This window comes from Manacus vitellinus, unplaced genomic scaffold (assembly GCF_001715985.3).
Source record: "Manacus vitellinus isolate BGI_N305 unplaced genomic scaffold, ASM171598v3 scaffold_23_pilon, whole genome shotgun sequence".
Taxonomy (NCBI): Eukaryota; Metazoa; Chordata; class Aves; order Passeriformes; family Pipridae; genus Manacus; species Manacus vitellinus.
The window spans coordinates 7,761,780-7,833,868 of record NW_021939718.1 but is presented as its reverse complement, the minus strand read 5'-3'; the positions used below and the strand labels follow the sequence as shown (position 1 = coordinate 7,833,868).

General features: G+C 39.8%; 1 protein-coding gene across 1 annotated transcript; it reads left to right on the top strand.

The window, feature by feature from the left end:
* Positions 1–16,985: 16,985 nt before the first annotated feature.
* LOC103757558 (coiled-coil domain-containing protein 171-like) lies at positions 16,986–59,743 on the top strand. Its single transcript, XM_029959969.1, has 21 exons — positions 16,986–17,113; positions 18,632–18,806; positions 21,524–21,705; positions 23,990–24,136; positions 25,991–26,083; positions 34,981–35,111; positions 38,004–38,139; positions 40,675–40,842; positions 42,722–42,910; positions 44,136–44,628; positions 45,390–45,503; positions 46,185–46,411; positions 47,050–47,229; positions 48,948–49,124; positions 51,415–51,560; positions 52,248–52,302; positions 53,604–53,735; positions 55,065–55,200; positions 56,570–56,701; positions 57,401–57,569; positions 59,520–59,743. Exons 1-21 carry the CDS (start codon positions 17,030–17,032, stop codon positions 59,623–59,625), a joined length of 3,372 nt encoding a protein of 1,123 aa, XP_029815829.1. The 5' UTR covers positions 16,986–17,029; the 3' UTR covers positions 59,626–59,743.
* Positions 59,744–72,089: the final 12,346 nt, after the last annotated feature.

Below are 72,089 nucleotides of genomic sequence, written 5' to 3'. Positions count from 1 at the left end.
GCTAAGCAGAAAGCAAAATCAATAGAGAAGGCAAGATGTACTAGCTCATCTTTGAATTGCTGTAGACATTTCACTTCCTTGCAACTGTTTCTCTATTAATGGTTTTCTCCCGTAAAAATCTGACTTGACTTTGTGACTAGTATTTTATACCGCATTCTACAGTATATCATGTAAGACGTTATGCTAGTTGGGTGAAAGGTATCATTTGGATAAAAAATTTAAGACAGCCTTCACTGTTAAGTGACCGTCTCTAAAGAATGAATGAAATGGCATAAATTTTAAGGCACCTGTCCCGGTCCCATCCAGCCCAGCATTCCCCCTGCATGTGCACTCACTGGTTGCCAGAATCTGACTGGCCTGGGGCTGGGACTGCCTCGGGATGTGACCCATTCTCTCTGATGTCACAACCCCCAGAGCCACATCCCCCAGCTGCCAAGCCCCAGACTTTCCTTAGTACTCAGTAGAAAGTGTCTCCAGTGTAGTATATAAACTTGTGTAAACTTGTGGCCATTTCCTCTTTAGTGGCAAAGTTGTGTTTCTTACAAGTGATTCCACTGCTAGAATTGGTGGTTTAACAGAGGTATAGTGACACCAGGCATTGCTGGCTGCAGCTCTCAGGCCAGCAGAAAGTATTTGGTGAACAACCACTCATGGTTAATTCTGTTTGCTCTCAGGTTGAGAATAATTCAAGCAAAAGCCTGGAAAATGGAGAGGTGGGAATGTAGGAGAGGTGGAAAAAAAACAGAAAAAAAGGCAATAATATCACTATTTGGAAAAGACAAATTGTACCTGAAGAGTTTTACTGATGGCAATAGAAAGAGGCACAATTGCAGTTCATAGCCTGCTTTTTCATAACCCTGAGAGCAGAGGTGATCAAGAAATAGGAATATTTTATCACCTTTATCTGCACAGATATAAAACCTGACATTTTAAAATTCTGCATATTTGGGTTTCACCTCTATTACTATTTTACTTTCAGTGAGGACTTTATTGTCCTCACTAACAAGATTTTCAATAAATCCCTACAGGACAACCAATAAATTCATAAACTCATGACTTATTTTAAGAACAGCTTGTCAGAGACTGAAACAGTTAATGATTTATGCATTCTAGGATTGCCAAGGGACTTTTGCAGGCTTCTGCAGGACTTTTGCATTATACCTCTGATTGCCCATCAAAGCCCATCCCCCTGCTCTGCCAATCTTGAAAGGCGGGAAAAATCATTGGCCAGACGCCTCACGGGAACTCAGCACAGACCCAGGAGATGTTGGAGGCTCGAGGCACAGCCCGTGACACTATCCATGGATATAATAACTCATAGCTTCTTTGAGTGTGGGGGCTGCCCTCCTTCACCCCCAACGGATCGAGGCCACCACTTCAACTGACAGACGTGGAAGCTGCAACTACCAAGTTTCATCATTGGACCCGTGGGTGGTGACTATATACATCTTTCCACTCTCAGCTTTTCTTTCCCTTACTCTCCCTTACCCTTATCCTGTCTTTCCTTTCTCTCCCTTATCCATTTTCCCCCCAGGGATTATCCCTATGATAGATAATATAGATGACAACACCCAAAATGCTAACATACCTGTTAAAACAAAATTGTTAAAATAAACCCTACCTATGTATGTTTTCAGATACTGATTATTCAAGGGAATTATTGATAAGAACCTGGGTTACCCCCCTCCCCTTTTTCTGGGGCAGGTCATAACACAGTTGTACTGGGTTGATGAAAACATTTCTGAGAATTCAAAATTACCATTTTGGTTACACATTTATTTTAAAGGCAGTGTTTTTGTAGAAGTCTTTTTAGAAGACTAAATACATGGATTAATTATTTTAAATGGCTCTTGTACAGTGTTCTTCCTCTTCATCTTTCATTTCAAGTAGGATGAAACAGAGGAGAGACTGGAATGAACTAAGAGCATGAATACATGAGAGGAGAGGAGAAATACATGGGAAAACAGATTAAAGCCCTCTCAGATCTACATAAAAACCTATATTTAAAAAATGTCTAGGTGTTATATCTTATTTTTTTGAACCTATGGATGAGTACCAAGACATTACAATAAATGATGAATTTAGGTTAAAATTCCAGAAAAGTTTTCTTGTGTGAGGAAAGGGTGGTCTTGCTGGAGAAAACTCAGAGCTACGTTACCAATGCTTCCTACCAAAGCCACTGTTGGGCCCATAATGTGCACACACGAGGGAAAATAATCCTAGAACAGAATAGGATCATAGGACAATTGAGGTTGGAAAGGACCCTTAAGATCATTAAGCCCCACCCAGCCACTACCAAGCCCACCACGAAACCATATCCCTAAACACCCTGTCAAAACGTCTACTGCACCATTTAAATCCTTCCAGGGGTGGTGACTCCAACACCACCCAGGATAACCTGTTCCAGTGCTTGTCAAACCTTTCTAGGCAAGTAGTGGTGGCCATTAGATGCCCAGAGAGGGAAGTGTAGAGAGGGAGGTGATGTCTGTCCCCTGTCTGGTTCCTTCAAGTCATTACTGCAAGAACCACGGGGTGTGTGGAAGCCTGTGGCTTTCACCGCCACCTTCCAAGGGCAATTCTTTGCGTTCCACCTGCCTGTGTGGGATGGTGCACTTCTGAGGCTTTGTCTGTAAGTGTAGAAGACCCTTCGGGAAGATTTTACTATGAGGAAATGAGGGGTTTGTGCCTAAGAAAGCTTTCCTGCCTCAAAAGAGGCATCTTTGTCAGACACAGTCTTAGAGGTTCTCTCCTCCTGCATTCCAGAAAAACTGTCCCTGGAATGAGAAAAGAGAAGTTCCTGCAGACATCTTTCAAGGCCCAGGGGCTGGGGCGATAAAAACCCTGAGAAGAACAGGGTGTATATCTTTTCCTTGGCCTGTTGCAGATTTGCACCAAGATATGAAGTATTCTTGGCTTTGGAAATAAATTCTCCTAAATCCTTCCACTGCCAGGTATTTTGGGGGTACTTACGTGCATTGGACCTTTACATTTTGGTGTAGTTGCATCCCCCTATCCCAGAACAACCCAGAACAACGGTGGTGATGGAGAAGGTCGGGGAGTGGGGTGGTCAGGATGGTGTCTCCCCATGTCATCAGATGCCCTGACAGTGAATGCTGATCTCCTGTAGTTGCTTTCCTGGCTACAGTGACCCCACTGGAAGCCTGCCTTGAAATACGGTCTGTGACAGAGACTGTCCTGCAGACCATCAAAGCAGTTCTGTGCACCGTGCCCTGGGTATTGGTGTGTAAGTCTTGAGACACACTCTTGGCCAGGAGGCTGTGGCTTTGCAGGACCCGGTGGCAGCCCTGGAAGGGCTGAAACACATAGAGCTTGGAGCAGGCAGTGTTGGCTGCTCAAGAAGAGCACTGCCAGGAGCTGCAATGGTTTGTGGAATGCTCAGTGTCCCATATGGCTCATGCACAGCAGCTGGCACAGGGTACAGGTATGGTCTCGCCTTCCCGGGTTCCTGCCCTTGTCAAGGGTTCCTCCGAGGTTCCAGAAGCTGGGAGGAGAGTCCATGCGATGTGGACCATGGACTCTTCGCTGCATTTGGGCCTGGCCCAGGAGCTGCTGGGTGGGTGGCAGCCCAGCCCCAACTGTATGTGGGGGATCAGCAGAATCTGCTGCAGAGGGGGGTGCAGGTCACACAGACTTACATCCTGGAGGAGTTCCAACAGTTCTTAGACACTTCTTAACAGAAGCCTGGGGAGTGCTTGGCAGCACAGCTTCTATGAGCCTGGGACACTGGGGCTCTGTTTCCTTAGCAGTGGCTGACAAGGATTTATTGACTCCTGTGACTCCTGACAGAGTTCAGAGGAAGTATCTCCAGCTCCAAAATATGGAGGGCCTTGATGGCCAGGAGGTCTCAGCCCCCGCCCTGTGTCACTGACTGTGAGGTCTTGACAGTGCGTGCAGACCCTGCAGAGCTGATGCTGTCTCTCGGGCCCGGGTACACAAGTGACAAGGGTGCTGGTTTGCCAGGGCAGACAGGCGGAGTTCATGCCCTGACTGCGGGGTATAACCCTGGTGCCAGGTCGCTGACGAGAGCTATCCAAGAGCAGTTCATGAATGGAGTGCCGGGGGATTTGAGGTCCCTGCTCCTGTCGCCGGCCGGAACTGCTGGAGGTGCAGGGGGTAGTTCTGCACACCCCCCGAGGGCAACAGAGGTTGTGGCTCCTGGACCGGCCGTGCGGGCAGCGGGAGGCGCTGAGCCGGCAGGGCCGAGGAGACCGAGGAGATCGCTCTGTCTGAACTGTCCTGCCGCTGACAGGGGCTCGGGCTGCGAGCAGACGTGTGCCCCTCTGCCGCTTCCTCCGATGCTTCCCGGAGCTGCGATTCCCGGCGCTGCAATTGCCGGCGCAAGCCGAGGCGGGGGGCGGGGGGTCAGCAGTTCCTGGCTTTGGGCATAAATACTGAGCAAGGTTTTGTCAGCTCCTGGGAGAGTATTTGGTTATTGATTTTAGTTAACCTGTGTTTTGTGAGGACGATTCGTGCTTTGTCCTGGGAACTTCCCAGGGCCAAGTCCCAGAGTTTCTGACCAGGATCCATCTAGACCTGGTGCTCCCAGCAGCAGAACTTAAGGCTAAATGCTCTCCCACATTTTCTGCTTAATGTAACAACCCCAAGATGTCTGACCTCTCTGTCTAAATTCTCCTCTTGACTCTAATTTTGTGCTGTGGTTTTTGCCTCAGGAGCTGACGGATGGAGAGTAAACTGCTGAATGCTTCAACATGCAAATTCCTGGGACCAGCCTTAATTTGTCCAATTTATAACTGCCTTGGTTTTGTGGGGATTCCTCTTCCCACAAGCCAACTGACTCAGAAGAAAACAAATCATTGTTCTTCCTGCAGAATTCAGAGTGGCCTCTGGAAATAGGTTTTTTTCTGGTGTGTTTTCTTTTTGAAGGATGTACTCAGTGTGATAGTCAGAGCATGTGATTGCTGAGCTGCAGAGTAAAGCTGAGCTGCCACAAACAGAACTCCTGACTCAAATTCTCAATAACTGGGTCTCGCTATGGAAGCAAAATCTCACATATTTTGTTACCCAAGAGTGGCTGTTCATTTGCTCTTTGCTTTGTTCCTCCTTGTTTGTATTTGTGATTAATAGCAGCATTTTTGATATAAGAAGATGAAGTTCTGAGTAGATAATCTAATAACAGCTGAAGATATAACCTGCAGAGGGAGAACAGGTTACAGGGTAGAGATAAAAAGTCATTAGTACTGTCCTCACACCTGCCATGTTAGTCAGAAAAACAGAAGTTTTAGTCCAAAGACGTACATTATCACAAGTAGGGATGCAATTTTTTGTACTTGGAAAACCCTGTTCAGAGAATGAGGACACTTCACGTGTAAAAGGTACGTGTGGCTCATGATGAGGTGGCAGGCATCCTCATTGCAAGGCCATGCTTTAGTTAGAAACGAAACATCGTCTCGATGAGCTGAAGGAAAAGGTACAGTGCTAGAGAGAAAATCTTTTCAAAGGTTCCAAGGCAACACGAAAATTAAAAACCAGCTTTTCTATGTTCCACAGTAATACTATTTTCCCCTCCATTTAACTGATGGCAATATTGAGACTACTCTTGAACTTGTATGCTGTAATTGTTACACCAGCAGATGAGGTGATTTGGTAAATGGAAAGAACAAGAGATTTTCATACTAGTGGTACTTTATCATTGATTATTTGAAGCTTTTATCAATAGTGATAATCAACCTTTATTTGCTTGATAAATTCTTAGACTGAAGTGTTGATTTTATCAAAATTACTTTCTCAGTAAAAGGTGTAAAATGAAGGATGGTCTCAATACTGGTAATTGTCAATTGTCAAATTATTTGGTGGCAGGACTTGTTGTATTTAACCTCCTCATTAATGATCCAGAAGAAGAAACAAGCAGCATGTAATGAGGTTTGATTCTTGGGAGGATTAATTAGCACTGGTGAGAGCTGCAATTTAATGTAAAACAACAGACACCAGGATCAAGGGTAGAGAACAACAAAAGGCACAAAGCACATGGGTGGAAAACAAAAGAGAAAAAAAAGAGAAACCTGAAGAACTTGCAGCCAGAGGAAATATTTCTTCAGTAAGAGGAAATCTCAGTAACATGGGAAAAACTTTCAGCAGGTGAGCAGCCAAGTGGAATCTCTTGAGCTGGTGTCAGTTAGCTGCGCTGGCTTGCCAGAGGAAAAAATACAGCAGAGAGATGCTAAATACCAGCCTGAGGATTTACATCAGCCAGAATCAAGGATTAAAGAGTTCCCGTGAGGCATTCAGCCTGCTCACCTGCCTGTGGCACCTGCAGCATCGGTGTGGTGATGGAGGTGAACTCCCCCAGAAATGGCCGTGGATTACCAGCACCCACTGAAGTCACAATGTTCGCTCAAATGGGCCTGAACAAATTCCCTCCTGTTCACCAGCCAGTGTAATGCACATCTTTCTCGTTTTTCTGCCTATACTTGACAGTAGCATCTTGCATGCTCTGTCAGTCAGCAGCAGGAAGTCAGGGTGAGGCGAGGCAGCACCCCTGTCCCCAGGCAAAAAAAGATCAGTCTCAGGATTTAAGAGTTAACATTTTATTGAACTTCAGCTGATGGTGAACAGAGGGGCAACAATGGGTTCAATCACAAAATGGGGGTGTGTCACATACAGGGGCTTAACAGATTTTGCATGGAGACAATTGAGAAAGTTATGAAATACTCACCAAGTAAGAAAGAGGGATTCACGGCCCTGTTTTATTGTTCCCAAGTGTCCTCCCTTGGTCAATTTCATATCCTTACCCAAAAGAAGCTAGTCATACCTCTCGCCCATCAGGTAAAGAAATAAATGGTAGTAAACTCAGGGAAAGAACTAGACTTCAACTTACCAGAAGTCTACGCAGGAATCAACATTTGTGTCTCTAGAAAGACTGGTTATGACATTATTATTTTAAAACAAACTAACAAAGGGGGAAAGTTTCCATTGCGACACTTTAACCCAATTTCTGTTTAAAACCTATTGAAACACCATGCCTCAACACTTGTCTATGTGTTTTACACTGTGCCTCCAACACCTGTCTATGTGTTTTACAAAACATTTTCCAGAGTTCTGAGTACTACTTGGGCCACTGACAATGTGAACCTAAGACTTTAAAGCAGTCCAGTGAGCTACTTCAACTGACAGCTTAGAGCATACCTATGAATAAAAAAAAGCAAATATTTGGACACAGCTTTTCTCTGTCAAACCCCAGAAAGACTGGAAACCTGTCCTCCTAACCTATGTTTTCTTTCAGACAACTGGAAAGGGCTATTGTCTCCCTTTCATCCATGTTTGTTTGTTTGAGCTTTTTTGTATAGCTTGTAGTGAGATTCATGGTTTCATTTGCATTCAGGACCCAGGTCAGGCTGACACAGGGGGATACAAAAGGCTTCTCTTCCTTTTACTGTTGACAATTGAAATTGAAAACCACTGCACTAACGGGGACCCAAAGGGCAACCTGGTTTCAAGGAGGTAACACCAATGTCCCTGTCATGCAACAAGAAGGCATGCACCTTGCCTGCCCTTCCATCTTCAGGAATGCAATGCCTTTGAGCCCACAAATTTAAGGCAAAACTCCCATTGATCCCCATTACCTGAATGCATATTTTCTTGCAAGTAAACATTTTTCTGGTTTACACAACAGGTTGTTTTGATGCCGGAAAGTACTAATAATATCACCAAAATTTTGGAAAAAACCTCCAAAATCAGATTTGTAGACATAATGCTTCCCTTTTCAATTGGCAGCACTTTGAAAAGCCAGACATGATGAGACATGCAGAGGTGGCTCAGTCTTGACCAAATAACGTGTGTTTTCACAGAATAAAGTAAACAATGCTTTACATTAAAATAAACCAAAAAACTGCATGAAATGAAAATTTATGCTATTTAATAATCACAGTAGTTTATAGTTAAATAGATCTGTTCTTTGTTATATTTCTGGCACCCAGGAAAAAAAATCTTTCATGTAGGCAATGGCTTTTTTGCAATCCCTTCAAAAAATATTTGTTAGCATTGTAAAAATAGGTACCTACATGTTTAATTTATGATCTTGTCCCAAGACTAGATATATTTCATTTCTACAAAGTATTGATTTCCCTAATATTATTAAAGCTGAAAACTCATGCAATGAAAATGCTCTAATCTTTCTCAATTGAAGTAACAATTTTATAGGAAAAACTGACAGCAAAACTCATCAGTGGTTTTACCCTGAATGTTTGACTTACTGAGAGTAGCAGCTTTGTTTTGTTCCCCATCACTCCTGCTCACACCCACACATCCTCTCACATCCACAGACCAGCACACACTTCCACCCACTGTGAGGCCACGCAGCATTTCTCCAGGTCTTCAGCTAGGTGGGAAGCAGTGTTGTGAATAATTTAATGGCAGTAAATGGACACAGGCAAATACCTTAAGACAACATGTGCAGTAGAGGCTGAAGTTGCACAGGTGAGTTTCTGCCTCTTTAATCCTCCAAATCCTGTTTGGTTTTGTGCAAATTCCTACAGCTTCTGCCACTTAAGGCAAAGAGTTTTCATTAATGAGAAAGGTCAGAAAACAGCCTTACGTTTATCCTGAAGTATTTCAATTTGCTACAGTATTTTTTTAAAATGTAAACAACTTCAAAGTAGAGGTACTGGCTTTCCAACATCTACTGAAAAAATTATTTCAGTAGACAAACCTAAGTCTTGAAGAAAGAAAAGGACCAGAAAAAAGCAGCTCCAGTTATGATATAAGCACCACCAACAGAAGAAGTTAGCATTACTGAAGCTTCTTTAATGCAAAAGTGTAATACTAACATAAATAATCTCAGAGGAACTAATGTTCAGTTTTTAATAAACAAGCCACAGTTCACAGATGTGTCCTGACCGAAGCAGACAGCTGGTGCCAGGATACTGCCTGCTGTTTATCAAATTCCTGTATTAATCTCCTAATGTGAGACAGCTTGTTGTGGAGCTACTGACATCTGTTCTTCACTTCAGAGCAGCTGGGGATACACTATAAGAAAAGATAAAAAGAAAATTAGGGCATGCAATCATTTTTTCAGAGTTTAGGATTTGGAACCGTAGAATCATTAAGGTTGAAAAAGACCTCCAGGATCACTGAGTCCAGCCTTTGACTGATTACCACCTTGTCAACCAGACTAGAGCACAGAGTGCCATGTCCAGTTGTTTCTTGAAAATCTCCAGGGATGGTGTCTCCACCACCTCCCTGAGCAAACTGTTCCAATGCTGAACCACCCTTTCAGGGAAAGAATTTTTCTGATATCCAAGGCGAACATCCCCCAGTGCAGCTTGAGGCCATTTCCTCTTGTCCTCTAACTAGTGGCCAGGAGAAGGGGACAACCCCCACATGTCTACAACCTCCTATTGGGGAGTTATAGAGAGCAAGAAGGTCACCCTCAAGCCTCCTCTTCTCCAGATTGAGTCTAGAGGGAAGTCCTGTTAGGAGAGGCTGAAGGAGCTGGGGTTGTTTAGCCTTGAGACACCTTAAAGTAGGGACAAGCGCAAAGCACATAATATATAGCAGAATCTTCATTCTAATTTCTGATTTCACTGGTCCTTTTTCACCAGGGGTACCCACAAAGGAGTTAGGAAAAGCAGCGCATAAATACATCACCAAAATCCAAATGAGGGGTAAGATGCTCCCTTCAGCAGCTCTGTCAAAGGCTTCCTCAAAATGAGATGGTCAAGTCAGTTTTATTTATGTCCCAATTTCCAATTTTCTCTGTGGAATGTCTTCCCAAAGAGACCTTCTTGAGATTCAGATCAGCATTTACAAATTAATGAACCAGAAGATTAGGACTACAGTTCATACTCTCCCTGCCTATGAGGCAAACAGTCAAGATGTTTGTCAATCAACTGAGGCAAAGAAAAGTCAAAGCCCTGATTTATGTATTCCAAATAGCTGTGATTGCTGTTGTTGCAGCTAAGAGACTTAAAGCTTTAACCCAGTCTTCTAGTTCCCTCTACTCAAAGACAAATGGCTTAAAAGAAAGCATTGAAATTAGTTTGTGCAGTTTGTGTAGGAGAATCCAAACACACGTGTAATCTTTCAGGTTCTGAAGAAGAAGAAATTGACTGCTTTTAAGCACTCAGCTGGTTTCCTAGTTCATGCTGCAATAATCAGTTCTATCACTGAACTGTAGGATGTTAACAAGCCAGATACAAAGTCCTGGCTTTCTGGACACTTACTTGTAGGTGCAGCCAGGAACTCCTTTTCAAAACTTATAGACAAGCTGAATGTAATAATGGAGACAGTTCAGCTAGACCACAGCAACTGCATCACTTATTTGCAGAAAGACTCCTTGGTAGAGAGCCTGGCTTGTAGACTTCGTAAATTAAGTGTCCGAGCCCTGGAAGCTGGGTTTTGTGACAGACTATCCAATACAAAACCCATAACATCCTTGCAGAAGCCAATATTAAATTTAATATTGAGTTTACACGAAGACTTCATACAGCAGGGGTGAAGTGCCACTCACTGCACCTACAACTTGCAGAATTCAAATGAAATTTCAGTGAGAGGAAAAAATAGCTAACAAAGCCCAGAACCTGCAGGAGCAAATAAATATGATTCATCAAAAATTAATCACCTGTGAGATGTTTGAAAGTGTACCTGAAGTATTAAATAATGCATTACATTGGGAGCATCAGATGCAATTGCTTTTGAATGAACAGGAGCAAGTACTAAATAAGTTAAATAGTAAAAGGCAACAGTTAAATAACAAAATAGAATTGCAGTCCAGTGAAGAAGCAGATAAAAGCCAAGCCTTAAGTGAATATGTAAAGGAAGACACATAAAGAACATCTGGTTGTGGATTGGACGTGAGAGCTTCTCTTCACAAAATGAAAGAGAAAACAACTGTGATAAAGCCTGCATTCTATTACTCCATCTGTATTTCAGATATCCAAACTTAAACTTCACCTTAAATTTCACTCTTCTATGATATGTCCATGGACTTATTTTGTTTTATTGTCTTACTGTCTACTTTTTATCTTATTTGATTTAAAATCACAAACTTGTGCATTAAAATCTTCTCCTGGAAACAATTACAAAAAAAAACCCAAAAAAAACCCAAAAAAAACCCAAACACAAACCAAACAACACAAAAATCACACACACAAAAACCCCAAACCCAAAACCCTGTTTCATTTGGTACGTTTAAAATACCTGCATGATGCAGAAGTAGAAAAATCATAGTTAAAAGGCAGATTTAACAGATAAGATCACAAACGAGAAGTGAAGTTTTGAGATTTGTCTCAGAGGGTATGGACCTTTTTGTCTCTTGCAACAAAAACTTTCACCAGTACTTAGAAAGATGTATCCCTGACAACCTGATGGATGTGTGGTGTAAGACAAGACCTTGAGAGGCTCAGAATATTGTGGCTGATGCCAACAAAGACTGAAATCATCTGCATGTTAAGTGTGCCGACAGAGAGACTTTAAAAGAGCCTTTAAAAATCAACCGTAGAATGTGCAGATGTGCTGGGAGAAGGAGAAAGTGCTTTTCTAGGATTCTGCAGGATGGATTTTATTCAGTCTGTTGTGCTGTTGTTGTTTGACATCATATATGCTCACACATGGGTTTGAATCTCTCGGTTTGAGATGTTTCACAAGGACCTCTCCCTTTGTGCAGCGAAGTAAAAAGAAGGAGAGTTGTAACTTTGCTACCTGTCTCCTTCATCGAGGGAGAGGAGCTCCTGAAGACAATCCTGTACTCCAGAGAACACCTCGCTGTGAATTTTGTCTCGCAGTCGTCCCAAATCTTTCAGCGGTGTCTCTCCATAACTCGGGTGAAGAGTGAGCTGCCCTTAGGTCATCCATAGCTCCGTATGGCTTTCCTGTCAACCGGTCATTTTAATCTTCTGCGCGTTGGCAACTCGGCATCCCTCAAACGAGGCTGGGATGGCGCAGGGAGCGCTGGAAGGGCGGCGGTCCCCGGTGGCAGCCGCTGCGTGCTGCGGAAATTCCGCCCGGGAGCGTCCCCGGCAACCGCGGAATTTCAGTGTGTTGAGCTCGTGTCCGTCCCGTCCCGTGCTCGGCGTTCGGTCCCGCGAGCGGCAGAATTCCAGAGGTCCGGGTAGCGGCGGCTTTCCGGGAGTTCCGGCTCGTAATGCGAGCGGAGGGGCATCGACCAGATCGCGCCCCGCCGCCGCAGCGGAGCATCTGGTGAGTTTCACTGCAGGTGTGTTAGTTACGCCACGCTTTGCATGTTGTAAGTCAGTGCGTCCTAAGATCGCTGTTAGGTTTATCTTTAAGCGGCTTCTATCATAGAACGGTTTGGGTGAGACCTTCAACGATCACCTCTTTCCAACCGCCCTGCCACGGACAGGGACAACTTCCACTATCCCAGGTTGCTCTAAGCCCCGTCCAAACCGGCCTTGGACAGTGATGGGGCAGCCAATGTTCTGGATAGCCTGTTCCAGTGCTTCACCACCTTCACAAGGAAGAATTTCTTCCTCCTATCCAGTCTAAATTCAATGGCCTTGCTAGTTAGTTAAATGTAATCAGAAGTTTGGCAGGAGAATATGACACAACTTTTTTGGGTAACACACACCAAACATCTTGGATCCTCAACCAAACATCTTAAATCCTCAACCAAACATTTATTCTACTGTTTTCTTTAATTACGGGACTCCTACAAACCACTCTTATGGCACTAGGATATTTTTTCCTAAGTGAAAAAGCATGCTTTTGGAAAGTATCTGTTTGCGTGCTAATAAACTATTGATACATATTTTAACAGATGAATATTGCATGTTCAAAATCATTAGCATTCACAGGTAGCACTCTTCTGATTTAGGTGTATGCTTTCTTTGTTTTTGTGTGGTTTTGGTTTTTTCTTTTGTCTGTTTGTTTTTTTTTATTTTGTTTTCCCTCTGTGTGACTTCAGAGTAATTTAAAGAAGTTTTGAAACTTCAGAATGATGTGGATGTGACAGAGAATATTTTGATTATGTTAGGAGACTAATTTTTTTTTTTTTTCACTACAGCTGTTACTTGCTGGGTAGAGTAAGTGAATTGTATTCTGGAGATGAAAAAGCATATTTTGATGAAGTCTTTCACTTATACCTTTTTTTTTCCCTGCTATTCATTATTATTATTTTAGTAGCTGCCAAATAAACTGAAGTATGTCTCTGCTACAGATTTTAGTATTTTTATGATATAGAAAGGGGTAATCTTTGATTCTTCTCAAGTAAAAATATATATGGCTAATGATGATCTTCATTTTTCCTCAGTTTATAGACTTCAAAAACTGCTTATTAGACATCACGAGTTCATCCAGCTTACTTTCCACAGATGCTAACTGGTGAGCTCTACTTCCATATTTTTAAGTCTAGCTATAGGGTTCCTCTTTTTATGTTTTATTTATTTTCCAAATCCCTGAAATTATATAGTTCAGATCAAAGAAGAACCAAGTATGGTGTGATACATACAATACAGTCACTAGATAAAAAGAGTTACTTGCAGGTGTGCAGACTAGCCCTCTGGTTTCTGTTCTTATAACCTGATAAGAGCTTGATCTTTGGTACAATAAAAGTAAGCTTTAATTCATTCTGTTTATCTTAGCTGTGAGAGCTATTGTCTCCATTTAGTCTGACTATACAAAACTGTCAGTTATATAAGAACAGTGAAATTCCACGAATAAGAACATTGCTTAGGAAATCAGACCTGACTGCTCTTTCAGCAAACTTACAATAAAGAAAATATTTATAATAAAGAAAATTTCTCTCTGTTACAAAATTCCTCTACAATTTTTTTCAGTTCTGAAAGAAAAGCAAGTGGAAGCTCTTTTTCTGCAATGGCCTATGTTGACTGTAACTCGCTAACCTGTGAAGTTGAATCTAGTTTTTGAGATACAAATAGTCTTTTTGAGGTGTAGAACTCAAAAGCTATTTCACTCGCTCATATGCTTTCCTGAATAACCTTAAAGTCTACTAAAATTGGTGACTTAGGTAAAGGTTGTAGTTGGTAAAATACATCTTTGGGTTCAAAACAAATGATTGATGATCTAGGAATATGTAAAAATGGAAGGAGAAAGCCTTCCCTGAATTTCTGTTAGACTGCAAATCATGCTTTGAAACTTCCCAAGGTGTTCTGCAGTTTTGTCTCTGATTTAAGCTTCTGAGAGCTTTGTGCTTGTAGCATTTCCGCTTGCAATATGAATAAGGAAAGAAGAATCTCCTACAATAGGTAGTATGAAGCTTTCATTTACGTTCTGGCAATGCTGTGATGATTAAAGGAAATATCACAGAAATAAGAATTCTTGAGCCTATTTTCTGTTTTATTTGAAAATGTTTAAAAAGACAAACAAAACAATGAAGTGAATAACATAGTAATATTACACCATCTTTCCTGTGTTTTTTGTTTTGTTTTATTTGGGTTTTTGTTGTTGTCTGTTTGTTTTGTTTTTCTTTGTTTATTTTGTTTTGTTTTTGGTTTTTGATTTGGTTTTGGTTTTGTTTGTTTTGTTGTTGTTGTTTTTTTTAAGTAGCTGTTTTGCTTCTGTACTAAGAACAAAAGAAGAGTTTTTTGCTCTATATTTTTAAGTTTCCACTAATGGCATTGTGAGTTAAGAAGCTGTGCATGAAATGTTATTTCAAAAAGGTGTTTAATGACTTTTTTTCCTGGTACTTACTCTGTTATGCTGTTCACTGTAATGCTCTAATACATATTTTACATTTCTGTAGCTTCTTTAATTTGCTATTATTTGTGATGTCATGTAACTTCTGTGTGGTTTTTTGTTTGTGTTTTTTTGTTTGGTTGGTTGGTTGGTTGCTTTTTTTTTTTTTCCTAATTTAATGCTTTATTTTGGCTTCCCCCCCTCCCTGCTGGTCCAGTTAAATTTGCCACTGAGTAAGTTTTAGTATGTAGGTATTTTGATTGTGCTTTTTTTTTTTTTTCCAAATAGGTAATCAGAGAGTGTAAAGGAACAGCTTTCTTTAAAGCTGATTGTCATACAAACTAATGTAGCTTATTTAAAGATTTAAAGGTGTTTTTTTATTTACTTTACAAAATAGTTTTTTCCTTGCTTTCATTCCATGTGCTCTCCATGCAAGAAATATTAAATATCATCAGGTTTAAAGAAGTCAAATAACCTCCCTGCTGCCCACAAACGAATTAAATAGTTACCCTTTCCCAGATCTTACCCAGTTTTCATTTTGGGTTCTGTTTTTCCTCCCTAACCAGTGTTTTGCTAAGCTTTTGCTGCCTAGCTTTTAGCTGCCTTGACCTGATTCTGACACTTCTTGCGTCATCTCTGAATAAGATGACTTGCCTTTCTTTCATCACTCTTTTCCACAGCCAGGGAAAAACAAAAGTCTTTCAAACCTATAACATAATGTCCACAAACAAGCTTTTATTCAGTTTACAGATGCTCTGGCTCTTCAGGTTCTTCTTATTTCCATATCTTCTTATTGCAGTAGCTAAGAGTAACATTAAATATTTTGATTTTATGTGCCTTGTTGCTGATCTTTTACCCTTTCAATCATGTCAGTTGTTCTGGGTATGGCTGTTGCAGTAAATAATGAAAGCTAATAATGTGCTTATGTTTCTCATGCAGTACATGCAGTTTTTAACACTCCTTATCTCCTACATTTATTAAATATATAAAATACTTTAAGTACATGGCACGCTGTGGGATAATTACTGATGACATACAGTTATTCTAGTCTCATAGATGAAGTCACTCCTCTTTTTAAATTTCTTATTTATTCAATTATAAACTATTTATAGTCTGCAGCTAAAAAAATGAAATTTCATCCTTTATCAGTAGCAATGTCTTTAAAAGCAAGATTTAATCTAAATTACTCTTCCCCTCATTGGCAGCATTTGTGTCCTTTTGGCTACTCAATCTATGTGAGAAAATATATATCATCAGAAAAAGTTCTCAGTCATGAAAAATGTTAATGCTACCTGTATGAAAATCTGGGGGCAAAGTGATATTTTTTTATTTAGAAAGAATTAATTCACTACCAGCATACTGTCATTTTTTTAATTAATATTTAAGACTTCATGTAGACAAAGATATTTTAGTATTTACAGTTCTGTATTTTTAATTAAATTTAAACATGTTTCTTTTTTTATATTTCACATTTACTGCCCTTGAACTCTTGCACTTTTGTGTGGAGCAACTAATTATTACAGTCTTATATAGCTAAAATAATGTGAAAACTGGCATATATCAGACAATGTGAACACTGATTTTTGATTCCTGAAATAACTTTAAGTTGTCCAGTTTGAAGTTATAATTAAACTAGTTATATAAATATGTATTTTTATAATACATAATAATTTTTCACTTTAGATATAGAAGCTTGTTTTGATTCTTTTGTTATTGCTTTTAGTGATCAAGGGCTGATTCTCCTAGCTGCAGAGTAGATTTTCTTTTAACTGAAATAGTAGCGGAAATCAGGATACTAGGTAGTTTATAGGACTAGACCTCTAATTTTTATTGTATTTGTGATCAGTTGCTTGTCTGTAGTTGAAATGTATATATTTGTATCTTCTAAGACAAAGTGTGTAAAAGTGAGATTTGTTCCACATTTGTGCATTTATTTCATGGCAGATACAGTTTTGAGATGACAATCCACATTAAAAAATGTGCCTTATTGCAGGGACAAACAAAAACTTGCTAGTCATTTTAATTTACATGGAATGATGTTTTTCAAGCGTCCTGGAAGTTCATCAAATCAATAATAAAAATAGTGAAAAGTAATAAAGAACATGTTATGCTTAAACCAACTTTGTTTATCCAAAGTGCATATCTGTTTCAAGTTCCTCCTGCTACATCTCTCATATCTTGCATGATATGCAATTCTGTGTGACCCTTTTTTTCAAAGAGCAATAGTATGATGACAACTGCATGGCATAATTTTACTTAAGTGAATGTTTAGAACTTTGGGCCCACAACTGAATAACTGAAGTAAAGGAGCATTAAAACTTCAAGGGACTACTCACTTTTTTTTTCAAAAGCATTAATATTTTTCAGCTTACATGACGCATAGAATAGAAATCCATCAGACATGGACACTGTGGATGATTTGAAAAGGAAACTCCACCAGGCTGAAAAAGAAAATGTTGAATTACTTACTCAACGCAAGCAAGAGGTAAGGACTTTCTTTATTTGCTTTATTTTATCCTTGGAATAAATGTAATTGATTTCATTAAAATAATACTCTCAAGGGTTGAATCAAAAGCACAGCCACTGATTGGAAAATAGCTAGGAAATACCACTGTACAGACTTCTCGTACCTGTTCACAGGAATTGTTAGCACCTGTGCTGTCACTATTAATAGTTAAAGTTAATAGTTAAAGGTGTGTGTAAGTAACTGGAGCACTTCTCAACAGCAAAATGATGCAGAAGAATCTTGTGCAACCTCAGCTTTTGAATTCTCGATGTAGATAAGAGGTGTTTGGGTTGTTTGTTGGAGTGTTTTAATCCAGATAATTCCAGGGACACAATTTACAGAATCACCCCACAGTTCACGGGACAACGGAAACAGTAAAGAGCAAGTCATTGTAGGAGAAGCAGGAATTTCTTAATTTGGATACACACCCCAATAATAAATGGATATGGAACATTAAACTGGGTTTATTGGCTGGATTTAACAAAAAATGGATGAATGAGCACCCACATTATCTGCCCCCTAACAAACTGCTGAGAACAGAATGGCTACCTATAGTAGTAACATTACTTCAGCAGCACAGTTTAAAACAGGATATCAGCTGCCAGTTTGACATTAGCAGGTGTGCAAAGCGTGCCAAGTAGCAACAAACCTGAAGCTGATTGCAACTAGTACTCTACTCAGTGCTCACCTTTTCTTCTATTTGCTAGTGTGAAAGCTGATATTCAAACAAAAAAAAATATTAGTGAAGCATTTTCTTACTGCTACTTCATTTCAATACTAGTTTGCTCTGACAGCAGCAGGGAAAACCTTTGTAACAGGAGTAAATTATTTCCCATGAATGAAGTTCCTGTTAACAAGTATGTTGCTCCTTTGTAGATGTTCTGAAGAAATGTGTTTCACTTTCCACGTTCTTGTGTTGAAATAGTTTGAATTTCACTTTTCTGGATCCAGTTTTTGGTGACAGTGACTAGACTATCTTTCTTAGTCCTTTTTTGAAGCATTTTCCATCCTTCCTTTGTTTAATATCATCCTGTTTGACAACAGAACATTATTGGACTGCAGTTTATGTTCGTACATAGTGAGTTACCAGGTGTCTGATACCCCAGTATCCCAACATGACTATTTTTTAAGTGTTAAATAAAGTTACCAGAAAACTGCCTGTGGAATATAATGTTTCTGTTGCTGCATTTTCCTCTCCAAAATCCCAGCAGATGACAGTATTATAACTGTTATTTTCTTAAGATCATGTATTTTTGGAAAAACAGAGGGGTGTGTTAAAGGTAAATGAAATTAATCTAAGAATTTGATTAGTTTGCATAACCCCCTCTGAAAATATTTAAAATGTACATAAATGTGCAGTTGCAAGACTGTATTTCAAATTCAAATGTAATAAGATGGCAGCTGTGAATACAATCCAAAATATCTTTAAAAAGTACTCTGTAGGTGTATTTCTGTAACACTTCGTTGCCAGTTTTCTGGAACAAATTTATTTTCTAGAAGTCCCAGTATGAAAAAGAGATAATTAAATTACGTTTGGAACTTGAGAGAGGGGAGGCTATTCGTCGAGGTCTGGAGTATGAATTGTCAGTGGCCAGAAAAGAGGCTCAGATGCAAATGTATGCCGCAGAAGAGGAGCTGTGTGTTGCAAAAAGTGAACTTGTGGAACTGCAAGGTAAGTTCCAAAAAAGCAAAGATGAACCAGAGGCTGTCAGCCTCAAGCTGGTAAAACAAATTTTCTAGTTCCTGCTGTTTTTCTTGGATCTCCTATGTCTTTTCTATCTGCATTTGTAAACTCACAAGAGTTTACAAAACTCTTGCTATCTCGTGTGACAGCAACATGATCTGCTAAATCCGTCAGCTCTTTTTCTCTCTTGTCCCTTACCTTCTCTTATTTCTTCCTTCAGTGCTGTCTGTTTACAAACTTATAATCACAGTGTCCATCTCCACATCCTATGTCCAGCAATTTTTCCTTTTTCATTTCAGGGGGAAAAGTACTACTACTACTACTACTACTACTACTACTACTACTACTACTACTACTACTACTAATCCAGTAGTCCTGTTCTTTTTTTTTCAAACTATTTCCAATAACTTTTTTTTTCCAGGAGTTCCCATCATGATGCTTTTTTCTTTCATCTTTTCCAATGCTTCTAGCTTTTTGTTCTCATGTCTGGTTTCCACTCATCATCTTTGTTATTTACTGTTGTGACAGTAGTATATGGAAAGGAAGGTTTTTACGTAAACATTTTTTCCCTACTAGTTTTGCATTCAGAAACTGAGATTTTCTTAATCTTTCTTAAACAGAGAGATTTCTCATTCTTTCAAGGCAGTGAGGTGTATTTTTAGTTACCTAAGTAAATATAATGTCTGAAGAGTTTGAAGAACTCCTCTTTGAGATTTTAACCTTCCAAGGATGGAAAGAGTCTCTGAAACTTGCAAGTACTTATAGTGCCAGATATTGAGACAGTTGGAAAGCTGAACTTTTGCTCTTTTGGACAACACAAAAAAAAAAAATCTAAAAAATCTTATGGATTACAAACTGGAAGAAACCATTTTTCTGTCCATTTGGAAATTTCCCTGTGGTTGCAAGCTGAAGATGTGAACAACAATTTTCTCATACTTGGGAAAGTCAAGTTTGCTTCTATGCATGCTCACTAGCTTGTTTGCCAATTTAGAAGGCAGTAGTAAGTGTGTATTTTAAAATACTTTAAATCTGATTTTGTGATTCACTTTGTGATTTGGAAAACTAATTTGCTGCTGCATCAGGCAAAGATGGCGAGTGTCTGTGGTGGGAGTGGTTCTGCAGGGCAACCTGTGCAGAAGGATGAAGGTCTGGGTCTGCGTGGGACTGGTCCTGGTCAACTCCACAATATCAAAACTCACTCACCGCTGTGCGCCAAACTGCCCACCAGAGCGTGCACAGAGCCTGTACAAAGGGTGGCAAATGCCAGCGGGAAGACAAAAAAAGAAACAACAGGAGAGACAGGCAGAGCAGATGCCTGAGAAATGACTACCCATACAGGCACCAAGAGGCAGGACTCAAAAGGGTCTGATGCTGATGGAGGAACTACAGCACAGTGATCCCAGTGTGCTGGGTTGCTATAAGGTGTGGTGAAGGGACTGGAGAACAAAAAGGGGGTAGGAGAGGTTTTGCAGAGGCAAGGCAGTGTTTCTTGAATGCATGTGTTTCTCTCAATACTGGAGTCAGTAATTAGAAGTCTGCTAAGTGATAGTAAAGATTACAGGGGTTAAAATTTCTCAAACTTTTTTTTATTATGACAAGTGCCAAGGAAGCCAAGTTATCATTTGTTGATTCTCGGTTCTTTTTTGGTTTATAACTTATTGCTTCTTTTCCCCTGATCTCTTGGAGCCTTCCTCACCTTGTGTGATACTGTGATGTGATCCCAGCTTAGCTCCTTGGACAGAGCACTCATCTGGGCCTTGTCCTCTTTAGGATTTCCTCTGAATTGTTTTTCTGTCAATCTCACTGAGGCTTGACTTTCTGACATCTGACAGTTCTTTCCCATCTCTGTATCCACTAATTCTCTGTGTTATCCTAATATGTCACTTCTGTTTATTTTATCCTTCTCCAGCTAGAAAGAAATTTCAGAAAAATGGGATGAATTTGAAATAAAAATCTGTTAGAAAGTGGTGATCATCTAAGTGTTAATGTAGCTAGTTTTACCCAGAAAAATGAAAAGATAATGCAAAATATTTTCATCCAAAAGCCAGTTTGTGAAATTTAGGAAAGTTCCAGGTAAAACTGCTTATAGGTAAGGAAGTTTTCCGTGGCATTTAAGTTTTCACAGAGGGGTATATTCAATATTTCCCTATCTTGGGGCATTTGCTGGGCTGAAGATTTACATTTCCTGAACAGCAGTAAGTTTCCTTGAAAAACCTAAGCCTTTACTCACTAGCCCAACCTGCCCTAGGTTTTCCTACATCTTTTTCATGAGGCAGGTGTCTGTCTTTACTGTCACTTAAAAGGAGCTTAAAATTAATTGATGCAGACTAATATCTATATCAAATAGACATTTGGAAATAAGCTGGCGAAATGTTGCAGAAGTCTGAAATTAAGTTCTCCAAGGTATAGAGGCCTCACCTGGAAGAGTTAACTCAAGTTTTTACACTTTTCCAGGAGGAGAAGGATTTCAATTTGTAAAAATCACCAAAACAGCCCTATGTCCTTGTGTGAAAGATGCTATTAGAAACACAAAATTTGATTGTTTCTTTATAGTGAAGGTCATGCTCTCCAGTGCTGGAAGTGTTTATGTTCCAGTATTCCACAGGATATCAAAATACACAAAAGAACTGATGATCATTATCCATTTTTTTCTGAACATGCTTTGCAATGCTACTTGTCTTTTATTCTTTTTCTGTAAACAATAGTACTCAGTGGCAAAAATCAGCAGAAAGTGGCAGAGGCTGAGAAATCATTTTATAAGGCTCAGCAGAAATGGGAAGAAGAACACCAAAAATGTGCAAAGGAGAAGGACGATATTCGTAGAGTTTACCACCATGAAATTCTATTCCTTGTCAAAGAAAAAAGTGAAGCAGAAAGGACTGCTCAGGTATGATGTGTTCATAGTTGGAAAGCTGCATGAGATAGTGGCTGGAACCTTTTTGGTGCAAAGCATGGGGTCGTTCTGGTTTAACAAAAAAGAAATAAATCCCCCAAATAGCTGAATACTGCAGAATAGTTCTCAAGAACACTAAGGTTACACTTAGTGTGCTATAGTATTTCATGCTTTGCTGAAATGTGTTGTGGCTCTTTGTCATGGTAAACACCTAAACAAAGTTATTAGTGCACAGTGGTAGTGTTAGTGAAAAACACAGGGTGCACTCCAAAGGAAAATATGATTCACTAAGTGTCAACCCCTAACCTGCTTTCCATAGTAAAACCATCCAATTTTCCACTTTGCTTTTACTCCCTTGCCCATCACTTTACTCACAGTTATCTACAGTTCCAAAATTCCAGGAAATGAAAAATACATACAGAAATGTTAAACTGGACTTGACTGCATTAGTTGTTGTTTAAAAGCTTAATTCATTTAAACTTGGCAGATAAATATCAGAAATATCTGGGTTTATAAATTACTACTTTGAATGTATTCCAGTCATTTGTGTTGTGTATTTAAGGCTTGATTTAAATTTCCTTAAAAGCTGGAGAAAGTAGATTTAATTGTGGTCTTGATATGTACAGAAAAACAGGATTCTAAGCATGTATGCAAATCCTGGTTGGAAAAGCTGCACTTCATAAGCTGTAATTAAAGTTACCCTATTGAAATGTGTCCCTAAAACACATTTATCATACTAGGAAATATTCAATATTTCACATACTCAGAAAAGTAATACCCTCTGCTTTCAGACAGGTTCATAGTGGGCTCTATCGGGTGTGCTTAGCACATCATCAGGTATGGGATAAAAGGTGTTGGGAGTTCGATAGTAAGGGCAATAGCATCACCTTGTGGTTAGGCAGAATATAATATTCCTTCACAAAAGCACTCAGTTTTTCCTTAAAATGCATGTGAAATTGTGTCCTTTACACACAGGGGTTTTTTTGTTTGTGTTTTTTTTTGTTTGTTTCTTTGGTTTTTTTTGGTTTTGTTTCTTTTTTTTGTTTTGTTTTGTTCATTTTGGGGTTTTTTTGTGGGTTTTTTTTTGTTTGGTTTGGTTTGGTTTGGGTTTTTTCTTCCCCCTCCCCCCCCACAAAGAGTCGTGTTTTTCATGAGCAGATGTGTGCAGGTGACTACTGAGAGAGCCTTACACAGTCATACCACATCTGAAAAGTCCAGGCTTCAAGATTCTGAAATCCTACAACTCATGCTGACTTGTTTAACAAGCTTGATGTATTCATGACAATTTTAGTCTGCTAATGTTAATTACATTTCCAGCTGAAAATGTTTCTCAGCCTTGAGTATTTTAATTACTTTACAGCAAACTATGTATTATTTATTTCATTTTTTCCAGCTCACTCTTGTTAATTTCTAGAAGATAAACCTGAAGCAATAAATATTTCTTTATCTTTCCAGTATGGATAGAGTGGAAGTAGTTGTATATTTCTGTAAAAATGATCAAGTATTTTTTGCATGGTGGGAAGAAACTTGTTCACTGGCTTGCCAGTGGTTTGCCTCACAGGCAAAGCCAGAGGATTATCTTAAACTTAGTCTGTACAGTTATGGACTATGGGCATTTTGTCACAGTGACTCCACAGAGCTTCTGAGTTCAATAATGTTAGTAGTTATCCCATACTCTAACTTGATTCAACTTCTGAGTGCAGAAATTGAAGTGAGGACAGCTTAGTTTTATTATTCTCCTGTGAATTTCATGGTTCATGTAGATAATTTTTTAAAGTAATTCCATTTCTAAACAGAAGAAAATTCTTTTCAGAATAGCAGAAATTAAAATTATTTAGTCTGTGGGAGTAACTGTTTCTGAAAAAATATCTGATTTTATTTGAGGTTCTAGCAATTAAAATCAGAACAAAATAGAATTTCTGTCCCTACACATCACTTCATCAAATGCACTTAACCGTTTACATCATTGCCATCAATCTGGGAAAGAGAAGAGATTGGAGGAGCTGCCTTGTAATTTTTTAGAGAAACATTTCTTGTGGGAAATGTTTCTCTAATTTTAATATTATCACAGAAGGTCATATTTACCATCATTATCTGATGGTGAAAAAAGAGCATGTCTGATGTTGGGTAGACAGTTCTAATGACATGTGCTAATGTATTAGATTTTAACAAGCTGTTCTGATGCAGTCTCTACTCCTCTTTTGAACTCTCTACTACACTATCTTTTTTAGAAAAACTCTCTCAATGCCTTATTATTAGCATTATCTTTTTTTTTTAGGACCTGAATGATGCACTGCAAAATATGCACAGGAAATTGAGGGATATAGAGGCAGAACACAATGGCTGCAGTGACATGCTGAGGCGCCAGGCCTTCGAGCTGGAATTCAGAGCTGACCGACACCAACGACTCATGAAAGAGCTTGAAGTAAGGCTTTGTCACTACTGCTATTAGTCTCAGTAAGCATTAGCACCTTGAACAACTTCATTTCTTGAGGGGTGGAACCTTCTAGTGAGGCTGTGAATGCCGTGTGCCTGATTAACAAAAAGTCAAACATTCGTTTCACATAAAAGGGATTTCACAGGTGGATGCTATTTACACTATGAATTTGGCTTGAGACTGGTGTTTGAACAGAAGGTGTGGAAAGTATTTTCACATATAAAGTGAAAATACTCTCAGCAATGCGGGAGTAGTGTTATTGCAAGATTTGTGAATTTTCACTACTGAGAATATTAAGCAAATAAAACTTGTGGGATGAGGCAAAGTTTAAGCCTTCTGACAGACCTTGCTGTGGAGTAGGTTTGGTAATCTCTGTACTGTTTTTGATTTTCTCTTAAGTGGTATGTCTGTTTTCAAAGTCTTTTCTTTTGTGTGTATGTCTGAGATTACACAAAATTTAAATGTATTGCCAAGAGTTTTTATTTTAATGTCTGTTAATGTTTCTCTCACTTAAGTGCTTCTAATCAATGCTGTCTCACACCCTTGCTAGTTTGTTTTACTTTTCCAAAATCAATGTCTTCACTTGTATTTATGTAACACTAAATGTGCTCTTGTTAAACAACTTTTAATATTAACTTTTTTTCTTGATCTCTCTGGTGTCACTTGAAACCAAGAGTCATTTTGGGGTGAATTTTTCTTTTCAGTTCAGTCATCAGTCAAAGTGAAAAGACTTTTTTGGGTAGAAAATAGTACAGTTAAAATTACATGTGAATTTCCATTATAGCAGTTCTGTAGTTACTGCTTTTGTTAAAAATATTTTTCCAAATGAAATTCTGTGTCCGGGCCTTTATCTGGATATATATATATGTGGTGATTGCTTTTGTGTTCATTGTAACTTGAAAGAAATTTTTCCAGTTTGGAGAACCTTTTTTTAAAAACAGTTTATTAATAATACAGACAAATTCTTGAACTGTTTGTAGGCAATCCAAATTTCCAAATACATTCTTAGCATAGTCATTTGCAATTTTGTACTTTTCTAAATGTTGTAAGAATGGATAAGAAAGATGTAACAGTTTAATTCAGAGAATCTCATTTTGCTTAAACTATGTACGCATGTACAGGTTTATGTACATTTGTACAATGAGATGTAGTGAATAACTAAAGTATTCAGAATATTTGTTAAAAAAGAACTTCCTGATAATTGCTAGTCAAAACCATAATTGAACAGTTATAGGTGAAGGAACTGAGCAGTAAAAAAAAAACCAAACTTGATTATTGCTTTAAAATATTACAGAATTTACAGATGTTCGTGGTAGGAAAACTGTAGCTAGGTTAGATCTGCAAAGAAATCTGTTCTGGGCACCTAAGCTGGATATTAGGTGCCAAAGCCGATGTATTTTTGAGATATTCTATATTTTCTTGTCACCATATTGTAGTTGCTCTATTGATACCCATTGTATTTTGGCACTCAGAGGGTGTAGATATGTTGCCTCAGTTGACAATCTTAGCAAAAAGCAAACGGTAGGGGAGTAGATATATTCTTGATCTGGCATGTCTGCTTTCTGACTCATGCTGCAGTTTTGATTATAAAAAATGCATCAAGAACATAATGCTACATCAATTTCTTTGAATAACAAGAAAACATTATTTTAATATTCTGGATATGTAGAAATTATTTTTATATGTATTTCTTGGTATGAACTTTCACAGTTCCAAAGTGCAATTAGTTCAACAGTAATACAACAGGTTGCTGTATGGAGTCGCAATACACTGAATGAACAGAGTCATCTTTGTCACTTTACCATCTCTCTGGGTTGAAATACTTTCCAAATGTACTTTTAGGCAGCTACAGAAAGAACTAGAAAACTGGAAGGAGATACTGAAGCAGCGAGAGCAGCACATTTGGAATGCAAGTACACTACACGGATAATGCAGGTAAACTTTTTATTAAATATTTTGTAGAAGTTTACAGGAAAACTGTTGTTGAAGTTGTAAAGGTACGATCTTCCTAACATATTAAGACCACTTACTTACTTCAGTGAAAACACTGAGTAGATTTTTTGCAACAAGTGTCAAAATTGTAGTAATTAGCATGTGAAAGTAGAGAATAGAAAAACGTCTTATTTTCAGGGAACTTTAAAATTAGTAAAATAGGTAAAAAAAAAAAGTCACATTAATTAGTCTGAGAATTCTCAGCAACATATATTTCAGTGAGGGGAAAGGAAATGTTTCCCAATAGTTAACATTTTATTACTGTTTAAATATCCTGCCCTGTGTCTTTTAAATGGGCACTTAGAGCAATTTGGAGATACAACCAACTTCTCTAGGAGTGAGAGCTTAATACCTACTGAAACTGCAGTTCCAAATATAACTTTTCCAAGTACATTTCAGAATCAAAGCAGTTACCAGTAAAGTTTGATTATATCAAAAAATTTAGTATATATACCTGAATTTAAATTTTTGTACTATTAAACTGTATCCCTCAGGGTTTGACCTGCCGAGTTATTAATATAATAAATAAGAACAGTCCAACTCCTAGCTGGGTTGCAGCCAAAGGGGCTTTATTTCAAATGGTAGTGCCTTTTTATCCCTTTGGGAACACGTGACCAAGTAACCAATGGGAATACAGGCTCCCGTGCATGTCCTGGACTTCTTCTCCCGGGATGCCTCGCTCACATCCCCTGGACATGCCTTCTACATCTCCCCCTACAATTATTTAAGAGGGTCATGAAAACAGTGGAAAAACAACAGTGCAAATAACAGAACTATAAACTGTTATAGTTCTATAAACTATAACTACCATAACATTGCAGGTAAGAACTTTCCTATCAAATTGGGGAATTTCTCTAAATTATAAACTACCATAACATTGCAGCGACCCAGCACACCGCTTGCTTTGGCTTCTTAACAACTTATATCTCTATTGAAAACATTTCTTTAACCTTTTTAAACTTTCTTATATTACCTTAAACCTTTATTCTCCTAAGGAATATAATGCAACCTGGAAAAACAGCTTTACTAACTTAAGGGCCTTAGCTCAACTGTGTCATACCTATAACTTATAACCTTTATTAGTCTCAGGGTTTATATAAACTTGGGAAATTCAACTCTTATTTCAAAAACAAGGTAAACATAGCAAACTAAATTCTCTTAATGTGACCATGTGGCTAAGGTAGTGTTATTCTTGTAAAGCATTTGATGTCTAAGGCGTTTGGTGATTAAGGTGCTTTACACAGTCATACAGCTCTTTTATCCATTCAATCACACTTTCACTGATGGCCGTCATTCCACTCATCACACACACACTCATGGGTTTTGTATAGACTCTGCATTTTGCCACACTGGTCATCTTCAAATATAAACCTGAAATTTAAACATTATTACCAAATGGTAAACATAACTGTGTTTATAAACTCTGCATTACTCTGATTCTTGCTGCTGTGATTGTGTGCCTAGGTAGGGTCTGACACATCTGGAAGGAATCCATTTTAGTTCTTTTCCTGTAGATACATGCATAACCCCTCCCCCATGGCACAAGGTCCACCAGTCCTGCCTACTACCCTGAAATTAGATCCTTTATCGCGACTGGTGGTCTAGGAGAGGAGAAAACCTGAAGTCTGTGTTGTTTTTCGTGCCTACTTTTTTCAGCACTATCACAATTTAAAAAATTTATAACATATGTGGCTTTCCACAAACACTCTTGTGAACTACAGACGGATTCCCCCTTTTTCTGTTTTGGTAACATGTCTTTTAGGGTCAATGTGCCCTTTCTACAATGGCTTGTCCAGCGGGGGAGTGTGAAATGCCTGTAGTGTGAGAAATTCCCCAATTTGATAGGAAAGTTCTTTACCTTTTCTGATATGAAGGCAGGTCCATTGTTGGTCTTGATTTGTTTTGGGGTTCCCAGGCTTGCAAAACAACTAAGCCAGTGTCTCATTACATCCTTGGCTTTTTCCCAGTGTGTGCTGTGACAGTTATGTATTGTGAGTGGGTGTCAACTGTGACATGTACATAATTCAATGAACCAAATTCGGTGATGTGTGTGATATCTGTTTGCCATATTTCATTTGCCGTTAACCCTCTGGGGTTAACGCCTTCCTGAGATGGCATGGAGGTTATCTGTTGGCAGTCTGGACATGACATGATTATGTCTCGAGCTTGATTGAGTGTTATTTGAAATTGTCTCTTCAGTGAATGTGTATTCTGGTGGAAAAATGAGTGAGACAATTTTCCTTGCTCTAAGACTCTGGGCATGGTGTTAAACATAGCTGCTGCATCAGCCTCCCAGTTCCCTTCTGCTATGGACCATGCCATTTCTGTGTGTGATCTTGTGTGCATAATGCACAAATCAAACCTCCTGTGATTAACAAGAAACCATACTGAACGCATTTCAAACAACAGGTGAGGGTTTGCAACATCTTGAAGGAATGAACTTTCAAGATGGGACACTAACCCTGCTGCATAACAGGAATCTGTAACAATATTAACTGGTTGTTCTGAAAACTTTCCCAAGGCAATACGTATGACAGCCAGTTCCAGAACCTGTACAGAGCCTCGGTTCATGGTGTGTACCTCTCGTTCCCATTGTCCTGCATCAGGGTTTACCCATGCCACTGAAACTTTTCAGGTCCGCCCAGATGCATCTGTAAAGACCATGAGGCCTTTTACGGGTTCATGTTTGTATCTGGTTGTGGCTTTTAAGGGTAAATTATTGATTTCTGTCCACAGTCTGTGTTTAGGGAAATGAATGGAAATGTCACCATCATAGCCTGCCAAGGCAACCTGGAATCCTGCATCTTCGACTAGCATCCAGTCGAGGTTGTCCTTTGTAGCTGGGATGTAGATGGTTGCAGGATCCTATCCGTCCAGCTCCTGTAGTCGTTCTCTGCCTTTAATGACAAACTTGGCAAACATTTCATTAGTAGTCCACACAGTTTTAGGTGGTGTATGGGGAAGAAACAGCCATTCTAGGACCCTCAGTGGGTCTTTTTCAGTCTGATCCCACTGAAACAAAGCTGCAAATGGCTGGTACCTGCTGGGTAGGAGAGCAAGGCAGATTTGCTGTTCAGGATTTCTCCTTCTGCCTTGTCTGGCTTCGACTGCCTTGGCACATGTTTCTAACACCTGCTTTGCCTGCAGTCAGAGACCTGCTAGACGTTAAGTATGAGTCCCCCTTAAGCAGCTCAAACAGAGGGTGTAGCTCCTCTGTGGTTAGGCCCAAAATAGGCCTTAGCCAATTGATGGCTCCCTGAAGTTTTTGCAGTTCGTGTAAGGTTAAATGTTTTTTACCTCAAGCTGCACTGACTGTGGAAAAATTTCCTGCTGCGTGATTTTCCATCATAACTGCTCTACTCTGGCCTCCAATTGGGAGGCCTGGAGACACACCATCTGTGACACAGCTGTCGCCTTTGAGAACGCCCGCAGGATCACTCTTGAGGAGAAAAGGCAACACAGAAAGAACCGTGTATTGCAGAATATACCACCTAAGGAGTCTTTCTGCTGTGCCTTTTGCAATCAGTTATGTCTATCTCGTATTGGCCTCATTAGCCACCAGCATACTTGTAACAAATGTGGATAGAGCCTCCCTAAATCTTCGTTTGCGAAGCCTAGCCATGACTGACTGACTGATTTTCCATCCAAGGTAGGTCCAGGGCTGTGATCACTGGATTTTCTCTGTAGTGATCTGCAAACCTGCATCTTGGACAGCATTGGTTAGAGCAGTAACAACAGATTGTAACTCAGTTTCTGTGGCCGTGGTTATCAATGTGTTATCCATGAAATGCTATATGATGGCTGAGGGAAAACGCCTCCTGACAGGGTGAATAGCGTTTGCCACTACTGTCTGACATATCCTTGGGCTATTTCACATCTCCTGAGGAAGGACAACCTAGTGATACCTCTGTATGGATTGTGCATTGTTCAGGGCAGGGATAGAAAAAGCAAACCTTGGTGCATCCTCAGGGTCTAGAAAGATGGTAAAAAAGCAGTCTTTTAAGTCAATTACCATCAACAGCCATTCTGCTGGAAGCGTAGCAGGTGAGGGGAGTCCAGGCTGCAATGCTCCCATGGGCTCTATGACTGTGTTTAACTGCTTGTAAGTCCTGCAACATTCTCCCCCTCCCACTTTTCTTGGGAATACAGAATACAGGTGTATTCCAGGGACTGGTTGTTGGCACAATATGACCTGCTTCAAGTTACTCCTTTGAAAGCTCTCTTAGATGTACAAGCCATTCCTGTTTCATGGGCCATTGATCCACCCAAACTGACTGCTCGCTTTTCCAGAACAGTTTAATTGGTCATTGGGATGGCTGCTCAATGGCCCCTATTGAAAAACCTGGTTGCTTGCAGGAGCAATTCGCATGACTGTGCCAAACTGTCCGAGAACATCCCGTCCCCACAATGTACATGGAATGGGAGCAATAAAAGGAGCGATTTTTGCTACTTGTCCATCAGGGCCCATCACTGTGTGTATTTGAGCACTCTGTCTTGGTCTTTGTGTGCCTCCCACCCCCTGAATGGCTGCTGCTGGGCAAACAGTAGGCCAGTCAAGGGGCCATTCAGAGTCCTTTATTACGGTGACATCAGCTCCTGTGTTCACTAAGCCTGTAAATCGGTGCCCATCAATCTGGCACGTCATGCAAGGCTGTGTGTCTGTGATGGCCATTGCCCAGAAGATTTGTGGCTGGCCTGTGCTTCCGAAAGCCCCTGAACCCTGCTCCCCCTCCCCTGCAGGAGACGTACTGTAGAAAGGGATTAGTTGGGCAATTTTTTGACCCTTAGGGATGAAACAAGAGGGTGCAGGAGTCCAGGCCATAATTTGAATTTCACTATGGGAATTAGAGTCTATTACTCCAGGTAGCATGAATAAACTCATTCCGGTGGTAGAAGATCTCCCAATTAGTAGTGCATGCACCCCTGGATTAAAGGGACCCCAACACCTCGTAGGGATTAGTATTATGTCAGTGGAAGTTATGATGACTGGTTCTCGGTTGGATAAATCCAACCCAGCGCTGGCTGAGGTGGTGGGGCACAGATGGCGAGCCTGTTCCTGTGATTCGTATTTATTTGTTGTGCTGGGGCATGCGATAACCCCCCCACCTCCAGTTTCCCCATTGTGAGGAGTTTCTTGGCCCTCTTCTCCTGTTTGGGTACCTGTGGGATGCTGCTGCAGAGGGTCTCCTTGGGCAATCCCTTTGAAAGTGATCTCAGGGGTCCCACATCTAAAGCAACCATTTCTGGGTCTGGTTCCTTCCTGTGCTCTTAGCTGGGCGCTTAAGGTTGTGGCTAAAGGGACAGTATGGTGTTCCACGAAGCCAACACCCTGGCAGGCTCGAACTAGCTCCGCAATGCTACAGCCCTCCCTTTTCAGAAGGGCCTGCAAAGCTCTTTTACAGTCTGGGTTTGCATTTTTGTATGCCAGTTGCCTAAAAACCATTTCTCTGGCCTCACTGTGCTCAATCTGCCTGTTCAAAGCAGCTTGCAGCCAATCTAGGAAGTGAGAAAATGGTTCAGTAGAACCTTGTAATGACAGATTGCTGTCCTGGTCTGTAGTGGGTAATTTCCTCATGGCTTTCAGGGCTAGTTTCGCAATTAACTTGTACACCTTCCGGGGGTAGCCTGACTGGGCATCTAATGTGAAAATCCCCTCCTCGATTAAGTGGTTAGTGGTTATGCCTGCTTGTGGGTCGTTAGCATACACAGCACAATTGTCCCGATAGTTAACCAGACACTATACTGAGTGTTAATTAACACCAATTTCAGTAGCGTCTTCCAGTCACGTGGGGTGAAGACATACGTTGAACTCAGCGTCTCCAGATATGCAAACGTATTGGTTGAGGACACACCAGTCTCTCTTACCAATTGCCTCAGTTCCTTTGTCACCTCATATGGCAGAGGCTGGAACTGGGGGCCTGACGTGGGCGAAAAATGGCTGGGCACGCATGGATAACCTGCAAATCTCCCACTCTGATTGCCTCCTCCCGACACTGTTCCCACCAGTCAACTGACTTTCCCCTGCTTTCCCCCTTGCTCCCTCCCAGTGTAACCATCCCTGGTCCCTCCTCCTCATCCTCCAGTGCCTCCCCCCCCGTGGCCCCAGTAAACCCAGTTCCCCAAGGCAGGGTGGTGGTGGATGATGGATGGGGCGGCAGGGAGGGGCTGGAAGAGACAGGTCAGTTTCCGGTCCGTTTAGCACGCAAGATGACTGCACCCGTGCTGGTGCACGTGGTTGCCAGTCATCCGCAGCATGGGGTGGCAAATAGGCTGGGTTCCCCCCCTCATCGCTGCAACGGGGCCCCATACGCCAATCCCACGGGCTGGATTCCCGCGTTAAAGGCTCTGTTCCCTCCCTGCGACTCGCGCTCCCATGGCTACCAGTGCCTGACCCATGGCCTGATTTCCTCCCTTCCTCAGCGAATCCCTTGGATCTATATATATTCGGGTTATCTCTGGTGAGTTCCCCCCAGTTTGTGTATGGGATTTGGGCAGCGGCTAGCAGCCTGGTTGGGGGTCTGTGTGTTAGAGTGGGGTCAATGTCCCATTCGCTTATGGGCTCTGTGTAAGGTAGACATTATTATTGTCCAGGCTGGAATGGCATTATTAGCTTGGTGGTCTCCTGCCTGGGCTTTTAGTCTCATGCGGTTTCCGATTTTGTCCCAGATCTCTATGTGTAAGGCTTCTACAAGCGGCAGCTCTGGCGCCACAGATCTAATCCATTGCACCAGGTCTGTTAATTCAGCCCTTGTTGTCTGTATGTGATAAGGTCTCAGTAGGAGAGCTAATGCTTCTGTATCCTGAGATATTTCCATAGAAACTATGTTTCCCATGAGAGATATTATCTCACTCTGGCCACTTTTCGCTCCACGTGTGTGTGGTCCTGTTTGACTGCGGTTTTGGTTCCAGCTTGGCTGATCTTTCGTGGTTCCTTTTCCACTCCGGTGCTCCCTGCGGCAGCTGCTGCTCTCTGGGTCTCTGCTGCTGCTTCTCCAGCTGCTGCAGGCGACTGGGTCGCTCCTGGTGTGGCACTGAGGTCCGACGGCAGCTCCGTCGGTGGTGAAGTCTCGGCGGCATGGCGGCGTGCGGCAATTCCCAGTGGCAGTGTTCATGCGATGCGGGGCTGCATTCGGAGGCGGCAGCAGTGGCGGTCTGTGCGGCTTCTCCGCTTGGTGGATTAGCATGGTGGTCCGGGTGGTGGTGGGATCCTGTGGCAACTGCTATGTGTCTGGCAGTGGCGTGGGCGAGGGGGCTCATGTGGTGCGCGGGAAGTGGTCACTGCAGCGGTCCACGGCAGTGGCGGTCCGCATGGTCGCGGTGCTTGGTGCTTGGCGCTTTGGCGACAGCAGCGGTGCGGGGCTCGTGGGGTCCCGCAGCGCGTGGGGCGGGCGGCAACGACGGCTGCAGTGGTGGCGTCTGCAGCGGCAGCAGCAGCAGCGACAGGGTCCCAGCTGAGTGGTATGGCTCCCCTGCTTGGCTTTTTGAGTGGTGGTCCCTGCAGTCGCTGCTCGGGAGTGGCCCCTGCCATGGGGGGGCCAGGTGCTGGCTGCTTATGCTGCCGCTCCCGGTTCCCGCTGCTCCGACCCCCACTCATGTGGTTGTTGGCTCCTCTCCACTTTTCGCCGCAGCTGCTGTCCTGATCTCTCGGCTTCTATTCTTCTTTTTCTTCTTCTCTGTTTCCATGCACTTTTCCCTATTATTCTTCTGAGCTCATTGCTAATCTGCATCTCTCAGTACCAGCTGAGAACTGACACTTCTAAGACATCTAAATTTGTTTTGGTAAAAGATTCCCATGTTCTGCAACGAACACGTTCCGAAATCTACTGATTCTCTTGCTACAAGGGTTTTTTAATTTGGGTCCTAATATAGGTTCTAGCCCCTGAGTCGGAAGCCATGTGTAGGGTTATTAATACAATAAATAAAAGCAGTCCGACTCCTAGCTGGGTTGCAGCCAAAAGGGCTTTATTTCAAATGGTAGTGCCTTTTTATCCCCTTGGGAACACGTGACCAAGTAACCAATGGGAATACAGACTCCTGTGCATGTCCTGGACTACTTCTTCTGGGATGCCTCGCTCGCATCTTCTGGACTTGCCTCCTATATTGACCCAGTAAAGCAATTAGGGTTTATTTTAAAAAAATTGTGAAAAAGCTTAATGTTGATTGCTTGACTATTTCATACTAACTAACAAGCACTTCACACTGGATTTTTAAAAAACTAAGCAAGAAAAAAAGGTAATTTCAGTGTTTTTTTTTTTCCTTATTTTCTGAGGAGCAAAAATAAGTATTGCCATTCTTCTGTCAGTTATTTTCTTATTCTTATGGCCTTCTCTATGTACAGGCACTTAAATTTTTGAAATCACGAATAAACAACTAGAAATAATTTCCTTTTCTTAATTTTCTCTCTACTTTTGCAACCTACAAAGGAACTGGGATGGTAACATTCTTTGTAGTTAGAGACTTATATTTTATGGGTAAATAATTGGTAAGATTTCTTCCTTGTTTGTATACATTAACAAGCTCCATGTGTGCTTTGTTCTGAGTGGAAGTTTAGTCTTTATTGTTAATCCCACACTTTCGTGTATCTATTTTAAAAATAGAATTCCCCCAGAAAATTCAGTAATATTAATAACTGAAAACAGGAAAATCCAGACAGGATTTTTGAACTATGTGCATTAACACATCCATATTAATACATGCGTTTAATGCTTTCTGTGTATATACTTCCGTATAGAATTTATAGAATATAGTTGCCTGTAAAGCAGAACAGAACAGAAAACAGTATTGAAGACCTTTTTAGTTTTTCCTGACTTGCTTTAAAATGCTTTCTTATCACTTGATAGTTAAGAATTCAAGAACTCGAAGAAGCTTTGAATTCAGAAAAGGGCAACTCAGCAGAAGCTCTTTCAGTGTTACAAAATATGAAGAGAGATTTCAGAAACTCAGCAAATGCACATGAGAGGGAACAAAACGTGTAAGTTTTCCTCTAAAGCCATTGTAAAATGGCAGTAGACAGCTTGAGTACCACTTATAGTTTACATTCCCTATAATTTCATTCAGTAGAAAACAACACAATCTAATGCAATTTGCCAAACCAAGACAAAGGTTTAGAACCTGGCAATCCATTAATAACAGGTCCATACCAGTAATCTTACAGGCCACTTGTCAAAGCAAAAATGCTGAAAATAATTATGATGGGGTTCGCCCTCTAGTGGTGTTTGGGAGAAGTGTAGGAAAACATATCTGGCAGGTTTAAAGAGATGGGTTTTCTATATCCACTTGTATTATTACAAAAACATTGTTTTCCACTTCAGTGAGCTACATGAATAGCTAAGGATACTGTCAAGAAGTTATGTATCATTTATAGTGGTTAATATTTGTTTTCATCATTTGAATAAGTGTAGAAATCTTTAATTGGTAAAAAAAAAAAAAAAGAAAAGGGGATCAAGTGTGAGAGAGCAGATGAAATTACTTGGGATGCCTTTCCTACTCAGCACAATCTGCTGTGTCTGTGGTAACAGACGATTTTTGGAACTTGGGTAGATATAGGATGTGCAGTATTGAGTCTTCATTGGCTGAATCAATTATATATTGGGGTGAGAAAACAGCACAAGGAAGAATGGTGTTGGAAGACAGAGAACTGAGTAGGTGAAATAGAGGATAGTAGTTCATGAAATTTAGGGAAAGAGGAAGTTTAAGAAGATTAAAAATGAGTGGTGCGCAGTGAGGATATGGGAAGAGACTCAAGGTAATAGAAAACATTAGAAAACACAGACTTGGCCTCACTTTCAGTCTAGGATTATATGGATCAGTATACATAGGTATTTATGTTGACTTTCTCACGCAAGGATTAGTGGAGAACAAAAGAAACTGGTTTTCCTACAAGGAAAGAAGTTTGTGGCCTGAATAATTCCAGATTCATGGTTATGTAGATGCCTTTAGTAGGATAGTTCAAACCTGAGCTACCTAAGCACCTTAGAGCTCTTTATTAAAATTAGGCTAGAAGAAGTTTGCGTGTAGAATTGTGCATTTAGGTAAACCATTTAGAGTCACATAAAAAAATATAAAGCTTTTTTTTCCCCTCTCAAAGAAAAGTAAATAATTTTTATGATAAAAACTTGTGAAAATGTTTAAAATACACCATGGTAGTAATCTAAGGTGGTGCTTCAGGAAGACTGTGGTCTTCACAGCTGGGAAACTGAATTAGTGTATTTCAAGATTTCCTATGGTAATAAAATAAGATCAATTAGTTAAACTGTAATCTCACTCTGTCCAGTTGTTTTTGCAGCAACATAGGCAACTCTAAACTAATACCTAGTTATTTGGTTTTTCCTTGAACTGGAGAAGACCTGTCATTGATTTGACATTTTATTAGGTTTTTGTTGTTTTGTTTTTAAAAAGCTCCTTTCTGTTCAAAACAGCCTTGTTTGGAGGAATGACTGTTGGATCATGAATTTTACATAACAATCTAATCTGCACTTTATGAACTTTTAAAAAATGTTAATTGGATATGAGAATAATTTTTGTCTAATATCCAAACACTACTTATCACTAATTACAATCATCTGTTGCTTTAGGCAATTACTCTTGTGAGCTTCTACCAACTGAGTTTTTTCAAAGCAAATGGTCTTCTCTGATTTCAGAGAATACAAACCCTACCATGAAAGTTAACACAGTTGAGTTTTGGTGGTTTTGTTAAGAGAGCTTGAGGAAACAGAAGCAGCTTATCCTTACAGTTTTGTTAGTCTGGACACCCAAATTTCCAGAGGACAACAAAGATAGGTAGTGCATATCAAGATTTTTCTGAGATGGACACCAATATACTCTGTTCCCTGGAGGGAATTATGTGGGGTACTGCCTCATCTGTTTCCTGTGCCCTTTTCGTTCTTTGAAACATTGAAGTATCAGTAACATTGGTGAATATCAGTGATTGTTTTCACTAGACACCTTCAGAAACAGTACAAGAGCCTTTGATTTATTTACCTTTGAAGGCTGTGGTCCTTGTACTCCAGAGAGGGTCAGGATCTTGGCTTTTTTTCCTAAACCATAGTTTGGCATCCTAATTTATTTTCCCTTTTTCTAGAAGAGTCACATGAGTTCGTCTTTAAGCCTTTGTCTAATGAATCTCCAAAGCTTCTTTGTTCTGAAAGGACTTGTTCCTTGACATTCCCAGGACTGAAATGAATTGCTCTATAGTTCCCTGGTTTCTTCTTCCCTTTTCCAAATACAGGTGTGACATTTGCCTTTCCCAATTTGCCAGGGACCTGCCCCAATTTTTGTGACCTTCCACAATTATAATGGGAAACCTTGCTGTGCCATTGGCCAGATTTGCCAGAACCTTTGAGTGTAGGTGAGCTGGCCTCTTCAGTTTCTATGGGTTGAGCCCTTAGAAGTTATCCCAGACTCAATCCTCACCTATTGCTAGCAATGTTTCTCCTTTGTGAGCCCTTTTTCCTGATCATAGATGCTTGAGAGACCTTGTCAGAGAAGACTCAGACAAAAAAGACATTTGAGTTTGGTGATTTTCTTTCTGTCTGCTGTTGATAAATTAGCTGGTTTGTGTAGAAGCCAGTCCATTTCTGTTTATTATATGTAATTTAGAAACTGTATCCAAATAATCAGTTGAATTCATGACTGGTAATCTAACACTAGGCCTGGTAACTGAGAAGAACACAACCACTTCTTGAGAAGTCTTTCTCAGAGGGAATATATGTTTCTTCATTTAATTAAAAAAGGCAAGCAACTTCAGAAGCATATGATATGCTAACATGATATGTGCCATATCTATTGATTATTTTTTAGAAATACACAGTACACATGACAAAAGTAATTTTGATAAAAATGTTCTAATGTGGAAACTTTCCAGATTACAAAGGGAGCATTTCTCCTCAAGCAAGCAACCGAAAGAGATGACTGAGGAAAAGAAGGAAAACAGAGGTCTCTCTGGGAAACTAGACCTTACCAAAAGCAGCTCCAACATGTTACCAGAGGAAAGTAAAATGGTAAGACAAAAGGCCTGTGGCACTCACTGTTTAGGCTTTTTTATACTGTGAGAATAATCTGCATTTGTTGCGCTGTTTTATGTTACTTTCCTTTTTTTTTTTCATAAAACATGAATAAATATATCCAATAACTTGAAGAAGCTAATTTGAGAATGTATTTTAAGTGATATGCTGTGTATTCAACTGAAGAGTTATTTGCAGAAAACAGTTATTTTAAAAGTATGGATATGAGTAAGTTGTGTTTGCATCTTTAATCAAGAAAGCATTTGGTAGATATGGATTATGATTTCTTGTGAAGAATGTTCTATCTTTCTACGCAAACTTTTTTGTCAAGTTTTATTAGCTACCATTGTAGACTTGTTTATTTCTATTTCATGTAACTTTTTTTCCCCTTTCCCTTATTTTGGTGTGGATTTGGCACACTGGATGTATTTTACTGGATTATTTTCTGATATCTTTCTCCTCTTATGTGACCAGTTAGGACCTTCCCACTGTCTCTACCCAATTCAACATTGACACCCAGTTTTTCTATCCTATTGCATAGCAGCAGGAACAAAGGAAAGGTCTTAGCATATCTAGAAAATCTTCTCTCCTTTCATTGTGTGGTAGCATTTGCAGTATTTCTACACTTAGCAACGTAAACTTTGTTTGGGTACTGGCTTGCAAATTTCTCCTTCTTCTCTCTCTTGGACCTCTGGGTGTGGAAGGTAAATGTGGTCTGTTCCCTGCTGCTGACAGGCATTGTGATAATCATTGAGAGACCTGCAGAAGGTCTTCAGATTTGTTGGTGTCTTCTGTGCAGCCGATGGAGTTATTCCATCCATTGTCTTAGTGTTATCCACTGCTCAGGAAGATTGGTAATTAATAAACTGAGGAAAAATAAAAAAAAAAAATCCCCTTTTACCTCTGGAAGAATAACAGCTCCTTCCATGCAAATATTAATGTGTTAAAAGACATTTGTTCTCCTAGTTAACCTAAAAAAGTCATTTTATCAGGCACAAAAGAAATACAAAAAGATAAAAGCAACTGTCTGCCCTAACTACAGACAGCAATTGTTGTTATTCATGACTACAAAACACGATTCCAAGCTGAAAATTATCTGCTAGAAACCTTAAGCACTTGCTAGAAATTGCTGTGATACTGTTTTCCTTTTTGTTTTGTGTTCCTTAGTAAAATGTACGTTATACTTGACAAGAATGCAGGACAAAATTCTGTTCATGGTCAAGGTTTCTAGTAGTGGAAACAGGATTAAATAGTATACTCAAAATTAGCATGTTACTGGAAGGTAAAAAACCGCCATAAAATAGCGTCTCTGTTAAAAGAACTGTCATTCACAGAGGGGATTGTTTTAATTGTTTTACTGGAACAATTTCAAAACACAGGACTGTCTTGAACATGTAATAAAAATAATAATTTTCTGAGGAGTTGTATTAGTGGTCCCCTATGAGATTAGGTATTTCTTACCTTGGGTGGCTCTGTATTTTTCCTGAAGACTTTTGTAATCTTTTGGGAAGCAGGAGTGCCTGTATGTAGTCTTGTTTACTCAGCTTGGACAGATTTTGTTTTTCTTCTCAAAATGAAAAAGCAGAAGACTGTAGCAGAACCTGAGTACAGATAACATTAAATATACTGTTACTGGCCTTCACTATACCCATGCTAAAACTGTGTGAAAATGTCAGTGTGTTATCTTTCCTTAATTTCCCACTCCTGCTTTCTTGATCTATTCGCTATTTTCTTATATTTTATGCTATTGTTAGACATCCCAAATAAGTCTTTTCCACTCTAGTTTGATAATCTTATGTTGGTTTCTCACTGTACTGTTATAAAACAATGGTTTACGGTCTTCGTTGTTGTTGTGTTTAAGATACAGCTTTCTATTTGTTAAGTTGTATATATTTACTAAAGATATGAAGGCTGGAATTTCTGCTACATGCTATTGTTGATGAAGTTTATTTATAACTTACATCAATTTATTATACTATGGACTAAAATTAGTGTAAATGAATGAGACATGGCTTGTGGGATTTAACTAATGAAGTCGTAAGCCTATTTTGGCTAGTTATGTAGTCATATATAATCAAAGCAAAAGCATTTTTTGAAAGACTTCAGAGTGACAGCATGTTGTGCTGCCAGGCCAGTCAGACAATTTTCTGCTTGTAGGTGTCGGAAGTGGGTACAGTTTGAATGTACCTGAAAGTATTAACATGAATGAATGAATTGCATCTACTGATAGCATGGAGGTTTTTCTCTGTAGCTGGTCATGGCTGTGACCCCTGCAGGACTGGGCTTTGTTTAAATACTTTATTTATATACTTTTTTTACAAAATGCTGTCTAATTAGAGAGTTTTCTTACTCTGGCTTCAATATGCATGACTGCAAACATTAACAAGGAATTGAGGAATTCTGTAAAGGTTTGAGAACGAGCTTTGTGGGCTTTGTTTTCAGCCACATGCAGCTCCTATTATACACCTAATGGATTTCTTTTGATTCTAACATTCCTCAGATACAACAGTTAATTTTTTCTGTTTGTTTCAGGAGGAAGTGCATGTTCTCCGTAGCTTATACCAGCATCTGGTAGAAGGCTGTGTGCTTACAAAGCAACCAGAAGTTCCCATAGACAGTTTGACTTGGTCAGAGCTTTGTGTCCTCTTGTATGAAAATATTGATACCCTGGTCTTAGACTTCAGGAGGGCTCAAGACAAGGTGAGTGTCCTTAGGCATCAGCTACCTCTGCTAAATTCAGTGACATTTGTCCACACCACAGTCTCATTAAAAAAGAGTTATATTCATCTTCTTTCAAAAAGAATTTGGACATTAATAATTGAACACCATTAATTATGGCTTGTCTGTATCTCAGTTTGATGACTGAAGTCTGTATGAAGTCTCCAAGCTCCACTTTCTGTGCCAGGCATGCTGATAGCACTATCCAGTATTAGCCACAGGAACTTAATTAGAAAAAATTAAATTAATCTTACTGATGAAACAATTCAAGGAACATAGTAATTTACAGTTTTAAAGCAAGTCTTTATTTTTCCATAATTCAGAAGAAAAACACACTTACTCCAGGATTACTATCTTTAAATTATGTGTTTATGTTTCAGAGGTACTATTTGGAAGAATGCCAGTGTGTGGTTTTTTTGCTTAATTGTAAATTTTGGGTTATTTTGTCTGTATTCAGAAACACAATAGGAAATACCTACTTTTATAAAACATGCTAGTATTTGTTTAAGGGAGAAGCTGTAGTTTTCTGAGTGATTTTAGTATGAATGAGCTTACATGGCCTTTCCCTCCAGAAATCCCTGCATTTTTAGGACTTTAAATTAACTGGCTCCAGAGAGTAACATATGCCACTCTTTTTTTGGATTTCAGTTTGTGTTCTAGGTCCATTGATCAGCCCAGTCCTACAGTCTAATAGCATCATTTCAGGACTTAGCGCCCAGATATTTAGTTCCATAAGCATAGGAAGATTTCTCATCCTCTGGAATTGTGACCACTCCTCTGGCCTGAGCATAGGACAGAGCTGTGGTTGCACTGAATTGTTTTAAATCTGCCCATCATTTAATAAATAGCCCAGCAGTCAAAAATTACTAAAGAGGGGTAGTATAAAATCCAGATTATGTAGATTTGATGCACATTTCTATTTCTCTTTTGAAGCAGAGGAGTAAAGGGAAGGGAGTAAATATTGTTGTTAGTGTTTGTAGGGCTTATGTCTTATTGTTTCTTCTTTTTTAATTAAGTTTTGTTATTGAGAGTGATTATGAGGTCTTTGAAGCCCTCCACATGTACTTAGCAGCTTTTCTGGGATTTTTGGGCTGTGTTGTTACCTGTGTTGTACCTGCTTTCTTGAGAACAAAATCTTTCTCTTGCAGTTCTGTGTTATCGATCTTGAAAGTATCTTGTTGATATTTTCTAGTAACAAAGTGCAGGTGTGTGCATTTAGAGACCACTGTTAGCTTGATTTATTCCTACATTTAATTTGCATGGAAGTGGCAGTGCTAAACCACATAATGAATTCCTCCATGCTTGTTGAAACATCATAAATTAATGAGCTACTTGTGAAGACAAACACTCTGTATGCTGGAATTTCCTGAAGTTGTTTTAGTACTTAATTATAATCTGGAATGTCTTTGCTTTACAAGAAAACAAAACAAAAATATTAAGGACTGTTTTTTAGTTATTATTTGCAATCATCACAAACCTCTAAAGGACTGGTATACTTGGACTAATAATTTAACAGCACAAAATTTCATGCACTTTAAAAAAAAAAAAAAAAAGAAAGATGGGAAGCATCCAGTTCAGATTTCCGACAAAGAAGGCAACAAATGTCTGCAAGGTGATATAAGGATGGGAAAACTGAAAGTAAATGAAATTCTTTATTCCAAAATATGTTTCAGTTTTGTTGTAAGTTTCAACTAATTAATCTGGTGTGAAAGGATTTTACTTACTTTTAATAAATGTATTGAAGAAATTAGAGTTTAGACTTTATGCTGGAATAGTCTGTGCTTAACTTAATATGTACAGTTAAAGTAGAAAGGTGCTTAGAGATAAAATAATTCCTTCTTTTTAAATGCTTGTCACATAGATATCTCACCTGGAACATGTTTGCAAGGACAAAACTGATACTATGAGGGATCTTCAGCAGAACCAAGAAGATGCTTTTCAAAATATAGCTGAACAGTTGAAAGCACAGGAACACTGTTGGCAGAAAGAAAAAAAGCATCTTGAACTGCAATATTCAAGTCTCCTTGCTGAAGCTCACGCAAGAGCAAAGGTATGGCACTGTAAACTTCTGATTTTTTTTTCCTTGTGAATACTTAATGGATTATTTCAGTAGTTTAAGTCCCTTTTCAATTTAAGGTTGCTTAGGAATTTTAGTTTATCTTTAAAGTAAAAAGAAACCAAAAAACCTTGTGCTACTATTAACTTCAGTTCTAATAAGAAATAAATGACTTTTTAAAAGCATTCTGAAAGGAATTTGGTCTACAGCCCTAATTCAGAAGCCTAATTTTGTCGATAGTTGCTAGTGATATTTTTTTTTTGAGAATGTTGAAGCTATGAGGTTGAATTTGCTTATTTTAAGACTTGCATAGGGCAGCAGTTACTTTTTCAGTGTCTGCTTTGCAAAGATTGTAGAGTAACAGTAATGTGGTGTCTGGGGGTAAATGTAGGTATGTACATGCTGACCCTAAGAGCCAATTAGCAGCTACAGTGGTAGATTTCAACAGTGTCAAAGGACTCTGTTTTACAGATACTACAATAAGCAGTGGTTCAAAAGTGTACAACTGTCATCACTGATTGTTAGACAAGTTATTTGTATTCTAAAATGTTTCCTGTTATTCTACAACCACAATTCACAGTCTTTACAGTCACATTCTTTACACCTGTTTAAATTAAAAATGTTGTGAAATAGAGGAAATAGTTATGCCTTGTTATTTGTGACTTACTACAACTTTACTTCATCAAAAAATGCTGTATTTGATACAGATTTGGGGGCTGGAAGTCTTTGCACACTGAAAAATGTATTTATGGAGTATTTAATCTGTCTAATTATATGTTCCAGAGTCTTCCTTATTCTTCTCCTCTTGCTTACACTACCTTTGTTTCTGCTTTGTAGAGCAATGTTCTTTCTGAAATTGGAGCATGTAATTTTCTATTGTTAAGTTAACTCATAAAACTGTATTGTGGACAACCATACGCTGTTGGACCTTCTCTAAGATATCACAGTACTAGTTGATTGTTGTCAGAAATCAGGAGTCCATTTGTTGTTGAAGACTGGAAATTTTCCTCACACTATTGATCTGGTTTCATACATCTGATTCTGTAACTGTTTACTAGAAGAAATACTTTTATCATCATTACTAATAATTTTTCCTACTTTAACATGTTATTTGAATGTGAAAATACTATTTTCTTTTAGCTTTTGTCTAGGTGAAAATGATCAGGTTAACATTTTTTCTGGTTTTGTTTGTTTTGGTTTTTTTTCCCTGTTATCCCAGGAATACCAAGCAGCAGCACAGCAAAACAGGGAAAGAATGTATGCCCTTGAAAAAACCCAGGAGAAACTGGCCCATGAAAATATTTCTGTGAGAAATAGATTAACAGCTGTTCAGAGGGAGCGTTCATCTCTCCTGGCAGCTTGTGCACTGTTATCTGGTACCCTGTGTCCCCTCTACAACCGACTATGTGCTATGGCTTCCCAAAAAGACCTTCTCCAGGATCAGGTCAACTTTTACGAATTTCTGAACCAGAGGATTGAGACTATAGTTCATAATTTCCCTGCTGAAGAGGAAAACAATCAAGATGAAGCCAGACGAAGACAAAGGAGAGCCAAAGACCTGGTTTATGTATTCCGAAGAGCTGTGATTGTAGTTTTGGCAGCCAATAGACTCAGAGCTGCAGCCCGGTCTTCTACTTCCCTCTTCACCTGGACAAATGGCTTAGAAGGAGGCAATGGGATTCAAGTTTGTGTGGGAGAATCTGAAGGCAGACGTAATGTGTCACATAAGCTAATTGTTTTCTTCTTTTGATAAATGTTCTGTTAAATTACATGGCTAGCAAATAAGAAAGAGCAATATTATTATTACTAGAGTGTAAAGACATATTTAATGATCCTTTAACAAATATAATTTCTGGATTTATGATTTTTAGATTTCTTGAGCAACACAATTTCACCTAGAAGTAAATACCTAGTCTGTTGAGCGTTGCAAATAAAGTTGCAACTACACACATGAACTCACACTTTTTGGTATCCTTGATATTTGTGTTATGGATTTCAAAATTAGGTGCTACTGCATCTTTGCTGTGGTAAATATCTTGTAATGTTCCTAAGTCATTAACACCAACATGTTTGGTGGAAGAATATTTCCTCTTCTTTTAATAATAATTTCTAAATATTTATTTCCTACTAAAAAATATACAAAAAGTTGGTTTCTGATTCATGTAGAATATTAGTATGGGACTTCTAAATTTTCTTTGGAGATCATGTAGTCTACTTGTCCATTTCTTTTATCAGACCAGTTTATGCTTCCCCCCACAAAGGGTAAGTGGTATCAAAAATGACTGGCAAACTAGAGATTCATCTACTTTTCTGTTTCAGTAGTTTTGAAAGCATGTTTAATACAGTCTAAATAGTCCTGACTAGTTTGTGGCTTATATGCTTAGTTTTGGTCAATTTCTGAAAGAGCTGGAGATAGTAGTGTGCCATATCTAAGTGATCCTGTTATATTGATAGTTGCAATTCTGTTTCACAGGTTATAGAGGTGGAGCTGACTGCCTTGAAGCACTTGGCTGGTTAACTAGCTCTAACCTCCATTCTGCAATAATCAGTTCCCTCTCTGAATTGCAGGATGTCCTTAGCAAACCAGGTACTTTTAAAAGTATATTCTTGTGATAGAAATATTAAAAAAAACCCCAAAGCCAAAACCAAAAAAACCCCAGGGTGATCACATAATTTCCAGTTTCAGGATTTTAGGTAAACTATTCTGGATTATATCTCTGAAGAGCTGTATTGTAGAATAGATTAATTTTATTTCATTGGTGATATTTTATTCAGTATACAGAGTCATGAAGGCAGAAGGCTGGAGAGTGCTTCTGGAGTTTATTTGCAGTGAGAACTGATATAAGCTCCCTTAGTTCATCTGCACTGTTGCCATCCCTGGTTCTTTGTTAACTTGTATTTTAAAGTCGTAGCATTTCTGTCACAGAGTAAAGGACATTGAAGGAGGGATACTTTATGTGAATAAAGGGAAGTAGCAGGACAGATAAGGTGACACATTTCCCAGAGGGCTAAAGAGTAAACTGGTACCAGAAGACTGCCACCTTATTTTGATTCAGTTGCAGATGCTTTCTTCTTTGATCATGTTACTTTCAGTAACCTGAATTTATGTCCTCACGAAGCAAAGTTTGAACTGTGTTTCAGATTCAACATTCTGTGTTTCAGAATATTTACAGGGTTCATACTGTGTAATTGAAAAAGAATCATGTATTACACCAAAAGACACTAAAAAACCTACTTGATGTTTCTTTTTTGTTGTTGTTTCTTAAAGATCCAAACTCCTGGCTTTCTGGAAACTCACTTATAAATGCAGCCAGGAGCTCCTTTTCAAAACTTATGGACAAGCTGTGCTTGATGCTGGGGACGGTTCCACTAAATTATCCCAGGTGCATCACTTACCTGGAGAAGGACTCCTTGATACAGAGGCTGGCTTGTGGACTTCTCAGAATAAATAACCAGGCCCTGGAAGCTGGATTGCATGAGAGACTGCCCAGTGTGGTAAGCATATTTATAGTGCTACTTCATGGAAGCAGAAGGGCCACAGAGTGTTACAGTGAGTCTCTCTTTATAGTATCATTAATTGTGTTTCAGATTGTTTGAATCCATTGCAATGAAGTCAACAATAAGGACAATCAGAAGTTGATTTGTAACACCCAAAAGTGTTGGGGCATGAATAGACCTTTTTTTTTTTACTGTGAAAGGATTTTTAGAAGAGGCTTAGTGTATGCAAGTAAAAGATTTTTTGAGGTTCCATCAGAACTGTATTTGCTTATAGGAACAAACTTGCTTTTGGTTTTAACTGTCAAGGTTCTTTTTCTTTAAAGTATTTCCTATTTTCCCATGTCTACCATGAGAAGGTAACCTTGTTCCCTTTAATTATAATGGAAGGATAAACTCTTTCTCTCATATTCTGTCTTTTATTGTGGGCCTTATGTGAAAACAGTACTTCCTTATAAACAGAATTTTCAGTAACCCTCAATAGATGAAACAGGTTCACATTTTTGCACTTGTGAGTGTCTTTTAGAGGCAGAGGACAAAAAGGCTTTGTCTTAATTTTCTTGGGTGTTAGCTGCGATTTATTTTATCACTAAACCAGCAAATTTTATAGCACATTACTTTGTTTCTATTGCCAACAGAGAAATGTAACATCCTTGCAGCAGCTGGTGTTTGAATACACACGAAGACTTCATATGGCAGAGACAAAGTGCCGCTCAATGGGCCTGCAACTTGAAGAATTCAAATGGAGTTTCAATGAGATGAAAAAGGATGCTGAAAAAGCCAGGAGCCTGCAAGAGCAATTAAATACATTACAGCATGTAAGCATATTTGATTTCAAGATTGTCTTGCTCATCAGAGAACTTCCCTTTTACACATTTTTTTACTTTGTGTTCCTTTGAAAAACAAATATAGAATCTAGTCCTGATAAAATTTTCCAGAAAACTTACCTTGTAAATGTCACTAAACTAGAAGTCAGATGTATTTAGAAATATCTCCTTTCCACTGAAGTTTCTTTTTGATTTGTAGAAGGAGATATTCTTTGCAAATTACATGTTTGGTCTCCAGCAATCCAGGTTTTCTTCCATTTGTTGAAAATGTTGATGTGACTTATATAACCTGAAAGAATTTATAGATTTCACTTCAGCACAGTAAAGTCAGTTGGAATGAGGGTAGTCAGTAAGTGTGTTTATGAGAAGTTCATAAAGTATAAATACAGCCATTTAAACTCTACATGGATATTGCTGACTGTTATGATAGACATTTTACTGTGTCTTTGACTGTGAGTTATATTCTGAGATAGTTAACACAAATTTTAGTGGAGCTGTTTCCTTGAGTGAGTAAGTTTATGGCAGGGGGAAAAAACCCTCTTCTACCTTCTCAGTGCACATATGCACCAAATTCCCCTGAGTCTTAACTGTCATTGGTTGCTTTAGTTAAACACCATGGGTTCATTAGCCTGTAAAGACCACTGTCTGACGGGGATGAGAAGAGACAACAAAAAAGGTTCCTTAACTAGTTGAAGCCCTCAGATAGTGAGTAACAGATGAGGTGCTTGCAGAACTGATGCCATTTGATGAACTCACTTTGATCCCTGTCATACTTATGGAACTGTGCCTTCAGTCCTTCTTGGAAGGGAGGAAACCTGTCTTGCTTTAGCATGCTGGAGGTTCCCTAAGCACCTTTCCTCCCATGCTTATTTTCTACAGGCTGAATTCAGAACTGAGCTCACATTTGAGCTTCCTGAGAAAGTGAATGGGTAAGGTTCCTTAGTCATGCTCTACAGGGGCACAGTGTAACTGAAACAGTTGTGTCCCAAAATAAGCAGTGTTTTCCATGGTTGTGTTGATCCTGAAGCCTAGTTGGTAGACTTTCCAGTGTGCCCCAACCTAAACACTTCCAAGCAGAGAATATTTACTAGATGATGTTGTACCCATTCTCCTTCCTGTTCCTAGCTGGGAAAATGAATTTTTTTTTTTTTCTCAAATGAAGAAGGCTATATGTGATCATTGTCAGTTTTGTTCTTAATGAGTTTTATTACTGTACAATTCTGGGATAGTTAGGTGAAATTGTCTCATTTTAGATTGTCAATTCAAATTTAGATTGTCATTCAAATGCAGATGATTTTACTTGAAGAACTGTTCCCTCTTTCTGGAACAGTTTTGGGAGGGGAGAAAAAGTCCAAGAAAGTGTTCACAAGGGTTAACAAGATATGCACTAAAATGTTGGACATTGATCTGTATATATTTCCTTCTAAAAATTGATATTTTGCAAACTAGAGTGCTAATTTGGATAGAATAATGAATACCTAGTCTTAACAGTACCCTGCGTGCTCTTTAGAAAAAATACTGTTAATAAGCTAGTCTGAGGTTTTATTGTTCAGTAACCTGTCTTCATGTTAAGAAACCTAACTATTTATCTTTAGCATGCATTTGTTTTAGAATTTGATAGGTTTGCAAGTGGAACTTAGAAATTCAGGTAGGTAAACTAGTGAATATAGTTATCAATACAATCAAATACAATTTATTTCTCTTTTCAGAGAATGATCACCCAAGACAATATACAGGAAGAATTAAATAATGCGTTACAGCGTGAGCACGAGGCAAGACTGCTTTTAATTAAACAGGAGCAACAGCTAAATGAATTAAACAATAGACTACAAATACTCTCCAGCGAAACAGCAGATAAAGGCCAAGACCTAAATCTATCCATAAGGGTAAGATTATTCTTCTGGAATAGTTACCAGAAATTTACCTCTCGTTAATATTGCATGTCTTGTGCAAAAAAATTACAGGAGAAAATGCACATTTACTGCTGAGTCAGAATTTTTGGGTACTCAGAAAAGATTTTAAACTACTTTTTTTTTTTCCCCCCTTTGAACTCTAGGTGTTGTTTTTAAACTTGGAGGAAAAGACTTTAATGAACATTTTTTTCTCTCTTGCAGCTTACCAAACTCAGCTTTATTCATGCCTTTGTTAATGACAGGCAGAAAGGGTCTCTACCTGTGCCCCGGCATTCCAACTGACAGACCCTTTTCTCTTAGCTAATTGGGTTTTGTGGCTCAGAATGCTGGTTTAGTTTGTTTGGGGGTGGGGTGGTTTTTTTGTTTGTGTAAGGGTTTTTTTTTGGTTTTGTAGCTCTTATTTTGCAGTACAGTGGAACAATCTAATCTTTAATAATCAATCTTGATCTTGTAAAACAGTGTTCTTACAAATTCTTGCTTTGAATTCTTTATTCAGTTTTTAAACGTGTAAGAGGGGGAAAAATATAATATTAGCTACTTTTGGTTTTGATAGCTTATTTTTAAACTTATTCATGCTTAACAGCTATCAATAAGAAGGTATTTTGGTATACATGTACTTTCATAAAGTAGGCTTGTTAAAGCAGTAATACTTAATTTCTTCACTTTATCAGTTCAAATTTTAATCTTGCATATTTTTATCTTTTTAATGGCTTATACCATAGAAACATCCAAGGTAGCTCATCACTGTCAAGGTCAACTGGGACTAAGTAACTATTTTATGCTACTGTTTTTTATTAGATGTGGTAAATCAGTAGCTCTGATTGCTCTGTGTTGGAAAAGAAACTTTTACACAAACACTAAATGGTTATCTATGCCAGACAGAAATTTTACTCCTGTTACAAGCTAGTCTTAATGCAGTATTTTTTTTTCTTCCTAATGATGTTCATTGTGTGTATAGTTACTTTCTTTTAGAGATATTAGTACCTGTAATAAAACCAATCTATTTTTAAATTTGTGAAGTAAGTCATATAAATTGTTAATGAATTGCATTTGAAGTGCAATATACGTTAAATCATGTAGCTGCCACTGATATACCCCAAAATAGTCTTCAATACATGTTTTAGAAGAAGATACCCTCCATTTTGGGCTTGTTTACTGTGCTAATTTTAGTGAAGCTGCCACTGATTTACAACATCATAAGTCAGAAAAGAATCTCATCCAAATGCTTTGATAACACTCATGGAAAAATGTTTTCTGATATGAAGGTTTGGCATGTTTATTTTAACTATTTATTTCATTAAAATCATTATATGCACATTCTGTGTTCCGAAAACGTAGTGTCCTTTGCTAAAGACACACATCTAAATTCATTAAATTCAGGTGGAGTTTGGGATTTCTAGGCTTGTTAGAAATGAATGTTTTCCCTGAGCAGCCTCCCTATTCATGGGTGGATTTCAGGTGAAGGTGATAGACAATTTTGTACCTTCTGTTCCTTTTCCTCTTCTTGCATTTATAGCCGCATAATGTCCCTGAAAAATAATTTCCATTATTTATATGTTTTCTTTTATTAATATTATTGCACACACTTTAAAAGTTTTGTTTAGTTTTACTTTGAAGCTGAGTGACATGTGAACATAGGATGTCTGTTCTGGAAGAGGTGTTATTACGTTGAATTATTCAAGAACGGCTAGTATATTTAAATTACTAAGCTCTTTAACTTGAAAGTACATACAACTCAATGGCTTCATAAAGCATTTTTAATCATACCTTGCTAAACATTTTGACCTAATGTAAATGCAAAATGCGTTCTTTTCTTGTTGATTAGAATAGATATTCTCACGAGAACAAATGCTTGCTTTGTAGCAAAGTGATGTTAAACTTAGCTTAAAATCTTTGAGGCACTGCAATTCAACCTAAACCATTAGAGGTGAAATGCCTGTGGCACCTAAACTTACTTGGATATCTGAGATCTATGTTTTAAACTATTATCTAGAAATTACAGACTTTGTGACAGCAAGTGGCATTATGTAAGTGACTAAAATCACTTTGTTTGCTAAAGCATATTTGTACATAGGCAATATAATAAAAATGGAGGGTTCTGAGTCAGTAATGGTTTTATGAATTCTCAAGCGAAAACTTAGTACGCAATGGTCCAAATCTACCTCGCAGCCAGTTAGTTTTCCACTTTGGTTAACTGGCAATGGCATAAACTGAAGTTAATTATTTGAGCTGACAAGTAACTCTGCTTTCTATCTGCTTTCAGAGTCTCCCAGAGACAGCAATGGATATGAGAAGAAAAGACCGAGTTCTGAACCACCAAAAAAGGCTTCTTACCCAAATGGAGCAGGACAGGCGTCGACTGCAAGAGAGTGTCCAAAATGCAGAGCGCGCCCTACGTACAGCAGAGAAGTGAGTTCTGGGACCTTGGAGACATCCCTTAAACCAGACAAAACATCAGTTCCTACTTTCATGTGCAGGGTTTTAGCCTTGGCTAATGTGATGCTAGAAGACAAAAGTACATCTGCCTCTCTTCGAAATTCAGATATTGTCTTCTAAAAAGAAAACTATTAGCTAGCTCAAAATACTAGATGATATGTTTTCTGTAGTTATCCCATAATAGTCTCCAGATTCTGAGTGCTGAAGTAGTATGGGCATTTGTTTACAGTTATCCTAAGGATTTGAAAACATCTCTTTGGCAAATCCTTAGCAGTCTGTTCATTTAAGAAATCATTATTCTTTCTATTTCCACATAGTCTTTTTATAGAGAGATGCAGTTTATTTATAATAAGTACAGAAGCATCAGCTGGGTGACAGGTTTTAGCTGCCAAAGGGGCTGAAACCCATTTTGGACCTAGTCTTATCCCCAGTAGAAGCATTTTTCATATGGAAATTTGCCAAATAGTGGTACACAAACTATTTTTAGGGTTTGCATGGGAGATATAAAAAGGAGAGATAAAATTGTAAGAGTTTGAGTTATCAAGAATTATTTTATAAGACATGACAATTATAAAGCAGCAGAAAATTAATTTCTACATCAGTAGAACTTTAGTTTTATAAACTACTCACTTGTTTTTACTTTTCTTTTTCTTGTAATAGTGACAGAGAATTGATCATTACTCATATGAAAGCTGTGGAAACCACGCTTCAGATGGTAAGAATTTGAAGGGTTCCCTCTGATTTGTGTTTCCAAAGAGATCAGGGTTTTACAACCGCTTATCCTCAGGGAAGGAGGGGAGTAGAAATTGTTTTAGAACAAATTCCTTTCCTTAGGGGTGAAGTTACCCTCTTCAACTTCTTTAATCTTAAAAAAAATGCAGTGAAATAAAATGTAATTTTGTAGCACACAAACTTCTTATTTTGAATATAAAAGTTACTACAAAATTCACTTTCCCTCAATCACTGACTACTGTTTCTGGTTGCCAAGGGTTGACTATGGAACATCCAAAAAACTGGCAACTGCTGTTGAGTTAACTCTCTACTGGGTGAGGTGGAGGTCATTTGCTGAGGTCACATACATGGTGGCCATAAAATATTTGGCTTTGTGTGTACTACTTAAACCTTTGATACATAATAAATGGAATAAGGAGAAGACAGTAAGTAATAACCTGTGGTCAGAAACTTAATTGATATTTTTAGAACACTTTTTAAATTGAGTAATAATATTAAGTTGTCTCTTTGACTTGTACTATTTTCCCAGGTATAGGATTATTTGAAGGTCCAGCGAAGCTGTATACATTAATTATTTGGGAGAAAGGTGGCTTTTTGGTTTGTTTTGGTTTTGGGTTTTTGTTCTTTGTTTGTTTGTTTGTTTGTTTGTTTGTTTTTTAACAGTAGCTCTAATGACTGATTGCGTTATAACTATTTTTAATCCAGAGCAGCATGGGGGGGGGGGGGAAGTGTTTTTTTATTACCTTAGAGTATTAATTTCCACTACATTTTTAATTCCTAGCAACATGGGAATCTATTCCTTATTTTAGATTCTGTGTTCACCAAAACTGTTGGTAATTTAATTTTCAGATATCTTTTTCAAGTCTCTCTTTCTTTTAACGTTCACAAAAAGTGACAGAACCTAAAATGTGTGTTTTAGCTGTAGCAAAATATGCTGACAGATAATTTGCTTCGTGCCACCATCATCTTCATACAGCTTCTCTTAAGCTTCTGAGGTGGATGTCATGCAGAAACTTCTGTGTTTTTACAGTGACATGGACAGGCTGTGTCCTTGGCCTTCTCATTTGAGACTGGGGAAAGATCCTTTTCTTTGTAGTGGTTTTTCCCAGCACTCTGAATTAGAGATTTATTTCCAATGAAAAATCAAATAGTCCTAAATTTATTCTTGGATTGGAGGTTCAGTCATCCATGCAAGTCCACTCAAAGGGCTCAAGTGGACCAGTTCATCCCCATTAATTTTCTGAAGGAGAATCAACATTGATACTGGGATTTTTTTCTTTTTAGGTCAGAGAGCAGACCTTGGTGCAAAGTGGTGCAGCAGCCACAACTGAGTTCTGCCTGGAGCTACCCAGACTGCAAATAGATGCCCTTCCAGATGAAGAACTGTGGGGCAGGCCAGAGGCTATAGCATTCCAGGTTAGAGTTTAAAACAATCCTGTTTCTTTCTTTATTTTTATTTTCATTTTCTTTTTTTTGTATCTGAGATAGAACAAGCAGCTAGACTGCTCTGAATGTGTGGAGAGTAAAAAGCTTCAAAACTATTGCAGTCAGCAGTTGAAAGACAAATACTTTCCATATATACTCTAGCACATGCTATTTCAGAGCTAATGGGAAGTACTAATTTTGCAGGTGTTAAATAACTGATAGGAATATGACCGTGAAGAAATGCACGTATACCTGAAAATTAATATCCCTCTATCCCCCTCCCTTTCTTCCTCTTCATATGAGCAAGACAAATTAAAAAAGAACCGCTTGTGGTTACTGAGGAGGTACGCAAACAGCATCAATGGTTCACAGTCCTGTCGCTGTGAAGTCCCTTCTCTCCCTGTCCCTTTTCTCCCTCTCCTCATCTCTGGTTACATTGTGCCTGTTTGGTAACTTTCTCAGAACATTATGGAGATTTTATTGTAAAATTTGCCTTTTATAACTAGGAGTCAGCTAATTGATTTTAATTTCTCTGTATGCAAAACTATATCCTGTGATGTTGAATGAGGTAAGAAGTTAATAATCACTAGGGACACTTCTTATTAAAGCAGTGAAATTGTTTGCGAACATGTCCTCTAGAATTGCTATAATCAATCTGTGACAGGCACATATGATCTGCAAGAATCCTCTTTTAGGACTAGCACCATAGCACTGGAACATTTTGGATGCTTTTTCTGATGAGAAAAGATATATGATGGTGTTAATTTGCTACTGCTGTTTCCTACACTTCACAATGACAAAACCTGATTGATTTCAGCTATGTTAACTTTTATTCTGAAAAGCAGTAGTGTGTCTGAGAAAGAGAAACAGCAAAAAAGGTTTGTAAATGCCTCTTTGAGGTACTAAATTTATTTTTGTCTATACTACAGATTTACATTCAAAAGGACAATTTCATATTATCTGAAGAGAAAACTATAACTTATAAAATGTGATCAGTTACTTTTAAGGAAGACTAATATTTTCAACTACTTATGGTAGATATAAAGTTTCCAGTACTGCCTAATCATTGGTACTCTGTCATGCTGCTAATTTTATTATCAATCTAATCAATATTACAACTGGGACATTCTTCCAGTATATACATAAAAACAATTATATTTCCCAAGCTGTATTGTAATCAGATTATTTTGTCTGGCTTATAAACCTTGTTCGATTTCTCCAATTAACAAAAAATTCTCTTCCCTAATGAATTTGGAAGTATGCTATTTGGCATTTAGATATAGCTTGCTTGTCACTGATGATTTATTTTACTTTTCAAAGGACTTGATTCGAAGTTTTATGGACATCTACCAACTTGCAGCTAGTAGAATTGAAACATTACTGAGAGAATCTCCTCAGCTTCACACTGCAGCCCAAAGATCCAGACAACAAACATTCACCTTTCGTGAAAGTTATGGTAAATCACTTCTCAAGCAATTTTTGTCATTCCGATGTAGTTTCCTAGCCAGCATCTCCCTTCAAGCTGCATAGTTTCTGTAGGCAAATACAATAATACTTAATTATAAACATAATGGAGCAGTAAAACTAGTGTCAACAGAAACCGCCTGAGACTTTTTTCAAAAGAGAAAGACACTCAGTCCATTGGTGTCATGTTAAGTGCCAGAGAGTGTCTTTCATGGGCCAAGGTCATAACGTATTTCATGTGTTAGGACATGACTGGGGGAATGCTTCCCAGATATTGCAAGAGCAGATTTGGATGCAGGCTGGATGAAAACTCTACTTGGCTTTCTCACTAACCTTTTCTATACAAATTTTTTTTGGATACTCAGTATCTAGGTATGTATACTTTTAGCTTGTTAGGCTATTGTAACACATTTGGAAATTACAGTAATTTGATTTAAATGTTGCCTACAAGGCAAAAGGTTCTGCTAATAGGATGCAAGTGTAATTAAAGTGCAGAACCAAATGTAACCAGTTCTCAGTGACTGGAGCCTCCATATCTATAGTTTCACAGTGGCCCCTGCGTTTGAAAGTTTATGTTAAAGTTACTAATATAGCTGCACTCGAGAAAAAGAGCAAGACAGTTGAGCTGTTGAAACAGAGATGGCAACATCCTGAGGTGAAAAGTCACATGAGAAGAGTTGGTAGTCTGAATTTTAGGGCAGTCTTCCATTGGCAGGTGGTAGAAGCACAAGACTTCTGGGGTGTGAGAGAATTGCATTCTGCAGCAGTACAGCTGCGTAAACATCCCCAAAGGAAGGACCTTGCTGTGAATAAGTAGCGATGTGGTTTTTCAATAATGCTGTTCCTTAATTTCTGTGAATTCCTGTTGGAATAATCTGGAAGTCATAGACACACCATCTTCTAGCAGACTGACATTTAAAGAGTATTAAGTGTTTGATTTCAATTGATGGTAAAATAAATCAAAAAGTAAATGAGTACCTTCTGTGGTTAGCATGGCAAATGTTTCCTAGTGACAGTGATAGGGAGACTGTAAAATAACTTTGTTTACTTGATTAAAATGACCCATGCCCTAGAAATTATAATGATAGGGGTTAAAAGTTCTCTCTAAGTATTTGTAGCACTTCAAATAAAGTATGCTATTGTTTTCTAATACTTCCTGGTGCAGAATACTTGATATAAGGTCCTTGTTTCTATCTATTAGAGATTAATGTATGTAGTCAGGTGCCACGTATTTTAAATAAGTGCTTCAAACAAGAAGGATACACTTGCAAGTACTTCACATACATACCTTTTGTGAAAGGTATTTAACAGTAAATATAGATTCCCTTTTGATTTTTTTTTTATTCTTTATTCTATTGCAGAAAGCGGGAAAGAGTCTAAACATCCAAGTAGCTTCAAGCTAGATAGTCAGGCTGACCAGAGTTACGTCCCAGAGTTTTTGCTATTGCCAGCAGAAGCTGAAATGTCTTCCAGCATGAAACTACAAAGAGCTGGTACTCAGTCTCCAATGCATGTGTCCTGGGGTGTGATACCAGAGAGACCCAGTGCCGGGTCTTCAATGTCCGCTGGTGGGATACTGGACAGAACCAGAACTCGTTCTCCAATCCACATGTCCTCCAGTGGGATACTGGACAGAGCCAGTACTGGGCCTTCAATCCATGTGTCTCCTGGTGAGATATCAGACAGAGCTGGAACCGGGTCTTCAACCCACATGTCTGCTGATGTGATACCAGACAGAAGCAGTATTCGGTCTCCAATCCACATGTCCTCCAGTGGGATACCGGACAGAGCCAGTACTGAACCTTCAATCCATGTGTCTGATGATGCAATACCAGAAAGAACCAGAACGCAGTCTCCGACCCACATGTCCCCTGGTGTGATATCAGACAGACCTGGTACTGAGCTTTCAATCCATGTGTCCCCTGGTGCAATACCAGACAGAAGCAGTACTCGGTCTCCCATCCACATGTCTGCTGATGTGATACTAGACAGAAGCAGTAGTCTATTTCCAACCCAAATGTCCTCCAGTGGGACAGCAGACAGAAGCAGTACTTGGTCTCCAATCCACCTGTCCTCCAGTGGGATACCAGACAGAAGCAGTACTCAGTCTCCAATCCACCTGTCCTCCAGTGGGGTACCAGACAGAAGCAGTACTCGGTCTCCAATGCACCTGTCCTCCAGTGGGGTACCAGACAGAAGCAGTACTCGGTCTCCCATCCACATGTCTGCTGATGTGATACTAGACAGAAGCAGCAGTCTATTTCCAACCCAAATGTTCTCCAGTGGGATATCAGACAGAAGCAGTACTCAGCCTTCAATCCACCTGTCCTCCAGTGGGGTACCAGACAGAAGCAGTACTCGGTCTCCAATGTACCTGTCCTCCAGTGGGGTACCAGACAGAAGCAGTACTCGGTCTCCCATTCACATGTCTGCTGATGTGATATTAGACAGAAGCAGTAGTCTATTTCCAACCCAAATGTCCTCCAGTGGGACAGAAGACAGAAGCAGTACTCAGTCTCCAATCCATCTGTCCTCCAGTGGGGTACCAGACAGAAGCAGTACTCGGTCTCCAATCCACCTGTCCTCCAGTGGGGTACCAGACAGAAGCAGTACTCAGCCTCCAATGCACCTGTCCTCCAGTGGGATACCAGACAGAAGCAGTACTCGGTCTCCCATCCACATGTCTGCTGATGTGATACTAGACAGAAGCAGTAGTCTATTTCCAACCCAAATGTTCTCCAGTGGGATACCAGACAGAAGCAGTACTCGATCTCCAATCCACCTGTCCTCCAGTGGGATACCAGACAGAAGCAGTACTCGGTCTCCAATCCACCTGTCCTCCAGTGGGATACCAGACAGAAGCAGTACTCAGCCTCCAATGCACCTGTCCTCCAGTGGGACAGCAGACAGAAGCAGTACTCAGCCTTCAGTGCACCTGTCCTCCAGTGGGACAGCAGACAGAAGCAGTACTCAGCCTCCAATCCACCTGTCCTCCAGTGGGATACCAGACAGAAGCAGTACTCGGTCTCCAATCCATCTGTCCTCCAGTGGGACAGCAGACAGAAGCAGCACTCAGCCTTCAATCCATCTGTCCTCCAGTGGGATACCAGACAGAAGCAGCACTCAGCCTTCAATGCATCTGTCCTCCAGTGGGATACCAGACAGAAGCAGTACTCGGTCTCCAATCCATCTGTCCTCCAGTGGGACAGCAGACAGAAGCAGCACTCAGCCTTCAATGCACCTCCCTCCTACCAGTGGCAGACTCGGTCTCAATCCATCTGACCCTCCGTGGGACAGCAGCCAGAAAGTACTCAGCCTTCCAATCCATCTGTCCTCCAGTGGGACAGCAGACAGAAGCAGCACTCAGCCTTCAATCCATCTGTCCTCCAGTGGGATACCAGACAGAAGCAGCACTCAGCCTTCAATCCATCTGTCCTCCAGTGGGATACCAGACAGAAGCAGCACTCAGCCTTCAATCCATCTGTCCTCCAGTGGGATACCAGACAGAAGCAGCACTCAGCCTTCAATCCATCTGTCCTCCAGTGGGATACCAGACAGAAGCAGTACTCGGTCTCCAATCCATCTGTCCTCCAGTGGGACAGCAGACAGAAGCAGCACTCAGCCTTCAATCCATCTGTCCTCCAGTGGGATACCAGACAGAAGCAGCACTCAGCCTTCAATCCATCTGTCCTCCAGTGGGATACCAGACAGAAGCAGCACTCAGCCTTCAATCCACATGTCCTCCAGTGGGATACCAGGCAGACCCGGTACTGGGTCTTCAATCCAAGTGTTGTCCAGTGTGATAACGGACAGACCTGCTTCTGGGTTTACAATCCATGTGTCCCCTGGTGAGATATTGGACAGAACAAGAACTCTGTCTCCAATTCACATGTTCTCCACTGTGACGCCAGACAGAAGTCATACTCCGCCTTTAATCTACATGTCCCCTCGTGCAAAGCCAAACAGAACCTATAGTGTGCCTTCAATCCATATGTCCTCTGGTGCGATACTGGACAGAGATGGTACTGGTTCTTCGCTGGACATATCCTCCCATGTGTTACCGGAAAGAGCCGGTACTGGCTCTTCACTGGACATATCCTCTGGTGTGAGGCGGAGCAGAACCTTTATTGTGTCTGCGAGAAACATGTCCCCCAATGTGATACCACACAGAACTGGTACTGGTACTGGGTCTTCAGACATATCCTCTGGTGTGTTGATGGACAGAATCAGTTCTGAGCCTTCAGTGGACGCATTCGTCTTTGTGAGGCCACACCAGTTTGGTGGTGGGTCTTCAATGGACACATACTCCAGTGTGACACCAAACAGATCTAGTTCGCTGCCTTCAATCAGGTCTTTCAGCCAGGATCTCTTATCCAGTACTAGAAAAACAGAAGGAAATCAATTTTCAGAGTCTTAGCTATGTCAGTTTCCCTTAGCTATATGTCAGCTTCCCCTTCAGAAGGAAAAAAATCTGTTAGTATAAAATGATGTAATTAAAAAATAATCTAGCAACTACCTTGGAGTTGTAGTTTGGTGTCTGTGTGGGTTTTGTCTGTAATTTTATATTTTAATGAAAATACGCATTCATATCTTCACATTTCTCTGCTTCTCATTCTCTGTACCCTGAAACAGTTATTTTTTTAAGTTTTATTTATTGCAGTTAATTTTTATGTAGTATATTTTTTAATGTTACAAACCAACACATTTTGGGTAATTTTCTTAATTCTTAAAAAAATCCATTAGCTATTTTAGTCTATTTCTGTCAAAGTTGTCTCATACCTGTCTATTTTAAACCAGGACTGCAATACTTCATTAAGATTGAGAGAACTCTGTGAAGCATATGCAAATGACTTCTGTCATTTCATGGCAGCCCTGCCGTGGTTCCCTGAGCCTCTTCTTTTCCCTTGTCAGCTCAACCAAAGATATACATTTAGTTGCATACTTAAAGCAGATTGAACAAAATAGAAAAGGTGTGATGGCTCTTTTGGTGCACACTCACTGATTTTTCTGCTTTTTCAGCTGCGTAAGAATCTCATCCAGGCAAAGAGATTGCAGTGAGTGATACAAATCCCCTCGGCAGGAACCCAAATGCTCTATAGTTCCAGCTGAAAGCTTGCATCTGCACAAGATCTTCTGGCTGCCCCACTCTTCATTTGGTTTTGGCTGGAAATGCAATTGCACTTTCTTCCTCATCTAAAAGTACCAAGGCTGGAAAAAACCAGTCAGTGGGTGATATTCCAAAGGCAGTGTGGTCTGGAGTTGGTGAATGAAGGAGATCCTTCCCCAGTTCCAAATGATATAAAATAAAAAACCAACCAAAACATAAAAAAGACTCTCCATTCTTAAGGAACAACTGACAATTCAGAAGTGAAGGCAGAACTTATTTGCAGGGTGAAAAGGAAGGGAATCTACCAATGTGGTTGAGGTTTTATAATGGTTTTACTCTGAGTCCCACTCACAGCTAACACTGGACAAAAACTTCTGGAAGGGCTGATTTCTCCTGACTGTCATAAATTGTTTCACTGCAATGATCAGAGGCATCAGGCTGGAGGTAGGCTTGGCTGATGTTACAAATAGATGCTGCCCAAAGGAAAAAAAAAAAAAAAGAGATGAACTTTTACTTCCCAAACTCAGTTCCTCACAGGCTCAAGCAGGATTTCTCCGGTTCCCAGAAATACACAGAAATAGGACTGAGAGGACCATCTGCACCTACATGATCATGCCCAGGACCTTGCAATCTCAGGCAGATGTGACCCATAATCCCCTGAATCCATTATCAAGGTGTCTTCAGATAACTGGGATTTTCGCCCTACTAGTTCTGTGGGAATGCTTCTTCCTGTCCAAGAGATTTGTTCCTTTCAGGAAACTCAAAATGCTTGCTCAGGTTCCTCTTTCTGCAGACATGGGCTATTTTAGTTGTCAAAAAAGATGAGGAGCATAAACCATTTCTCAGGAAACTCCAATCCCTCCAAAAAATGTTGATCCTAGTAGGATTTAGGCCACGTGTTGTTGTGAAGACCACTGAGGTACAGGTTTTCAGCACCAAGACAAGAGCAGGGACACAAGTGGCAGAGCGCTGATGTCCTCTGCTCCGGGTTGCAGGGAGAGCAGTGTCTACATTTCCATCCCCTGACCCTTCTGTGCTGCCTGGCATGTTCCTTCCCAGCAGGGACAGCCCATTGTCATGTTCTGCAGCTCCCAATCTGCCATAAAACCTGACAGTAACCCTGTAGCAGTTCTCATCTGCTTGACCATGCCAGGCAGCAACTGGGGCTGGGACAAGTCGTGCTCAGCTGTCCCTGTTTGGGTGGCAGAAACCCCTAAGAGTAGGTCTACTTTTACAAACAGAAGTTGTATTTTTTTAAATTAAAATTCTATTAAATTGTATTTAATGATACTAAATTTTTAATATAATTATTATAATTAATTTAAATGGTATTAATAAAATTTAAATTTAAGTTGTATTAAATTTAAAATTATAAGCAACACAACCAGGCCTGTATTTTCTGGTCTGAAAATATTCTGCATCAAAACTCTATAAAATCCTGCTGGTTTTTCCAAGCAGCACTGAACACAGAGATTCCTTCATGTTCTGCTAGGGAGAATGAGGAGAGACTGAAGGAGCTGGGGTTGCTTAGTCTGGAGAAGAGGAGACTCAGGGGAGACCTCCTCACTCTCTATAACTCCCTGAAAGGAGGTTGTAGCCAGGTGGGGGTTGGTCTCTTCCCCCAGGCAATCAGCAGTAGGACAAGAGGGCATGGTCTTAAGCTCTGCCAGGGGAGATTTAGGTTGGATATTAGGAAGAAATTCTTTACAGAGAGGGTAATCAGGCATTGGAATGGGCAGCCCAGGGGAGTGGTGGATTCTCCATCCCTGGAGGTTTTTAAGATGAGACTGGATGTGGCACTTAGTGCCATGGTCTAGTAACCGCAGCGGTAGTGGATCAAGGGTTGGACTTGATGATCTCAAAGGTCCTTTCCAACCCAGCTGATTCTGTGATTCTATGATTCTATGAATTTAGCCTCATGTGGCCTTCTGTCCAGGTTGATGCCTTAACTACAGATATTCCCCTATTTCCATAGAGGAGAAGTGGCATCCAGCACGTTATGGCTGTGGCAACTAGAAGTGCAAGGCACACAACACTAGGAAAAGTGTTTAAGAAAAGAGGCCAGGTATTGCCCTGCGGTTAAGAAGGTGAAGTCCTTCACTCAGCTTAGTGCCCTCAGTGCCCTTGTCATCATTCAATGGTAATTGTTTTCGGATCAATGCACAAACACTCCATGGAATAGAAGAGCTGCACCTGCCATCTCCAGTGCAACTGCAATTTTAAAACAAAAATATAGAAAGAAAGGAAAAATCCAGCCCTAAGGTTTAATGAAAAATCCAGCACCTCAAAGGTATTGAGCCACTTAATTCCCATTATTTGTTTAGCACAGACAGGTGTCTCAATCCTACATATTTTTAGCTGGTAGAGACCATCTTCCCTGAACATCAGAAAAGAGTTTTTAAAACTAAGAAAGAACGGGCAAAAGCTTCAATAGTCCTTTGTTCTTTCTTAAACAAATAAGTAAAAAAATCTTTTTGAGAAAATCCGAGCTCCTTAAATATGTAAGAAAGGGAAATGAAGAATTATTGCCCTTTGGAGATGCCATTATTTTGCCATGGAGTTGGTTTTAACTGCTGCCTTAAGACTGAGAGCCAAAAAATTACTCACCAGGCAATTATTAGTAGAGATAAGATAATAGAGCAGTTTTAATAGAGGGCCTTCCCCCACAGAGGTATAGAAACATGTGCACACGTGTCCAGGGGGTTCCACAATTTAAGGTATTATTCCATCCAATCTTAGATTTATCCACCCCTCAGGTCCTCCCACCGGCACACCCTTCTGGAAATTGAGGCAAGGGGTTCAGGGACCCCCTCTTCCTCATCTTCCTCTTCATCACAGCATGTCCAGTCCTTGGAGCTCCTCCAAAGTTCTGGGTTTTGAGGGATGCTTTGACTATGATGTATCTTGTTGTTCAAGCCAGAGTGCAAATGTTCTTAAACAGAAAGAAGGCCTATCTTGAGGGAAGTCTAAGCAAGCGAAAGGAATTTAGAAAGTTGAATATGAAATGGGGTAATAGGGTTGGGTAAATGTGTAAACTACTGTGCTAAAGGGTGAGCTAACTATAGCTAGTCCTAAAATCTACAAGAAGCTAAAAATCAAAAAAATCCATAGGGATCAATCAGATGAAGTTTTATGACACACAGTGGCAATCGCCCATCTTTGATGGGTGGACCTGCACTAAAGAAGAAAGTCAGTCTCCACAGACCGTCGAGTCACAACATGCATTTTGGAAAATCACAAGGCTCTTAAACAAATAATCTTCATTTGAGGAAGGCTTCCTTGCCATGCTGCAAATAGTCACAAGTAAATATGAGTTCACATAAAGTTAATTTTTCCAGGGGAAAAAAAAAAGACATAAATAACACAGATGTGGAAGCTGAGTGTGCTTCTATGAGCAGATTTCCTGAATCCCCCGTTTTGAGGAGTCTCAGCATTACAGAACCCAGAGGGACCAGCTTACTCTGTGGATGTTTATGTTCCCAGTGTCAGGGTCTGACGGGGCTGTTTGGGAGCTGCAAAACATGAGAATCTTTTCAGAATCCCATTAAAAAAAAAAAAGTTTAAATCAACTTTTAGGTTCAAGTGACTTGAAGGAACCACCCTACATTAAACACCATCTCTTTCACACCACACAGCACACGATTTTCCATAGTCCTTGTTCCCAAAGGATGGGGCCGGTCGGTCGCATCCGCACTGTTCCCACATGCCTGATGCCATCCTTCCTACAGACCCATAGTACCTGAGACCGGGGAATCCACTCGCCAGGCACTGCTGCAGGAATGGGAATTGCTGCAATCCATTGGCAGATCCTGGGAAAGCATTGCTATGTGGAACTACCGCTTCAGGTGAGCAACCTGGAGCAACATGGATCATCCTGCTCCAGGTGAGCATTCTGCTCCGGGTGAGCATCCAGGAGCATCCCTCCTGCACAGTGGGACTGCAGCCCCTGGGATAACGCTGCGGTTCCCAGATAACGCTGTGGCCCCATTGGACACCCCCTCCCTCCTCTGCACAGCCTCTGCCAGTGGCGGCCCCTTTGCCGTGCCAGGGTTATGTCCCATCCTTCCAAGCGCTAGGAGGGACTTGAACCCCCTTTTACGAGCTAAAAAAAAAATCAACAAAAAACCCCCCTCACTTCCCCCTCGACCCTGCTTCCGAGATGCCCTGCAGGAATTTCACCAGGGACTCGAATCCACCCTTGAAACTGATGCTGGATCTCCTCAGGGGATTTTAGCTCTCAGCCTTTGGTTTCTCCCTCCTCCTGCACTTTCTAAGTAAAGCAACCACGACATTCCTCACTCAAATATACTGCCTTCAGTTCTGCCACATGATCAAAAAAAACATGAGAAAAATATGAGGCCAGTTACAAAATCTTGTGAAATCAGATCTGGGAACATTTGGTTATAAAATAACAAATATCAACAGAAGCTGAGAAAATCCAACAATATCAGAAAACATGCTTCAAGTACTTGGACTAGAAAAGCTGAGGCAATAAATTTAATTGTAATGAACACTCTCTTTCTGACATGTGAGCCATGCAATTGAATCTCCACGGAAAGTGAAATAGGAACCCCTGGCAACAGAGGCTCCACACAGAGCAATGTTACACAGAACAGGACAGTAGCAATCAGCTGTCAAATTTGTAACTTCCACATTGCAGTTAAAGATTTGATTTAATTATATGGTGCTACTATTAATAAGGTGTAAGATGTGATAGTCATAAAAAATAAAAATAAAAAAAATTAAAAACCCAAACAAACACCAAAACCCACCACACAGCCCCACCTCAAAAAGGCAGAACTCGTTTTTCTTTATTGTCATGAAAACAACAAACATCAAACCACATTGCAAGTTCAGAGGTACAACTGAAACTTGAAATGGGTTTCTACACCAAACCACAGTGGTATTTATCTACTGACCATCCAGAATGGGAAAAAACAAAGAAATCCATATTTCCCCAGGTATTTTATAACTCATCTTGCATTTTCGACACCAAAGACTTACTATATTTTTGCTGTGAAGAAAGATGCTTTGAGTTATTTAAAGTTTAAGGTCTATGTAAAATGAATTTTATTTAAGTCAGACACTCCCTGGGCATGAAGTTAAGACATAAATAAACCAGAACATTCTTTATCATAACACACCACTTCATTTTGTTACACACTTTGCAGAAAAAAACCACTTTGCAATGCACTTCCGCACTCCTCTAAACCTAATTCTGGTCAACATCAACCTGAGGCAAAATGAGAGCTGTGACCAATTCTGGGTTTGTTTTTGGAGTTAATGACCACCAAAACCTGTTTAACTTCAGGCAGAATTGTGTTCAGCAGGTCTGAAAATTGGGCCTTAAATGAATTTTTTCGCCTGAGTCTCATCCCATTCAGTATAAGCCACCAATTCTCCAGTGACAGTTCTTTCCACAGGAAAATCACTTTTCATATAATTTTAAGATAAAAGCCCAGTGTCAGCTTCTGACAACCTGCACATGAGTGCCAGGAGGGGAAGGAAGAGTTTGTTTGGAAGCTTCTAATTGACCTCAGTGGAATTGGGTCCCTATCCTTTAAAACATTTATGAAAAACAGTTCTGGCGCATGAACAGTCCCCAGTCTGAACCATTAATACCTTGGGAATGTTAAAAGTAATTAAATTGACAATTCCAGGGAGGGGAGGAGCAGGAACCTGGCTGCACTGAGGGCTAAATCCTTCCGATTATCAGATGGTCTTTTTTCTCACTGCTTTTAGATAGTTACAGAGACACAGATAGTTACTTGGTTTTCTATTTCCTCAGCACTGGTAGGTAGTCTGTGATAGTCAAGTGATTCTAGATGATATGCAGAACTCCAGTGTGTGGAACTGGTTTCACTGAATAATCTCCGAAAGGAAACCAATCCCAATCCATAAATTACCAGAAGAGTGGGGAAGTGTTGGGAGGGGAAAGCTCACCCCTTTGGACTCCCACATTTCAATGGTGCTTAGGCAGAGGAACAAAAACAAAGGCAGGGTAGATTAACTACTTTTCCTTATTTAAAAAAAAAATCCTACAGACTTAATCTGTTTAATGCCAGATGTGTTTCATTGTGTTTTCTTTAGTGTTGCAGTTGAAAAGAGAAGAGAATTCAGCCTTAGGTATCCTTTTTTTTCTATCTTGATTCTACCATGTTTTTGCTTGTAAGTCACCACCTGAGCAGTGCAAATTAAAAATATTAAAATGGACTTAAATGGTTTGTTTCCAGGTGTGAAGTAGATCTGCAGTTTGAGGGATGGCTTTTGTACACAATAGGCTACTGATGGTTCAGTCTGAAAGTCATATTTTATTTTTTATTTGCTCTGTAGCAAGAAGGGAAAGGTAAAACCAGATGTGGTGAGTGATTTCAGGGGTCCAGTTTAGCCTGGTACTGCAGACTTGTAAATTCAGGTGTGTAACCCTGACCTGCAGGTTGTCAGCCTGACATTTACAAAACTGCTCAACAAAACACAAATCTGAAGCACAACTCTGAATTGCAAGACTGCTAAATGAATACGTCTCAGAAACCTGAGTTTAAATGCAGAAGACAGAGATGTGTGCACATAGATATATTCTGGTCTTGCAGTAATATTTTAAACCTTCCCTGATCTATTGATTCTGATATAATTTAGTAACAAAATAACAGAATTTGAATCTAGTCTTTCTGTTTGATATTTTTATCAGAGTAAGTGTCAGGGTTGACAGCAAGCTTGTCAGCAGCCTAGCATTTATCGACAAAGCAGTGGACATAAACCGGATTACAGTATACCCCTGAAAGGAGGAGAACACAGCATGCAGAGTGTCATGGTTTGAGATAGCCCCAAAAAATCCAGTCCCCTAGTCCTAGCCCCCTTCCCCATCTCAACCCAATGTGAGATGGGTTTTCCAGACAAAACACGCCAGACTCAAAGTGGGGGAAAGGGAATATATTACAATGACTGTACAAATAAATATTATAATACATTATACACACAATCACAACTATCTCTACCATGACATATAGTATTTACAATGATCAGATCTCTTCTCCCCTCCAAATAAAAGTCCAGGAGGGAAAGAAGGACAGATCCGTTCCAGTCTCTGAACAGCAGGAGTATCTTCTAAGGCAGCAGGTTTCTTCTTCTCATGCATGCAGCAGCTGTGGCTGGCTTTCTGCCAGCACTCACGAGGGAGGTATCCAAGCTTCCTCGGCCCCATCGCCTCCAACCGAGGGGTCTTCCATGGGCTTCGTAACCCCAGACAAGGTCGTATCACCACGTCATATCACGAAGACAAAGGGGGGTCTTCGTGACGGTCTGGTATCTCCAGGAGACTCAGCTCCTTGCAGGGCCTCTGTGCCCTGCCTCTCAGGCTGCCACCGTGGCAGCAGTGCGAGGGGGGAGCCAAGGTCACCCCCTCTGCATTCCATCTGGCCGTCCTGGTCCAGCTCCGGGACGTCTTTGAGCTTCTCTGCTCCTCTCTCTCTCCGGTGCTGCATGTCCAAAACTCTCCTCCAAAATAGGAGTCCATCTATTCCTCCTTTCTCGGAGGTCTCAAAGGAGTTTGGGGGGTCTGCTATCAGTTCTTACCCCAACTCTCTCTGTAGAGCTAGTTCTGCTCTCATCTGCTGCTGTTGGCTCTCTCTCTCTTGGCTTTCTGTCTCCTTCCAGGAGTTCTCTCTGTGTGCTGCATGTTGTTTCTGCTACTCCTCCGGTTCAGGTCTTATCTGTCCTGGCTCTCTGCCACCGTTTCTCTGGTCAGTGCCAGCTGCTGCTCTGCGCCCATGGAGAAAACATCTCCCGGCATGACTACAGGCACCTAGCTCAGATTTATGCTGTTCCAGGTCTCTACAGGCTCCTGCTGGGGGCTGGGGGCCAAAGTCCCCCCCTGTGGGGCTCTGAGCCCCTTCCTCATGGCTCACAACATGGCCACCTCTCCTTCCACAACAACCAAAACTACAACTCTTCTCTTCCGGTGCTTGTGGAATGTTGATATTTTTGCAGGAGCACCCACTGGACAGAACTCCAAACTTCCAGGGGTTACCACCCCTTGGGGTCTACCACTTTTCTTAGCCTCTGGGGGAAAAACAAGGTCTAAACCACCACACAGAGGAATGTGGGCAACTTTCAAAAAGGAAGAAGATGGAAAACAGAAATGGACTTCCTGTACTTTCTGCAAGTCAGGATAACTCGACAAAAACTGTGTTTACTATTTTGCAACCAATCCTGGTGTGTGTATACATGAAAGTACCAGTAGCAGGTTGACATGTGGATGACCTGATGGCCTGATGTATGTATACCAATAGAAAGTGACATGTGTGTGTCCTGATCTATGAGGGCACCAATAGAAAGTTAACATGTGTGATGAAAGGGAAGAATATGCATAATATTTGCATTTGAAAAGATGCAAGAAATCTGCAAAGAATTGTAGTTGTTCTGTATCAGAGAAGATAGGATAAGGATCATCATCAAGCCCATACAGAGCATAACTATATTCATTAAAATAAATATAAATATAATTCATTAAAATAAATATAATAAAAGCTGATTTTCCAAAACAGTTATGAATACTTGTTAAGTGTTCTTGGGTTCTTTTTTTAAAGTAAGCAGGTTGTTGAAAGATCTGGGGTGAGTATTTAAACACAGAATGATTAGAACTACACAACATTCCAAGAAATCCACTGGTGAAAGTGATAACTTTGCATTAATGTTGATTAGCAGCTGAATTTTGCAGAAAGGCGTATCGAGGAAACTCTTTAGGATGAAATTAATTAACATGGAAATTGCAGACACAGCTAGATTACAAAACAGGATAAGCTAGAAACTCAGCTGGTACAAATCACTACAGCATCATTGAAATCCAAACCTAGCTCAGTGGTTGCTGGAGGACATCCAGATCCTGATTCCAAAGTGCCTTATAGAATTTGTGCTGTGCCTTTTTAATGGTGCCAGTGAAAATTACAGTGTTCTTGTAATCAAATTATTAATGATAATACAACACAATTAATGGACTATGTGCAAACATGGAGTTGTTTTTTTTCTCTTTTCATTACAATTTTTGTGTTTAATTCATATAACAATAGACATTTTTAAAAGGACATATTGTTTTGCAGAAGGTACATTTTTATTGCTGAGTTTATAACAACTTTTGAATAGTATGAGCCTTTTGAATAGTATGAGCCTATTTCATAATAGCATGAAGAAATATCCATTTCAGAAACAGTGACATGGGATCTTCTGACCAACACAGTGAAAGCTGAAATGACATTTTCAAGTGGTGAGACCAAGCTGGGGACATGTAAATGTGTGAAATGTTTAGGCCCTTCTCTTTCTCTTTGAGTGAAAATGGATCCTTCTATTGCCCAAACAATGTTGGCTCCTCAAATTACAACTGAGCAAGTTTGAGCTGGCTCCCTGCCAAAATCTCCAATGCTCAGCAAAAGCCTGCTTCCCAGAGAGGGAAGAAAAAAAACCAAACAGCCAAAGCTATAGCTAAATATATAGATAAATTACATATAAAACAGATATATACAGTGAGAATACTATATACGTATAACCCCAGAAAACCCAAATAGCTTCCTAAAAGGGAAGAGGGGAAGGGAGAAGGGAGAAAGGGCTAAAAAAGGATGCAAAGGGATAGAAACAAAACAGGTATGCACAATCTAAAAACCCAGTAACCAGCAAAATAAAGAACTGGCAAAATCTCACCACTTCCCTTGAGAGAAGCAGGACAGCTGGACATGGCCCAGCACTCTCCCCTCACGTGTGGCAGACAACAGCAGTCACTGCAGGCCTCAGCTCCAGATAAGCCAGACCAAGACAGGGACCCACCGTTCTCGAACCTCGCCGGAAAGGAAGAGAGTGAGCTCTCTTATCTACACCTTATTTATAGCATGGAATAGCATGGAATACTTCCTTGGTCACTTTCCTACTTCCTTTCTGGTTACAAGCTGGTCTCCAGGAAGGCCTAGGGTGAAAACTATCACAACAACATATCAGTACTTTAATTTCACTTCTCAAAAATCTATGAAGACAAATGTAAATATTCTTTACTTTCCAAATAGGGGAGACATCTACATTTTGTGTAGAGAGAAAAGACAATCTTTTGTGTGTGTTTGTTTTTATTTTAAAGGGCAAAATCCCTGCCATTTTGCTAAGAAAACAATTAAGTTGAGATTGTAGAAGACATATAAACTGGTTTTCTCTTTAAATATTTTCTATGAGACTTACATAAATTATGTTCAGATCTAAGCATAGATTAAAAAAGGTCATTAGTTTGTAAACAATTGTCCAAACTTTGCAGCAGAATCACATTCTTACACTGTGATACAACTAAAGAGAGTGATGGAAGTCTTCTAGCCTTATGCAGTTTTTAGAACACGTCCCTTCTCCACTCAGTCAGTTCAGTCAGGAAGAGGCTTATTCTGCTTTATCCAAGGGAAACTGATAACCACATTTTGTGTCCATCAGTCCCTTTTGAAAAGAAGCACAACTGGATGATTTACAAACAAGTCACTGCGTCTGAATGGAGCCTGAACAGTGAAGAACAGTTACCACAACAGATAAAGTTCTCACTGCAGAAATAATTGCTCCTATTTCTGTGCTGGCAGCTGTACTGGCATCTAACTGTCAGAAACTTTTGGTAGACTTCTAAAAAGTATCATTAGGGATCATTTTCTTCCTCTCTCTTTTTTTTTTTTTCTTTTTCTTTTTTTTTTTTTGTTTCAGTTTCCTTTTCCTTTTTTTGATTGTTTCTCCATTTCCATTTTTGCTTCTTTCAAATATCTCTTGAACCATATGTTCCTGTGCTATGAGGAAGAGTGAAGCAGTCATGTCTTTCCTCCCTGGAGAACCCAAGGCTTGAGAGGGACCTTACCACATTACTCTGGTACATATAAGGGAGCTACAAAGAGGGTGGAGGGTCTCTACTCACAAAGAGACACATGGAGAAAACAAGGAGCAACACAAACAAGTAACCCCGGCGGGGTTTCATGTCAACACAAGAAAGAAATTTTTTACAGTAAGAACAAGTATTTGCTAGAACAACTTCCCCAGGGATGTGGTAGAGTCCCCATTGCTGGAGGTTTTCAAGATGCATTGGACAGGGTTCTGGATAATCTAAAAAGGCTCCCTGCCTTTCCACCAAAAAATTGGACCACATGATCTTCCAAGGTCCCTTCCACCCTGGGTTGTTCTAAGGCCATATTTTTAAAGTAGAGGGTCACATTCATCACTCAGTTTTTCCAGGTTGTTTTCCAGTTCCATCAGTCCCTTGCCCTGCTCAGCAGAGAGCTGTATTAACTCTGTGTAGATGCAACAGAGTGGAGAGATGGGAACAACTACTTGTACCTGAATGTAGAAAAAGCCTCTAGAACCTCCTCTTTTGTTAAACCTGGGGATGCAACCACCACCTCAGCAGTGCTCATCTTTCAGCATTGACTTGTCCTTCAACCTACAGTGAGTCATGTGCTGCTTTATGACTTAAATGCTCTTCCACAGGTTTTTGGTGTCTGTTGGTCAAGCTGCACTGGATTCAGTGTGAATTGACACAGCTATGGTCAGATTTACTGTCAATTCCCCAAATATGAGCACTGGGGAATTCCTGATATTTAATAGTTCAGAAGAAGTTTTGATGATATTTGTTGTTGGACATTGGTATATGTGGTTCTATTTTTGTCTCCATATTCCTGCAGAAGGTCATGTCACTGCCTAAAGCCTCTGGATTTCAGAGCAGTAAAAATCTGGGTTGCTCAGATCCTGCTTGTGATTTCTGCAGCTGCTGACACAGAGAT

What these genes read in the sequence shown, in the direction of transcription:
- LOC103757558 (XM_029959969.1), top strand. Translation starts at nt 17,030, where the DNA reads ATGGACACTGTGGATGATTTGAAAAGGAAACTCCACCAGGCTGAAAAA. An exon ending in AAGCTCACGCAAGAGCAAAG is followed by an intron (nt 42,911 to 44,135) that starts GTATGGCACTGT and finishes CTGTTATCCCAG; the next exon opens with GAATACCAAGCAGCAGCACA. An exon ending in TGGAAACCACGCTTCAGATG is followed by an intron (nt 52,303 to 53,603) that starts GTAAGAATTTGA and finishes TTTTCTTTTTAG; the next exon opens with GTCAGAGAGCAGACCTTGGT.